Raw genomic sequence first — 72,089 nt, forward strand, 5'->3', positions numbered from 1 at the left:
ACATCTTTAATCCACTGTTAGGTATTTGAAATGTTCCTATTGTTTGCTATTATTTATAGTGCAGCATTAGTCATATTTAAAAAATTTTCCCTTTAAAACCACATATACTTTGGATATTTTCTTAGGATATCTTGCCAAAAAGGAATCATCACCACATCAAAGGGTAAGAAAAATTTTGTAATATTATTTTTACCAGATCCCTTGTCAGAAAGGACCGATTTGGAGCTTTCAGCAATATACAAAGTATATTTCAGCAATATGCTGACAATAGCCCTGTCATTTTTTGCATTTGAATGGTACATAATGGTACCTTAAAACTGTATTTTTGATGGCTACATAGGCAATGCATTTTTTCCTACTTCAGGATCTACTTTGTGTATCACCTCATGCATTCTCCCCTACTTGAAAGGAAGCTCCCTAATGAGGCTGAAGCAAAGCCAATGCATCTTTGATTTCCCTAGTATATTAGATTTTATTTCTGTGTAACAAATTATACTAAAACTGAATGGCTTAAAACAATAAGCATTTATCATTTCAGTTTCTGCAGGTCAAGAAACTAGGTGAGGCTTAGCTGAGTGTCTCTGCCGCAAGGATTCAAGATCTCTTACGATCTGGCAATCAAGGTGTTGGCTGGGGCTCTGGTCTCATCTGAAGGTTATACTGAGGGAGGATCTGCTTCCAAGCTCACTTATGTGGTTGTTGGAAGAATTCAACAACCTTGTGAGCTATTGGACTGAGGGCCTCAGCTTCTTGCTAGTTTTTGGCCAGAGGCCATCCTCAGTTCCTCAGTTCTTAATGCTAAACATGCAAGAAAAGGTAAACAAGACAGAAGCCAGAGTCTTTTTGTAACCTAATCTAAGTGACATCTCATCATTTTTGCAAAATTATGTTTGTTAGAAGAGAGTCACTAAATCCAGTCTACACTTAAGGGGAAGGGATAACACAAATGCATGGAGACTGTCTATCACAACTACTGAGGATCCTGGAGTAAGCATTTGTTTTATTTGTAAACTGTCAAGTAAAATTTGGATATTAAACAGAGGTGACCATTTAGATTGTTAACCTACTCTTTTACTTGTGTCATACATTATTTGTCCTTTTGGTGTTTTTTTTTCTATATAGCTAAATTTATATTTATTTTAATAAATATATTTATTATATATTTTAAATAACCACTCTCTTATAACAATTTTAAGCTGAAATTTCTACTTGATGGTCATGTGGAATACTTGCAATGTGTGGTTTGCCAAGTCTATTTAGAATGACTGATGTTCATAAGTTATGATCAGCCTGAAATTTTCATTTGTGGTAGTTATTTTGGGGCTTGGGGATCAAAACCTTATTTGTCTCATCAGGCTAGACAGCATAGCATCCTTTTCTGTATTTTGAAATAGTACAATACAGGATTAACTCTTCTTGAAACAGTTGGAAAAAATTCATCAGGGTCTGTTTGTGACACAAAGAGATGTGGAATTCCATAGTAACATTTTCATATAATCTTCATTTGCTAATGATTATTCATATTCTTCAGCTGCAATGTCCAATATGGCAGCCACTAGTCACATCTGGCTATATTCATTTAAATTTAATTAAAATTAAATAAAAAAATTATTTGCTTAGTTTTGTTAGCCACATTTCAAGTGTTCAATAGCCACATGTGCTGAGTGGCTACCATACTGAACAGCACAGATTAGAATATTTCCATTTCCATCATCACAGAGACCTCTATTGGACAGTGCTGTCTTAGAGCAAGTTTGTATGGCAGGTATAGGTGAGGTTGGCTTGGAATCAGAACTGGGGTTTAAGTGCCAACTACACTCTTCACTAATTTGTGATACTGGATAAATCACAACCTTGTTGATGCTCACTTGCCTTATCTATAAAACTGTGCTACTACCTTTCCTATCCATTTCACAAGATTGTTGGGAAGAACAAAAAGGACAATGTGTGAGAAACTAATGTGAGAACTATAAAATATATTCACAAGAGACAATTATAAGTTTAGAGGGATTTCTGATTAAAGTACAAATTGGTCTCTTCATACAAAATAAAGAAATAACAATACCCATTTCATAAGGCTACTGTGACAGTTAAGTGAGTGAACACATGTAAAAACAATTAGATCCTATGCCTGGCACGTCTTAACAGATCAGTAAATATTATTTGCTATTCTTGTTGTAGGCATTCAGCCAATCAATATTAAGGACATATACAGGCCTGAAAGTAAGCTTAAGGAGTTATCCATTTCAATCCCTCAGTTTTTCAGAAAATGACAATATAGTTTTGCATTGCTTAATGATGATACGTTCTGGGAAATGGATCGTTAGACAATTCTGTTATTGTGCAAACATCATAAAATATACTTACACAAACCTAGGTGGTATAGCCTAGTATACGCCTAGACTATATAATATAGCCTATCACTCCTAGGCTACAAACCTGTACAGCATGTGACTGTACTGAATACTGTAGGCAATTGTAACACAATGGCATTTGTGTATCTAAATATAGAAAAGGTAATGTGTCATGCTACAATGTTAGATGGCTATAATGCCACTAGGCAATAGGGAATTTTTCAGCTCCATTATAATCTTATGAAGCTACCATCATGTATGTGGTCTGTCATTAACCAAAATGTCATTATGTGGTGCACGACTGTTTATGTTCAAGAGTCTGAGATTCTACAACATCAGCTATCTATTCTAATGCTTGTGGCCAGCTATTTCCTCCTTTATACATTTTAAATAACTATTTAATTATTTTCTTTGTCTACACGCACCGTTGAGTTGATCTCATCCAATGCCAAAACTAAATTTGAATCCGTAGCTCAATCTCTCCTCTGAGTTTGACACTTATGCATCATACTCATATTCATACTCATACTCAGCAACTCCATTTGTGTATTACAGGTATCTCAAGCTTACCATACCATGTGCAAAACTCCCAACCCTTGTTTTCTTCTTCAAGCCAGGTTCTCCCTCAACATTCTCAGTTTCAGGCAGCTTCATTAATCCAGTTGCTCAAGCCAAAAACTTTGAAGTTATCTGATTCCTCTTTCCCCTACACACTTCATTAAGAAACCCTGTTGGCCTGACATTAGAAACTTAGCAAGAATCCTACCATTTCTCATCACTTCCTCGGGTACCATTCTGACCCAAGGCAAGCCAGCATCATCTCTCACTTATTACTTTAATAGTTGTATTAGTCAAGGTTCTCCAGAGGGACAGAAACAACAGGAGATACACACACATACACACATGTACTCCCCTGTGTATATGTGCATACACACACACATATGCTCCCTCATGTGTGTATATATGCTCCCCACATACATGGGGGAGCACGTTAGGGAAAATTGGCTCACACAGTTACAAGGTGAAGTCCCACAATAGGCCATCTGCAAGGTGGGGAAAGAGAGAAGCCAGTAGCATGGTTCAGTCTAAGTCTGAAAGCCTCAAAACCAGGGAAGCTGACAGTGCAGCCCTCAGCCTGAGGCCAAAGGGCCAAGAGCCCCTGGGAAGCTGCTGGTGCAAGTTCTAGAGTCTAAAGGCCAAAGAACCTGGAGTCTGATGTCCCAGGGCAGGAGGAAAGGAAGCCAAGCATCGGGCATAGCATGCGAAGAAAGAACAAGCAGACTCAGTAAACAAGCTGCTTTTATCCTCCTTCTTCCGCCTGCTTTGTTCCAGCAGTACTGGCAGCTGACTGGATGGTGCCCACCCACACTGAAGGTGTCTTCCTCTCCCAGTCCACTGACTCAAGTGTGAATCTCCCCTGGCAACACCCTCACAGACACACCCAGAAACAATACTTTACCAGATGTCTAGGCATCCCTCAATGCAGTCAAGTTGATACCTAATATTACATATCACAATGGCTTCTTCACTGGTCTCCCTTTTACTCTTATCTCCAAATTGTCTATTCTTTAGCTGTGACCTTTTTTAAAAAGTAAGTCTGATCACATCACCCCTCTGCTCAAAACTTTCTAGTGGCTTTCCCATCTTACTGGTAGTAAACACAAACATCCTTACAATGGCTTAAAGGGCCCTACAGTCTTCTCTTCCACCCCATCTTTATCTAATTCCTCACCTCAGTCTCCTATTCTTCTTACCACTCTTGCCTCCAGTCCTGCCACATTGGCCTTGCTGCTGCCTCTCTAATATTCTGAGAACCCTCCCACTTCAGGGACTTTGTACTTGCTGTTTTCTCTGCCTAAAATGTCTCTCTCTTTTAACATGCTACACACATGGCTCTCTCTCACATTTTATTCAGTTCTTTGTTCAGATGTCATCTCATGTTAAAGGCTATCTCTGATCTCCCTAACTAAATAAATCCTTGGTTAATTTTACATGTTGACTTGACTAGGCTGCAAGATGCCCAGATATTTGGTGAAATATTATTTTAGGTGTGTCTGTCAGGGTGTTTTTAGATGAGACTAACATTTGAATGGGCAGACTGAGTAAAGCAATTGCCCTCTCTAATGTGGGTAGGCCTCATCCAATCAGTTCAAGGCCCGAATAAACAAAAAGACTGAGTCTCCCATTAGTAAGAGGGAACTTCTCCTGCCTGACTGCCTTGAGCCAGGACATCAGTCTTTTCCTGCATTCAGGCTTAAACTGAAACACTGGTTCTTTCTGAGTCTCAAGCCTGCCAGCTTTTGAACTGGAACTTATATTATCAGTTCTCCTGGTTCTCTGGCCGTTGGACTCAGACTGTAACTACATCATTGGCTCTCCTGGGTCTTTAACTTGCTGACTGCAGATCTTTGGACTTCTCAGCCTCCAGAATCATGTCGGCCAATTCCTAATAAATTTTTACACGTACACACACACACACACACACACACACACACACCCTATTGGTTCTGTTTCTCTGGAGAACCCTGATTAATAGAGTTTCCTATTGCTTCTCTAACAAATTACCACAAACTTAGTGTCTTACAACAATAAAAATTTATTATATTATAGTTCTTGATGTCAGAAGTCTGATGTGGGTTTCACTGGGCTAAAATCCAGACGTCAGCAGGGCTCTGTTTCTTTCTTGAGACTCTAGGAAAGAATCAGTTTCCTTGCCTTTTGCAGCTTCTAGGCTGCTCACATTTCTTGGCTCATGGCCCCCTGCCTCCATCTTCAAAGCACAGAACAGCAAATTGAGTCTTTCTCATGGCAAGTCATTCTGACACTGACTCTCTTACCTCCCTCTTCCACATTTAAAGGGCCCTTATGATTACATTAGGCCATTTGAATAAACCTGGATGATCTCCTTATCTTGGGGACAGCTGATTAGTAGCCTTTATAAATTCCATCTGCAACCTTACTTCCTCATTGCCATGCAACAAAACATATTCATAGGTCCAGGGATTAGGATGTAATCCTCTACGGGGCCGTTACTCTGCCTGCCCCCAGCCCTTTCCCACATTACTGCTTAAATTTTCTTCATATACCTGTCTTTCCTAATATATTATGTTTACTTAATTGGTTGTCTGTCTCCTCTTCCTAGAATATAAACTCCATGAGTACAAGGGCTTTATTTTGTTCACTCTCATATCCTGGGCTTCAAAAACAGTCTCTGAAACATAGTAAGTATTGAAAAAATATCTTTTGACTAAACTAATGAGGCCAGAAATTTTGTTAGTGAGGGCTACAGGAGAGCCCTAACTACTTCTTGCTTTATAATGAACAGTTAGGAATTTGAGCGGGGAAATATTAAACTGGCCTATGCAAAGCACTGTTGTGAGAGACCTAAAAAAGTTACAAAGTTACACACTTTCTCCCTCCTATTTTTATTAACAAATGGCCCCAGAAAAGTAGAGGCTATAACTGCTTACAGTAACCCAATTCAGGGACAAAACTTCTAAATATTAAAAGACTGTTTAGGCTTGACCTAAATCCTTCAAGTTGGAGGGATTTTTGCTTTGTTTTCCTGGTGACTGCTTTGTACTGCCTACTGTGGTAAGGCTTCCTATGCTCCAGTAAAACCAGGAGTAAGATAGGTTCATGAGTGTTTGCTTTACTATTTCATAGTAGCCGAATAGTGGTGGTCTCACAGTGAGGTACCACACCTGGGTGCACCTCATACTCTCCACCCTGAATAGGCCCTTACATTCAGGAAGGCCATGTAACTTCAAGGTTAAGAATAAGTACATGAGCTCCAGAGTTAGACTGAATTCAAATCCCAGCTTTGCCATTACTACAATAACTATTAGCAAGTTTCTTATCTTCTCTGAGCCCAGTTTCCCCATCTTCAAAATGGAGACAGTGATAGTACTTATGCCATGCAGTTCTTGTGAAGATTAACTGAGATAATCCTTACAAAGCACTGATACTTGGTAAGTACTCAACTAAAGGATAGCACCATTTTCATTTGGCAATCCGCCTAACTTTTCTTGGTATACTATTGAGTTAGCAAATAAAGCTGGATGAAACTGCAACAAGCTAGGTTGTCCCGATACAAATCAGTACCCATAGTCTCTTTATACTAGCAAGGGTTTCCATTTGAACATATTACTTATGAAACACAAGCTTCCCAGGCATTGCTTTTGTCTACAACAGTGCTTCTCAAACTTATAGATCACTTTGAGAATTAGTGGTTTAAAACATATATATCGCACTTGGTATAATGCCTTCACTTCATTATTGCCATAGTGGTGAACACAGGTTTTTCCATACTTGTTTCCATGTCTACATTTCGTCTTCCCTTCCCTAAAGCAGTGGTTTCCAAAGTGTAGTCCCTGGACCAGCAGTATCAGTGTCATCTGGGAACGTGTTAGAAGTACAGATTCATGAGCCTCACCCCAGACCTGCTGAATCTGACACTTTTGGGGAGGGGCAGCAATCTGTTTTAATAAGCCCCCCTCCAAGTGATTCTGAGGCATGCTCAAGTTTGAGACCCACTGGCCCCTATCCTACTGATATAGGTAACATGGCCTATAAAAAGCATTATTTCATTGTATCATTTCATTTCATCTCTAATTTTGATTTCTTTTCTCCATCTGTTTCTGTGTGCATGCCTTCACCATCCACCTGATTCCACTTCTGTTTCTAAGTGACTGTATCTTTGGATAAATATATATCTCAAAACTCTTTTGTCTTCAGTGACAAAGACAGCTATCTGGCCATCACCATAAGAAGGATTAAGTCTAATCAGAACCTCATTTGTCTAACCTTTCAAAACATCCATGTCCAAGTTATAACTATAAACTGAGCAAGGATTGAATGAACTAAGGGCAAATAGGATAAAGACATAACTTTATGATTTTTCTGGGCTCATCTAATTTAATGTCTCTATATGTATCAATATCTATCCACCTTATAAAGAACACATTCAAGTAGTGTGAATATCTGATTTAGAAGTGAATCCCACTTCTAAATCCCACCCCAGACATTGAAAATAATAACATGCCAAATAATGACTCATTACTAGTCACAGAATACACCTCTGTTCAATGACTCTTCACTTTCCTGAACTCTTTTCATTTTCCTAGATGCTAATAGGATAAAGACTCTGGAACACTTAAATCTCTCCTTCTGCAGAAGATTAACACAGCTGTTGATAGAAATATTCCCATAAAATTGTTTTACAAGTTGAGAGTTTTAGTCTACATAACGTAGGTCATGTAGCAAAAAAACATTTTTTTTTGCTGCTCAGTGAAAACTCTACTTATCCCTCAACTAGGACTATTAAACTAAGATGAGAAAAGGTGAGAGACCAGTGGTTTAGAAGAAGTTCCTTAATGACATGCAGAAGGAGAAATGAGATGAGTCTACTGTCTACTGTGCTATAGATTCCCTAAATGGTTCTGTCTTCTCTTTTCGTGCAAATGGAAACTGAAAAGGTTAGGGCTTTGTGTTAGAAAACTCCATTTCTCACAGTTCACAGTGCTTCATTTTTTCCTTAGCAGACAAAAAGACAACTGCCAGCTTCAAAAAGGTTTTAATACTGTTTGATAGAATAATGAACGTACATCTCATTAGGTGTTATGGAATTACACCTAATTAACCACTCCTGGACCTCATAAATCCTATTTTCCCTCCACTTTTTATGCATTCCTTCTCCAGTTGCATCCTGAATAGACTTTCAATATACTTCAGGCATGGATTATTACCAGAGTTTCCCCAGCTGCCATCAGTCAGTACATATGGTCTAGCTTAACTTTCTTTCAAAATTGCTTTCACATAATTCCCTTGCTCAAAGGCCCACAATGCTTTCCTACATCCTATCACATTTAGATGTCTTATATCTGAATTCTTCTGCCTCGCTTTAAGGCCATAATCTGGCTACATTCTTCCCATCTAATTTTATTTTGTGCCTTCCCAACCAGAAGGTCCCCTTCACCTAGGATAACTGTGAAATTCCTTTACTCTTTCTTAGGACAAAGTTGAAGAAACAAGGAAAAGAAAAATAGACACTGAAATCCCTAACACCAAAAGTTTATTTACGATTGAAGTTAAGGAATATTTTTAATGCATGCTGGGAAAACAGTAATACTCAAAACTTACAGGTTACTTACTATCTGATAAGGAATACAAGATGATGCTGAGAAAGGCTTTGGCAAACACAACTATTGGAACCAGGTTGCCAGTACATTTAAACACTATTAGAACCTTGTTATCAGAAAACTTACATATCACCTACTTTTATGTAACACCGACTTCATGAACAATTCATCTTCTAACTCCTCAATGGCTATTAAGTTAAAGCATTCAAGGTTAAACATTAAGACTAGGGAGTAGAGAAGAAATACAGAAGCAATAAGCATCACAACATTTCAGAGCCTACATATATGAATACATTAATTAGGAAACTTTTAATTTTTGTGTGAAACAATATTCATCAATGTTTAGCGCATGAGAAGACACTGCTTTGGTCCATCCACTCTTTCCAGCTTTTCAAAGTGTTTCCTGGCATTGCGGATGTTGATCAGAGTAGCTGCAGAAGCTGAGGGTAGGGGCGGAAACACCCAACAGAATTAAGTATGGGCAGCCAAAGGAATGTCTGACTAGTAAAACAAATAAACAAAAGAGAGCCAAATCCCTCAATGTATGTCAGAGAACATACAGGAATAGGAGGTCCCAAGTTATCAAGGTTTAATTTTTCTGAATAAGCAGATTTATTCATATTCTAAACACAAACTTTCCAAAATAAATTTCCAAAATCTTTTGGTTTGGAGCTAACAGCATAAACCCCATAAATGTATGTTATATTTTAATATTAACCTAAAGTAGCAAAAGCCAATGGATGAGAGATTAATTTAAATTTCTGGGACCATCCTGAAAATACTGCAAGAACCTTTATTTCAATGGTTGTGATAGTCATGGTTATTATGGTATGGAAGCATCAAACACCCCTTCATGCCCATAACAGAAATATGAGAATGTGGTACATAGGAATATGCAACGACATAAAAATGGTTTGTCATTTAATAGTTTAGAGCTTAGATTGACTAGTCTTTTAAAAATCTATATCAGATGCAGTATTTGGGTTTTTTCTTTAAAATTATTGGATTTAGTGACTTGCTTTTTGAAGTTCCCATGAAGAAAAACGTAATACCCTAGAGGCTAAATTATTTTTAAGCTTTAAAATATAAGTCTATTAAATAAAAACTATTTACCACTAGTACTAAAGTAGTTTTTTTATTGTGGTAAAGTATACATAACACAAAGTTTATCATTTAAATTATTTTTAAGCATACAGTTCATTGGGATTAAGTGCCCTCACACTGTTGTGTAACCATCCCCACTATAAAATAGCTTTTAAGTATCTAATAAAGTACTACATCTGGGACAATTGTTTAAAGAGTATGTATGTGGCTTTGAACCTAGGTCAGCTAAGTTTAAACTTACGAATGGATGGATCAGACATCACAACCATCACATAAGTGTTGGATGTAAAGATGTCAATGAAAGCAGCAAAGTTAGAGTTCCTGACTTCCATACTCTGGAAAGAGGCAGCCAGCTTGCTATAGGAAAAAGAAGAAAAGAGGTTAAAGAATGAAATGATAACACGATAACAAGCTCTTATTTATGTTAAACATCTTTTTTATAGCATTATACCTCAATTCACCACTTCATTAAGATTATTAATCACTAACTCTACTTTTTCCAAGGAAACTCTTGTACTGAATTTAACATGTTTTGAAAAGTAACTGGGACAAAAGTGGGCTAGGACTTGATTTTTAAAATTTTTTAAATTTCTTTTTTTTTTTTTTTATGAGTCAGTCTCGCTCTGTCACCCAGGCTGGAGTGCAGTGGTGCCATCATGGCTCATTGCAGCCTTGAAATCCTGGCTCAAGTGATCCTCCTGCCTAAGCCTCCCAAGTAGCTGGGACTACAGAGGTGCATGCCACGTCTGGCTAAAGCACTTGAAACTGACTGTGAAATGAAAATTGGCTTAGACCTAGATCCATGTTTAAAATCATGTTTCAGAAGACTTCTTAAATATTTAATAAGCATCTTAAGGTGAAATTTACTTATCATTGAGATTAATATCTACATCTTTTCAGTGTTACATTTAAATTCAAGAAATGATCTTTTTTCTTTGAAAACAAGGCAACTATATTTGCTTGTCATTGGCTATTTCTTCTTCAAAATGTTAGCATAAACATTCCAGAAAGTCTCAAAGTGTGCTAAGGCATAAAGAGAGTAAACTTATTCCTGATGTTCTGGAATCAAACTTTTATCAGGGTAAGGATTTTGATTATTAAAGCTTTGCTAAATTATGACGTTCAGCCATTCCTTTTTCCTAGATTCACAATGCTATGATTTAAATTTTATTTAACGATAGCTGACACAACGTGATTAAACATTTCTAGGCTCTCCAATCTGTACCATTTCTGAATCAGTACCTCACTATTTTAATTAAGTTAAATAGTAAATACTTAAAGTAGTAGTTTTAGAGTAAATTTTGGTATTCAGTAAGGCAAATTCTCCTTCCTCCTTCTTTTTCAAAACTCCCTTGGATATTCTATTTATTTCTTCCCAAATAGTATCAATCATCTCCAAAGGATATTCTGTTTGGATATTTTTCATATGCTTCTGTACCAGCTGAGTTTGCATTAAAGGACAACGACCTGCATTTCAGTCAACTGGAGGCCCCTTAGAATTTAGCTTTGTCTTTGATTGAAGGAACTATTCTGAATATAGAAGTACAGTTAACTATAGTTATTTGAACTTCTAAAAAATGACAATAATTTTTTCAAGAGATAAACAGATCATGCCTACTAGATCTCTTACCTGCAGCTCAGCTTGAACTGCTTAATAATGTTGCTTATTTTCTCAAATCTATGGGCATCACGCTGCTCTTTACACTGATAGTGAGAAATTACCTATGAAAAAGAATATTGTCCTTTGAATCCATGCAAAATAGTCATATCATCCTCTGCTACTCCTCAAAGCAGACATTTGTCAGTCCCTTGGTCACCGGTTTTTAGGGTAGACTTGGCACCTGGCTTATTGTCTCTTTTCCTCTCTCCTGTATCTTATTAACATTCTGTGTGATTTCAACGTCCATTCAGATGGCCCATCTAGTACCATTTGGTTATAATTTATTAAATCATTTACGTATGGCCTATTTTGGTTCACTGCTATTTTTTCTAACTTTAATCACTAAATTTATTTCAATATTTCGCATGATGGTCTTCGATTTTTAAAAAGTACCAATCAAAAAGAAAAACAAATAGAAATTCCTAGCTGTTCTTAAGGTGTACTTCATGTGTTTAATTTTAATAAAGGCCAAGCTAACCAAATAGCTTTTGGAATTACATTTTAAAAGCTTAACTGGTTAATTCCAATCCCTGAGGAATATTTACAAATGAACTTATTCAGGATGGACACCCACACCAGCTGAAAATACTTTTTCTAACTTTTTCAGATTTTAATAAAACCACACAAGTATTACCTATAGGCTGAATATACAGATGCAGAGTGTCTAGTAGGAAGCAAAACTGAGTCACTCACCAGAAGAAAACTCACAGGGAAATTCCATGAGACAATGTGAAAATGTCAAAACATAATTTCTATACCAGTGGAAGAACAAATCCCCCTTGCTTGACTTCACCCCGCTCAGTGAAAATGTTCAGTCACATCTAAACTTGGTCTCAAGAGAAACAAAAACTACCTGTTACTATTAGTAAGGAACAGGGAGTTTATATTAGGTTAACCTCTACAACCATGTGTGGCAGACATAGTAGGGGAATACTGCTGAAGCAGGTTTCGGTCCTGCCATGTACATCAAGACAAAATAGCTTTCTTGCTCACTGTTACTCACACTAGCAGGAAAAACAGGCTCAGGGTAGCACAGTTCCAAGCAAGTGACCTCTGCCAGTGGGCTGAGACAGAAAGATACTCTAATTAGGACTCCTTGCCCCATCTATACCAGCTAAAAGGATGGCTCCCAAATACCTCTGGGGTTACAAATAATATTTCCACAAAGGAAGAGGGAAAAATTGTACTTTGGATTCTCTGCCCTGTTGCTATAGTAGCAAAAGGAATCAGTATTTAATAGTTTGTCAACTAAATGCCAAGGCTTGCTGGGTGCTCAATTTTCCTGTGTCCCATTTTCATCCACACAATAAACCTATGATATAGATATCTGTAGAAGGAAAACAAGCCCCTAGAGATTAAGAATTGTTTCTAAAATCACCAAGCATTGGCAGGGCTCAGAAACAAATTATTTACTGGGAACTGCTCTTACAGTTACATTTACCAAGGCTAATTAGCAATTACTTATGCAGTGTGTTGTGACACCTTAAATTAGTTTCTATTATTGCTATTTTAAAAATGTATTTCCAGATACAATACTGGTTTTTGCATCCCCCTTTCAGGGTTATACAAACAATAGGCTCTAATAATAGTTGCTAAGTTCAATTTACAAGAAAAATAAGAATACCAACATGCCTCTTTCCCTCTCCACTTCTTCATGTGAACTCCTGTGTCACTGAGATGACCATAACGTCTCTTCTACATTAAAAGTTTTCAATGAGTCTTTTAGAGAAAAGGATAGGATGTGAGTTTTCTCAAAAGGAAAATATCCCACATTTCATAATAAAAGTCCACAGGAAATAGGAATCCTTTAACATAAATCAACAGTTACTAGCATAAATAATCTGAACTCTCTTTTTTTTTGAGACGGAGTTTCGCTCTTGTTGCCCAGGCTGGAGTGCAATGGCATGATCTCGGCTCACTGCAACCTCCGCCTCCCGAGTTCAAGCGATTCTCCTGCCTCAGCCTCCCAAGTAGCTGGGATTACAGGCATGCGTCACCACACCTGGCTAATTTTGTATTTTCTAGTAGAGACGGGGTTTCTCCATGTTGGTCAGGCTGGTCTCTAACTCCCGACCTCAGGTGATCCGCTCGCCTCGGCCTCCCAAAGTGCTGGGATTACAGGCATGAGCCACCATGACCAGCCAACAATCTGAACTCTCTAATAAGACATACCTGCAAAAATCTAAGTTTCACTAACTTCTAAAGAGCTACACACCAAAGTGCTTCTTTCAGGTCACTTGCTGACAATACTATTTTATAAATAACACTGTACATGCTAAAGTTGACAAGAGGGAAAAAGGTTCTTCCTGAAAGTAGTAACATGCTGTTCTCTGGTGCTGAAAACAAAGAAGGTACGGTGTGAAGTACATCTGCAAAGCAGAAAGTTCTTACCAGAAAAGTAGCTCTCTCAAACAGAAGTACTTCATCAGCTTCGATAATTTCAGCAAAATTCCTTAGGTTCATTTCCAGCTGCTGAACATTGGGAATCAGCTGATAAACTATGCTGGACCAAGCCTAACAGAACAGAAACACAGTGTACTATCATGAACAGCTAGTCAGTCCCAGACCTTTGAAATTAGTAAGTACACTATAACATGTGGACAGCAAAATATGATGATAATCCAGTCCCAAACAAATACTGACATTAAATATGATATAACACAAATGAAATGAGAAAATGAAGCTAGCATCTGATTTTTATCCTTGAGTTGAATTTTTTTTTAAGTGCAAACACTTTTGTAAAATGCTGGAGAAACTTCTTTCCATTGATAATTGAAAGCAAACAAATATTTAATGCCATCATGTTGCCTTAGGAAAAAAGTTGAAAAATATGATCTGCTTTGTTAAAAAGCTCCTAATCTAGTCACAAATATTTAAGTCCAACAGTGTAGATTTCTCTAAAGATCAGAACCTAATTATGCTATATTTAACATATACCTAATAATCAATTTTATGAAAGTAGCAGAGCCACATAGACAAATGGCCCCACCCCTCAATAGAATAATATACCATTAAAAGAGAAACTAGTGGCATTATCATTCCCAAAGGTTTGTTGTTATCCACATAAATTATTGATCCAATTGAATTCAAAATGGTCTACTGTGTTTTTGCCTAAAACTGACTTCATCCAGGAGTATGACTAATGTAAGCAGTTGAAATTAACCACACTCTCCCTCTATTCTTGTAGGCTCTTTTATTTGTATTTTCATTATAATACTTCCTTCACTCTCACTCCAACTTGTCTGGTAAGGTGTACTTTGTTCTTCTCTCCCCTACAAGAGGGCAGGAACCTGGTCTTAGTCATTTGTGTATCCAACAGCATCAAGCAGGTATGTAATGAGTGCTTGTTGAATAAAACTTAATATAAAAATTTAAGTTAGCTCTATGCAACATTGATGTAAGAGATAGAAGTGCCATGTCTCTGTTCCAATCAGTTTTATTACTTAGGCATGAGGGTTCAGGTTCCAAGTTCCCAGGTCGGTGTTAATGTCACTGCTGAATTTACCTTGGAGAAGGCACCAAAGCTAACCACAGCAGAGACATTGTCACTCACAGCAGTGTTGTGATTAGCCAATTGTCTTTGGTCGTGTTATGTATTGCCATCCTTCACACCGCAGTTGGTTCTTATCAGTGCGTCATGTCCATCCTTATTCACGGTTACCTGTTCTATGGGAATAAGGCTTTGAGAGAAATTCGGCCCATATTAATCTAGAACAGTATTTCCTAGACAGGTATCTCAAAATGATCTGTTATTAGAGTGAGGCTGGGTCAACATAATATTGGGGAAAATGAATTAGTTAAAAAAAAAAGCAATGGCTATTTAAAAGTCCAATGGTTTTTCTCCTTGCCACGTCAGGTTTCTGTGCTTCTGGTTGTAGATACTTGTCAGATGCTGTTGATACTGAGGCTCTAGCTACCAGTGACAGAGAAGGGTGCTTTCCTAACCAGAGTCAGATTTGTCAATGGATACCAGAAGCAGTCTGAAGGAAAGGGCTAACTATAGGAGAATCCAAAAGGACCTAGTCCTTCAAATAACTAGATCAGTAGGAGAAAGGGAGGAATCAGAATAAGGAGCCTATGTGCCAATAAGGTAATTTCAGCTTCATCCATAACAAAGCTATTGTTGTAACCTCCATAATTAGTATAAGCAGTGTGGTATCCATTCCAGCAATGGGAACAGTATTTCTGGTTGAAAGAATGCTTGTCTCCAATTTGGCATGAAAGTTGAAGCTATTATACCATATGCTAGGCATAACATGTCTGATTCTAAGACTCCTTCTCCAATCTCTTCCCTAAATATTTTCATTTTATTGCCATCCAAACTTAGGCAGACTAGCTTATATCATGTAGAAGTACCTGAATACTAGATACAACTCCAATCAGCATTGAGACCACAACAGGTCAAAATGGGTGATGGCCAGTAAGTGAAACCTCTGCTATCACAAAGACCAGTATCAAATTAATCATGACCAAACTGGCTAATTCAGTGTGACTTGGTAGCTATGTCGACCCAATCTAAGATCAAAACCCAAGTCTCTTAATGTTAAGTTTGATATTCTTCAAACAATTTGTTGCAGATTATTTTTCTTTTTAGTACAACAAATCTAGATGGCTATGAAATAGTTTAAAATCTTTTAGTTTTGTTAATATCCTTCTAGGTTTTTCTTCATGCTCTTAAAATGAGGGAACTCAGGGAGACATACACACCTTATAGAGGGTTTCATCCCAGATAGATGTTCGGAAACAAGAACATTCCAATGGGCGAGACAAACGCCTCAAATCTTCTTCTCGCTCTTTAAAAATCTAAATTAAAAAGCCCAACATACTTATCAACATATAATAGTTCTCATCTTTCAAGCTAAGATGTAGTTATTTTATCATATTTTAACCAGGAGCTTCTGTTCCTTTCTAAGAGGAATTTTAAGTATGTCTATTTCACAAACTAGGATGGCAGAAACTGTTTCAGGTAAGTTCTAAAAGCGCAACAGTTAGAATTCTTCAGGTCTATCCTGCTTATGCTGAATATTCACTACGAGCACTATGTTTATAAATAAAACTTATCACACAGAGGAGTCTTAATAAAATACATCAAACACTCCAAAGCACCAAATCTGGGTCATTTTAAGATAGTTATACACATACCAAGAATATATAAATGAAAATATTTTAACCCTTGTATAGATCTTTCTCAGACACATATACACATATGGAAAAATATCTATATAAATATATATACACAGATATTTTCCCAGGAGTCAGTGGATTGTTGTTAAATATGTACATACACACTGTTATGGTTAATTTTATGTGCCAAGTTAGCTAGGCCATGATACCCAGACATTTGGTTAAACACCAATCTGTATGTTGTTGCAAAGGCATTTTTTAGTTAAAATTAACATTTGAAACAGTAGACTCTGAGTAGTTTATTCCGTATAATGTGGGTGGGCCTCATCCAATCAGTTGAAGGCCTAAAGAGAAAAAGCCTGTCATTTCCCCAAGGAAAAAGAATTTTGCCGCCAGATTGCTTTCTGACCTGAACCACAAAATTAACTCCACATTAACTCTTCCATGGGTCTCCAGTCTGTCAGCCTGCCCTGCAAATTTTGGACTTGCTAGTCTCTACAATTAGTTGAGAAAGTTCCTTAAAATCAATCTCAATCTTTCTCAATCTCTCTCTCTCTAAACACACACAGATACACACACACACACACATACGTATGTATGTATGTATATGTATATTCACATATTCTATTAATTCTGTTATTCTGGAGAACCCTAACACAGACTTTAGTACTGAGAGTGATTCTAGAGAATAATCTTAAGGATGAGTTTTCTAAATTGGTTCTGGGGTTGGTTCTCTAATCTGATTAGATTTAAAGTCCCTAATGACTCACTTTCCAGTAGAAAAGAGAGTACTGATAATCTATAGTGTGATGTGGCAGCAGAGATACACAAAATACCACCACTGGATATTCCTAATAAAATACTTTTAAGAGGCAAGGTTCCAGGTGACCACATACATAATTTCGAACATTTTTGTCAAAATAACAAATATGAGATTGGCCGGCTGATCCTAATTGTGCTGAACAAAGCAGAGAAAGGATGAGCTCAGAGATCTGAATTATCAGTATAAGTACTTTATAAATGACCAGAAAGTTTCTATGACTGCCCTGAAAAAAGACTCTTACCCCCTATAGCTGCAGAGCTGAGACTGACGAAAACCAAATTCGGAATCTCATCCTTTAAGTGGATGAATTACAATGAGAACTGAATTCACAACCACACAGGGCATCTGCTAATAAAGTGAGGGCATTGACCAAGAAGAAGTAGGATTCTAAAATTTGGAATGGAGGTTATTTGGGAAGATCCTGATGGAGCTGGCAAAATTGAACCCTTAAATTCTCAGTCTTCTTTGCCAGTAGAAGCAGCCACTCCATCTATATCTGAGATTAACTCTATTTGGCCTGAGAAAACTGCAATGGTCTCCTCTGAGGTATCTGCCATGCAAGACACTCCTGATTCACCCCCCACTAACCCTCTTTGCTTCCAGACCTATAACTAGTTCAAGTCTCAGCAGGCTCCTAAAGGTGAGGTGTGAAGTATGACCCATGAGGAATTATGCTATACTCCAAAGAACTACATAATTTCTCCAATTTACAGACAAACAACAAGGAAATATGTATGGGAATAGATATTAAAGGTATAGGATAATAGTGGAAAAAATATAAAGTTGGATCAGGCTAAATTTACCAATAGGAGCTCATTAAGCAGAGGTTCCACACTTAATGTTGCAGCCCATGGGGTAAGAAAGAGCTTTAACAGTTTGTTTGGACGGTTGGATGAAACATGGACCAAAAGGTGGCCTAAATGACATGAAGTTGAAATGCCAGAACTGCCTTGGTATACTCTAGAAGAAGAGATCCATAGAAAAAGAGGCTTTAGGGACACTGTAATGTTCAAGTATTAACAGATTCATTTAAGGCCTACTCACCAAAACTGCGAGGTTCCAGAAGACACACCTTTCTTTCATCATGACTATGAAAAATAAATTTGTAAGGGCAGCCCCAGCTTCTTTCCCCAGTTATGTGATCATTCTTCTCTGTAGGCTAGAACTTTCAGTGGGAACTGCTGCCACTGAATTGGGAAAACTAAATGCGACGGGAGTAGTTGGATCCTAGAATGGCAGGAACCAAGTGGGGGCACTTAATCACCAAAGACAAGGTGGTCATAGTACCATAATTGAAGCAGAGTCAAAGCATTAATCAGAATAGTCTGACTCGTAGAGACCTATGGTGTTGGCTAGTTATCATGATGTTCCTAGAAGTGAAATGGATGGGAAGTCTACTAATTTTTTACTTGATCTGTATACGTGGAAGAATTCTAGGTCAAGTGATAAAAAATTTAATTTGAATTATTAAATGGGAGAGTCACGGCTTCTCAATCAATACCCAGACTTGTACCAGTTTACAAACCCAGACCCCTTGAATGAAGGGGAGCCTGGGTCCCCTTGAGGAAAGACACTGCCAAGTATTTATACTGTTAATCTTCCTCCCAGCCTCCTCCAAATGGACCTATGTGGCCTTTGAGCAGGGTGACTGTGCATTAGGGAAAAGGAAATAATCTACTACTGAGCATTAGCTCTGAATTGACCCTAAGTCCAGGGAGACCTAAAATGTAACTGTGGTCCACCAGTCAAAGTAGGGCCTTATAAAGGTTAAGTAATCAATGGAGTTTTAGCTCAGGTCTGTCTCATGTAGGCCCAGTGGGTCCTTGCAACCTTCTTGTGGGTTATTTTCCCTGTTCCAGAGTACAAATTTGAAACAGACATGCTCAACAACTGCCAGAATCCCTCATTGGTCTCTTGACCTGTGGAGTGCAGGCTGTTGTGGTGGAAAAGCCAGGTGGAACCCATTAGAATGACCTCTACCTAGGAAAATGGTAACCAAAAGCAATATTGCATATTCCTGGAGGGACTGCAGAGGTTAGTGCCACCATCAGACTTGAAAGATGCAGAGTTGGTGATTACCACCATATCCTCCTTCAAATCTCCTATTCAGCCTGTGTAGAAGAAAGATGGCTCCTGGACAGTGGACTGTCATAAACTTAACTAGATGGTGACTACAATTGTAGCTGCTGTGCCAAATGTGGTTTCATTGCTTGAGCAAATTAACATATCCCCTGGTACCTGTATGCAGCTAGTTTTCTAACAAATGCTCTTTTCTCCATACCTGTCTTTATTAAGGCCCACCATAAGTACACTGTAAGTTGTTTGCTTTCAGCGGGCAAGGCCAGAAATACACTTCACTGTCCTGCTGCAGGGGTATATCAGCTCTCTAGTCTTATGTCATAATTTGCTTCACAAGAATCTTGACCACCTTCACAAGAATCTTGACCACCCTTTTACAAGATATTAGGCAAGTCCATTACATTGATGACATTATGCTGATTGGACCTAATGAGCGAGAAGCAACAACTACATTAGACTTACTGGTAAGATAGCTGCATGTCAGAGGATGGGAAATCTGACAAAAATTCAGGGGCCTGCTACCTCAGTGAAATTTTGAGGGGTGCAGTGGTATGGAGAGATACCCCTTCTAAGGTGAAGGATAAGTTGCTGCATCTGGCCCCTCCTACAACCCAGAAAGAGGCACAACATCTAGTAAGCCTCTGAATTTTGGAGGCAATACAGTCTTCATTTAGCTGTGTTACTCTGGCCCATTTACCAAGTGACCCAAAAACCTGACAGTTTTGAGTAGGTCCCGGAACAGAAGGTTCAGGCTGCTACTCAAGCTGCTTTCCACTTGGGTCATATGATCCAGCATATCCGATGGTGCTTGAAGTGTCAATGGCAGACAGGGATGCCATTTGGAGTCACTGGCAAGCCCCCATATGTGAACTGCAGCACATGCCTTCAGCATATCGAAGCAAAGCCCAGCTGTTGTTCACAGATAACTATACCCCTTTTGGGAAACAGTTCTTGGTTTGCTATTAGGTTTTAGTATAGACTGAACACTTAATCATGGGCCATTAAGTAACCATGAGACCTGAGCTACCCATCATGAACTGGGTATTATTTGACCTACCAAGCCATAAAGTTGTGCATACACAGTAGGACTCCATCACCAAATTAAAGTGGTATATATGAGATCAGGCTCAAGTAGGCCTTGGATGAACAAGTAAGGAACATGGCCACAGTCTCCATTCCTGCTATACTACTCTCTCTTTTTTTTTTTTTTTTGACTCACTCTGTCACCCAAGCTGGAGTGCAGTGGCACAGTCTCAGCTCACTGCAACTTCCACCTCGCGGGTTCAAGCAATTCTTGTGCCTCAGCCTCCTGAGTAGCTCAGACTACAGGCACATGGCGCCCACCACCACACCTGGCTAATTAATGTATTTTTAGTAGAGATGGGGTTTTGCCATATTGGCCAGGCTGGTCTTGAATTTCTGACCTCAAGTGATTTGCCCACCTCGGCCTCCCAAAGAGCTGGGATTACAGGCATGAGCCACCATGTCCGGCCTATACTACCCTCTCTTCTCCAGCCTGCAACTATGGCCTTATGGGGAGTTCCCCACAATCAGCTGACAGAGAAAGAAAACTCAGGACTGGTTTACAGATAGTTCTGCATGATATGCAGGTGCCATTTGGAAGTGGACAACTGCAATACTACAGCCCCTTTATGAGACAGTCCTGAAAGAAAGTGGTAAAGGGAAATCCCCCCAATGGGCAGAACTTTGACCACCTGGTTGTTCACTTTGCTAGGAAGAAGAAATGGCTAGATGTACAATTAGTTATCAATTCATGAGCTATGGCCACTGGTTTGCTGGATGGTCAGGGACTTGGAAGGAACATGACTGGAAAATTGGTGACAAAAAGGTCTGTGGAAGAGGTATATAAACAGATCTTTCTGAATGGGTGAAAAATGTGAGGATATTTGTGTCTCATAAGAATGCCACCAAAGAATGACTTCAGCAGAAGAGGATTTTAATAACCAAGTAGATAAGACGACCTGTTCAGCCTCTTTCTCCAACCATGCAGGTAACTGCCCAGTGAGCTCATGAATAAAGTGGCCATGGTGGCAGGGTTGTTATGTATGGGCTCAGCATCATGGACTTCCACTCACCAAGGCTGATCTGACTACAGCCATGACTGAGTGTTCAATCTGTTAGCAACAGAGACCAACACTGAGTCCCTGATATGGCACTATCCCCCAAGGTGATCAGCTAAGTACCTGGTGGCAGGTTGATTACACTCATCTGCTTCCATCATGGAAGGGACATGATTACTGAATTACACATTCTGGATATGGATTTGCCTTCCCTGCATCCATTTCTTCTGCCAAAACTACCGTATGTGGATTTACAGAATGCCTCATCCACCATCACAGTATTGTACACAGCATTGCTTCTGATCAAGGAACTCACTTCACAGCAAATAAAGTGAGGCAATGGGCTCATCCTCATGAAATTCACTGGTCTTACCATGTTCTCCATCATCCTAAAGCAGCTGGATTGACAGAATGGCAGAATGGCCTTTTGTTTTGTTTTAATTAGAGATGCATCTCGCTATGTTCCTAGGCTGAATTTCAACAAGGCTAGGCAACCCTCTTGCCTTACCCTCCCCCAAGGAGATAGAACTACAAGCATGAGCCATCGTACCTGGTTAGAATGGCCTTTTGAAGACTCATTTACAGTGCCAACTATGTTGCAACACTTTGCAGAGCTAGGCAAGGTTCTCTAGGAGGCTGTATGTGCTCTGAATCAGCTTCCAGTAAATGGTGCTCTTAATTTTATAGTGAGGATTCATGGGGTGGAAACTGGAGTGCCACCACTCACTCCAGTGACCCACTAGCAAAATTTTTGTTTCTTGCCCCTGTGACCTTAAGCTCTGCTGGCCTAGAGGTCTCAGTTCCAAAGGCAGAAATGTGTCTACCAGGAGACATAGTGATTCCACTGAACTGGAAGTTAAGACTGCCAACCAGCCACCTTGAGTCCCTCAAGCCTCTGAATCAACAGGCAAAGAAGGAAGTTACTATGCTGACTGGACTGACTGATCCTGACTACCATGGGGAAACTGGATTGCTTCTCCAAAATAGAGATGAGGAAGAAGAGTATTTCTGGAATATAGGAGAGCTCTTAGGATATCTCTTAGTAATACCATGCTCTGTGATTAAACTCAATGGAAAATGACAATGCCCAATTCAGGAAGGTCCACTATCGGTCTTTGGGTCACCCCACCAGAGAATACAACAAGCTGAGATGATTGCTGTGGGCAAAGGTAACCTGGAACTGAATAAGGCAGTTATAAAGACCAGCTAAAAATCACGTGACCAGATATACAAATGAGAATTGCAATTGTCATGAGTTTGATTTTGTTATGAATATGTATATATGTATATAAAGTAAATGTCTGTTTTTCCCTTTTAATCCCTTATCATGAACATATCGTATGATATATCATAATATTTAAGTATTGTTAATTTTACATTATAATGTAAAAGAAGAGTAAACATTAGTCAATAACTTTACATCCTCTTCTGGGAAAATGATTATTGCATTTTTGGTTGTATGCAGGATTACTGCATCGTGTTAAATGGAAGTATGGCCTTGTTATTGTTTTTATTTGAAGATTAGGTATGGTTTCATTAGATGTGTATGAGTGTCAAGTTGACAAGGGGTGTGACTGTAATATTTAGTTTTATGTGTTAACTTGACTAGGCCACAGTATCCTGACATTTAGTCAAAGAGCAGTCCAGATGAGATTTTTCAGATGAGATTAACATTTAAACCAGGAGACTTTGGGTAAAGATTACCCTCTATAATGTAAGTGGGCCTTATTTAATCAGTTGGAGGCCTTAAAATAAATATCCCTCTCTCTGCGTGTGTGTGTCTCTTCCTGTCTTTCTATGCACACGCACATACACACACACACGATTAGTTAGTTCTGTTTCCCTGGAGAACCCTAAGATACACAGATAGAAAATAACTAGGTGCGGTTTTTGTATTGTTGAAATTTGCCATTTGACATTGGAATACATTCTTAAGTAAATGTGGTTATGTTAGACATCATTTTAATGTCCATTTCTCGCTTTATGCTTTTTTGCTAATGACTTATTACTTGCTGTTTATTTTATATTTATTTTAGACTATGGAAATGATGTTAGACAAAAAGCAAATTTGAGCGATTTTCTTATTCAAATTCAAAACAGGTCGTAAAGCAGCGGAGACAACTCACAACATCAACAACGCATTTGGCTCAGGAACTGCTAACGAACGTATGGTGCAGTGGTGGTTCAAGATGTTTTGCAAAGGAGACACAAGCCTTGAAGATGTAGAGCATAGGGGCTAGCCATCAGAAGCTGACAAGGATCAATTAAGAGCAATCATCAAAGCTGATCCTCTTACAACTACACGAGAAGTTGCCAAAGAAATCAACGTCGACCATTCTACGGTTGTTCAGCATTTGAAGCAAATTGGAAAGGTGAAAAAGCTCAAAAGGTTTGCTCATGAGCTGAGCAAAAAAAAAAAAAAAAAATTCATTATTTTGAAGTGTTGTCTTCTCTTATCCTATGCAACAACAAATGATCTCTCAATTGGATTGGGATGTGCACCAAAAAGTGGATTTTATACAACAACTGGTGACAATTGGCTCAGTGGATGGACTAAGAAGAAGCTCCAAAGTACTTCCCAAAGCCAAACTTGCACAAAAAAAGTCATAGTCACTGTTGGTCTGCTGCCGGTCTGATCCACTACAGCTTTCTGAATCCCAGGGGAACCATTACATATGATAAATATGCTCAGCAAATCAACGAGATGCACCAAAAACTGCAACACCTGCAGCCAGCACTGGTCACAGAAAGGGCCCAATTCTCCATGACAACACCCGACCGCACATTGCACAACCAACACTTCAAAAGTAGAAGAAATTGGGCTATGAAGTTTTGCCTCATCCACCATATTCACCTTACCTCTTGCCAACCAACTATGACTTCAAGCATCTCAACAACCTTTTGCAGGGAAAATACTTCCACAGCCAGCAGGATGCAGAAAATTCTTTCCAAGAGTTTGTCAAATCCCGAAGCACAGATTTTTGTGCTACAGGAATAAACAAATTTGTTTCTTGTTGGCAAAAATGTGTTGATTGTAATGGTTCCTATTTTCATTCAGAAAGATGTGTTTGAGCCTAATCATAATGATTTAAAATTCATGGTTCAAAATCACAATTATTATTGTTGTTTTTTGAGATGGAGTCTTGCTCTTTCGCCCAGGCCAGACTGCAGTGGCACTATCTGGGCTCACTGCAAGCTCCGCCTCCCAGGTTCACGCCATTCTCCTGCCTCACCCTCCTGAGTAGCTGGGACTACAGGCGCCCGCCACCATGCCCAGCTAATTTTTTGTATTTTTAGTAGAGACAGGGTTTCACCATATTAGCCAGGATGGTCTCGATCTCCTGACCTTGTGATCCGCCCGCCTCAGCCTCCCAAAGTGTTGGGATTACAGGCATGAGCCACCGCACCCAGCAAAATCATAATTATTTTTGCACCAATCTTAGCCGAAATGGATATTTAGGGAAGTACACTAACCATTTTACCTTAAAACTTCTAAGCCTACATTTTTAATAAAATAAAGAATATACTTTTCTTAACTAAGCTTAAAGTATCTCGAAGAATATTAATCTATCTTTGGAAATCTTTATATATGCATTTAGAAAATAATAAGATGATTAATCAAAAGTGATTTTTTTTCCAAGATGGTAGACTGAAGGCATTGTTAGCGGGCCTCACCTGCTTGGAAATAGCAGAGTGATGTGTAGAGATTCACAGTGTAAAATTTTATCCAAGAAGGAACACAGGAACTCAACAGAAAAACTGAAAGAAGCTTCAGACACTTTGAAAGAAGCGGTGGGCAGCAACCTACACCATGAGCCAGGCAGACCACTGTGAGTCTCCAGAGCATGAAAGGGGGAGAGAATGTCTCCTTGATACACATTCCCACTGAGAAGCTGAGCAAGCCAGGCCACAGGGGAACACCTTAACCCTACCCAGCACTGGAGTTGATTTGGTGAGCAGTGGGAAGTATACGAAAAAGAGCGGTATTGAGAAGTACTTTGCATGTACCCTGAAACCCCAGTGGGGACAGAAGGAAACCATTCCTGATAGAGGAACCTCACAGCTAACTCAGGCAGTGGTCACAGGATGGGAGATGCTCCCAACTGAGATCTGCAGTCTAATCTCTCGAGTGGGGACAAACTCCCTCGGCCAGAACTGAGGGGCGAGTGGGAAGTACGCTCTTGCCACAGGAGCAGTAGCTAAGTGCCCCAGCTTCGTGAACAAACAGGGAGAGGTGAGGCCTGAAAGGCATAGTTTCTGTCTCAGGCAGCAGGAAGGCTTATGGCCTGGGGCAGTTTGGCATTCTTAACATAGACTGCCTGGGATCCAGCTAGCTGCTGCCAACAGAAGACTGTGGATGTGATACCCACCTTGTCAAGAGTGTGGGAGTTGGGTGGGTCTCACTGACACCTGCTACTCCTTCTCCCAATGTGGATTCTTTTGTGCAGCAGAGTCAGTTGTGCTTCTCCCTGGAACATTACCCTAGTGGCCAAGGAACTGCCCTCCAAGCCCCATTGGGACCACTGCTTGTGCTTACACATGGGAAGCCAGAGTGCAAATCTGTTTGACCCAGCCCAAACCCGGTTTTGCCCCACCACCTGCCCTGGTAGCATAACACAACAGACAGGGACTTTTGGGAGTTCCATGGCCTTACCCATCGCCTGAGACACAAGTTCTTCCCCTGGGTATCATAAGCCAGGCACAAATCCCATGGCCATCATCACAACTGGCTCTCTCCTACAAACGCCACCTCCTGGCTAGAGGCCAACTGGTGCAGCCCATTACATCTGCTGACACAATAACACGCCACTTGAGAAGGAGAAAACTTCTGCATGACCTCAGCTAACATCATTTACCCACACCATCCCAGCTAATCAGGAGGTCTTGAGCCTATTCATGTGCCCAGTACATTACTACTATAGCTGGGACTTGAGAAAGCCATCACACTAAGGCTATTTTTAGCCAGGGAAATCTTTCAGAGTCTATGTCACTCCCCTGCTACCCTTATCATAGCTTGTGCTTACACCTGCTGGGAGACCAGAAGGCAGGGCAGCTTGGTCCAGATCTACCCAACATTGTCCCCCTCTGAAGCTCAGAGCAGAGCCTAAGCCACTGCACATCCTGCAGACCTGTCCACAGCCTTTGGCATCAGAGAGCTTCTCCACTTGGCTGATAAGAAGCATCAGTGACCAATTCTCCTCAGAAGGAAGAACCAAAATTACAGGTGAATAATCATAGCCCAAATGGAATGTTAAGCGGAGAGTGCTGGAGCTTACAGAGAGTTCAGTGGAAGAATCTGTGACACACCAAAAAGAAAAAAGAAAGTAACAAGAAGCTGGCAGAGATCAAACCCTCAGAGACTTAGTAATCTGCAGACAGAGGAGGTGGGAGTGCTCTTGGCCTCTCTGGCCCTTGCGGCAGACTGCTGGTATCCAAGCTCAAAAAGGACTTCTTTGCACTCATGAGCACAAGTACCAGAGTGGGTTGTGATTTAGGGACTCCTCAAGGGCATTACCTTGCTCGCACAAGGTCCCTTCACACTTTCCCCCTGGACCTGAGCTATAGCAGTGGGTGCCATGCTGGATGTGCACCCATTGTGAGACTTTGTTTTGCTCAGGGACCTTCAATCCTTCTGTCTTCACATCACCGGATGCCTTGCACATATTCCCCCAGCACCAGCTTAGAGTGTGGAAGCCTCACAAGGTGGCTAGACCAGATGGGCAGCAGGATTTGCAGTAGTCTGGCCCTGAAGGACTACCACACCTATGGGAACAGGGAGTGCACCACATCAAGGGAGCACCCTGTGGGACAAAAGAAACCAGACTGCAGGCCTTGAGTCCCAGAAGTTTCCACTTGTGGGAAGTTTCCTTCAGCAGAGGCACAGGTGCAAGGCCATGCTCAGTGGTGAAAAACTGCAGTTCTACCCCAGCAGTCAGGCAGCTCCAGCGCTCATGAAGGGACCCAGAGAAGGAAACTTCTCCCCCTTGCCCATCACTTGCAGATACAGCTGGGGCTTCTCTTCCAGGAACTCGGCATGAGTGTGCCTATAGACAGTCTTTCTAGAGCACTTCAGGGTGACTACATCTCCACAAGAGGAGTGCCCTCTGGGTTCAGGCTTGCACAAGAAGTAAAGTCACAACCCCTCTTTACATGGAATGTCAGCATTCCTGCAGATGAACAGAGGTGCTTGTCTGATCTGAATATCCAGAACACTGGGACAAGGGCATGATGGGGAAGCAGATGGCTTTCCTGCTGGCCTGGGAGAGGAGCTGAGATGGCTCCCTTCTGTCCCCTTGTAAAGACCTCAGTACATTTCACTGAGAGCTCCCCCAGCCAGCTCAGTCAAGGCTGGGCCTTCTGCCCACAAATGGGGTACTGCATATACCCACCTGCTTCAGCTGCAGCTGGTTTTTACCTGTGGGTGCCTGTACTAGCATGAAGCCTGAACTATTCAATGGCAGAGGTCTCATGAAGGTTATCTCATTCCCCAATGGTATGCACTTTGTTATTTTTTTCCCCAGTATATTTTTCACAAAAATAACAAAATGTACACCACGGGGAAATGAGATAAGCTTCATGAGACCTCTGCCATTCTGGCCCATGGGAGACAGTGAGCCTTCTCACACACCCAGCACACTGCTACTACAACCAGCAGCTAAGAAAGCCATTGCACAAAGATTCTCTAAAACCAAAGAGCTCATACACAGTCTTTGCCACTGAAAGCACCCAGAGCCAAAGCTAGGTGACCATACACTACACACATTAAAGTCACATCCTCAAGGGGAGAAAAACATTTAAAAACCCAGTAAAATCAGAAATAAATTCAAAAATAATAAGAAGAAATTGTCTACCCAGATGGGAAGGAACCAGAAAAATGATTCTGGCAACATGCAAAAACAGTTCTACAACACCCCCAAAAAGATCACACTAACTCTCCAGTGATGGATCCAAACCAAAATAAAATCTTTGAAATATCAGATAAAGAATTCAAAATGTTAATTATTAGGTTGCTAAATGATATCCAAGAGAAAGTTAGAAACCAACATAAAGAAATAACTGGACCAAGTAGAAGAAGAATTTCAGAGCTTGAAGACAAGGCTTTCAAATTAACACAATCAGATAAAAATTTTAAAAAAGGAATTAAAAGAAATGAACAAAGTCTCCAGTAAATATGGGCTTAGGTATAAAACATCCAAATCTAAGAATCACAGGTGTTCCTGAGGGAGAAAAAAAAGCAAAAAGCTTGGAAAACCCATTTGAGGAAATATTTGAGGAAAACTTTCCTGGTCTTGCTAGAAATTTAGACATCCAAATACAAGAAGCTCAAAGAACTCCTAGAAGATTCATTATAAAAAAGACATTACCAAGTCATCAGGCTATCTAAAGTCAACATGAAGGAAAGAATTCTAAGAAGAGTGAGACAAAAGCATTGGATAACTTATAAAGGAAAACCCATCAGACTAACAGCAGACTTCTCAGCAGAAACCTTACAAGCCAAAAGGGATTGAGTCCTATCTTTAGTCTCCTCAAACGGAATAACTGTCAGCCAAGAATTCTGTATCTATCAAAACTAAGTTTCATACGTGAAAGAGAAATGAAGTCTCTCCCAGACAAGCAAATGCTGATGGAATTTGTCTCCCAGAACCAGACCTATAAGAAATGCAAAAGGAGTTCTAAATATCTAAATGAAAGGTCATATGCACCAGTATAAAAACACTTGAAGGCAAAAAATTCACAGGACTTATAAAACTGTAACACATTGAAGAAAACCAAGCAACTAGGTAGCAGCACGATGACTGCAACAGTACATCACATGTCAATATTAACATTGAATGTAAATGGTCTAAATATGCCACTTAAAACATAATAGATGGATAGAATGGAAAAAAAACACAAACCAAATATCTGCTGTCTTCAAGAGACCCAGTTAACATGTAAAGATTCTTATAGACTTAAGGTACATCCTGGGTAGGAAAAATATTCCATGTTAATGGAAACCAAAAGCGATTGGGAATAACTATTCTTTTTTTTTTTTTTTTTTTTTTTTTTTTGAGACGGAGTCTTGCTCTGTCGCCCAGGCTGGAGTGCAGTGGCGCAATCTTGGCTCACTGCAAGCTCCGCCTCCCGGGTTCACACCATTCTCCTGCCTCAGCCTCTCCGAGTAGCTGGGACTACAGGCGCCTGCCACCATGCCCGGCTAATTTTTTGTATTTTTAGTAGAGACGGGGTTTCACCGTGGTCTCGATCTCCTGACCTCGTGATCCGCCTGCCTCAGGAATAACTATTCTTAGATAAAACAGACTTTAAATCAACAACAGTAAAAAAGACAAAAAATGTCATTATATAATGATAAAGAAATCAATTCAACAAGAAGATATAACAACCTAAAATATATGCATGCCTAACTCCAGAGCTCTCAGATTCATAAAAACAGAAACTACTAGAGCTAAGAAAAAGAGATAGAAAGCAATACAATTATAGTGGAGGACTACAACACCCCATGGACAGCACTGGCTAGACCATTGTGGCAGAAAGTCAACAAACAAACACTGGACTTAAACTGGACTCTAGAACAAGTGGATTTAACAGACACTTACAGAACATTCTACCCAAAAACTGCAGAATATACATTCTTATTGTCAGCACGTGGAACTTTTTCAAGATAGACCATATGCCAGGCCACAAAACAAGTCTTAATAAATTTTAAAAAATCAAAATCATATCAAGTATTGAATCAGCCCAAAGCAGAATAAAACCAGAAATCAATTCCAAGAGGAATTCTCAAAACCATACACATATATGGAAATTAAATAGTCTATTCTTCAATGATCTTTGGGTCAAAAATAAAATCAAGATGGAAATTATAAAATTTTTTGAAATGAAAATACTGACACAAGTTATCAAAATCTCTGGGATATAGCAAAAGCAGTGGTAAGATCAAAGTTTATTGCACTAAATGCCTACATCAAAAGGTCAAAAAGATCACAAATTTACAACCTAACATCACACCTCAAGGAACTGGAGAAACAAGAACAAGCCAAACCCAAAGCTAGCAGAAGAAAAGAAATAAGAAATAACAAAGATTAGAGTAGAACTCAAGAAAATTGAAAATAAATTAAAAAAATACAATGGTCAATGAAACAAAAAGTTGGTTCTTTGAAAAGATAAACTAAATTAATAAACCACTAGCTAGATAAAGAAAAGAAGATTCAAATAAGCTCTATCAGAAATGAAAATGGAAACATCATACTGATAACACAGAAATACAAAGGATGACTGAGACTACTATGAACACTTCTATGCACTCAAAGTACAAAATCTAAAGGAAATGGATACATTCTTGGAAATATACAACCACACAAGCTTGAATCAGGAAAAAAAATAGAAATCCTGAACAGAGCACTAACAATTACTGAGACGTAATCAGTAATAATAATAATAAAAAAAAAACCCGGCCAGGCACGGTGGCTCAAGCCTGTAATCCCAGCACTTTGGGAGGCCGAGGCAGGCGGATCACGAGGTCAGGAGATTGAGACCATCCTGGCTAACGTGGTGAAACCCCGTCTCTACTAAAAATACAAAAAATTAGCTGGGCATGGTGGCGGGCACCTGTGGTCCCAGCTACTCGGGAGGCTGAGGCAGGAGAATGGCGTGAACCTGGGAGGCAGAGCTTGCAGTGAGCCGAGACCGTGCCACTTGCACTCCAGCCTGGGCGACAGAGCGAGATTCCATCTCAAAAAAAAAACAAAAAACAAAAAACAAAATTTCCCAACCAGAAAAAAAAAAAAACCCAGGACGAGACAGATTCATAGCCAAGTTCTATGAGACATTCAAAGAACTGATGCCAATCCAACTGAAACTGTCCCAAAAGATTGAAAATGAGGGAATCCTCCTTAACTCATTCTACAAAGCCAGTGTCATCCTAACACCAAAGCCATGAAAGGACATAACAAAAAAAGAAAGCTACAAATCAATACACTCAATGAACATAAATGCAAAAATCTTCAACTAAATATTAGCAAACCTAATCTACCAGCATATCAAAGAGATCATTCACCAAGATCAAGTGGGCTTCATCCCAAGGATGCAAGCATGGTTCAATATACACAAGTCAATAAATGTGATTCGCTATATAAACAGAATTAGAAACAAAAACCATATGATCATCTTAATAGATGCAGAAAAAGCATTCAATAAAACCCAGCATCCCTTTATGATAAAAAGCCTCCAACAAACTAGGCACAGAAGAAACATACCTCAAAATAGTAAGAGCCCTTTATGAGAAACCCACAGCCAACATCAAAATGAATGGAGATAAGTTTAAAGCATTCCCCCTAAGAACTGGAAAAAGACAATTATATCCACTTTCACCACTTCTATTCAACATAGTACTAGAAGTCCTAGCCAGAGCAATCAGGCAAGAGAAAGAAATAAAGGGGATCCAAATTGAAAAAAGGAAGTCAAACTATCTCTTGTTTATAACTCAGGAATGGAAAACCAAATACTGCACATTCTCACTTGTAAGTAGGAGCTAAGCTATGGGTACACAAAAGCATACAGAGTGGTATAATGGACACTGGAGACACAGAAACGGGGAGGTTGTGGGGGCTGAGGGAAGAAAAATTACCTATTGGGTATAATGTACACTATTCAAGTGTTGAATGCACTAGAAGCCCAGATGTGACCATAGTAAAATTCATCCATGTAACCAAAAACCACATACAACCATAAAGTTACTGAAATAATAAAATAAATAAAAAATACTTAAAAAACCACAAAATTACAAGTGAATAAAACACTTCTAAATGTTTAAAGGAGCTCATTTATTGGAATGCTGTAAGTTTTTTTACTGCAATTTTGGCTAGCAAATAAAGTGATTTTTAAAGCAAAGGAGAATAAAACAGCAAGAGCAATAACAAGGACCTCACAAACTCAAGACCCAAGCTACATACATGATTTTCTGCTGAAGTAAAACCATATTATTAGGTATTAAATAGTAATTAATACTTAATGACAGAAGTTGAGGGAGAAAGAGCTAAAAAGACTACTAAATAATCAAAAGCAGTTTTCTGAGTCAAATATGGAACCCTTCAAATGGTTTTTGAAAGCCTATAAGCTAACCTATAAATACCAAAACACTAGAACAGTGGAGGCAATCCTGTAACTAGTCATATAAAAAAGTATTCCTTTCCACAGCAATTACCAAAAAATCCTTTCATTAAAGGATTTCCTTAGATTCTTATACTCCAACTCAAAGAGAAACTGTATTCCTCTATATGACCAGCATATCCTAAAACTGCTTTCCTTAGTTTTATACCCTTAGAAATAGAGGAGGATCTTCTCATTCAGCATAGACCTTAAAATCCAATCCTCTTATTTTATACTGAGCAAACTAGACAGACTGTATTGAAGCTAGACTATATGACTTGCCAATCCTGGAGTCTCACAGCTAAGCAGGAGTTTACCCATTTTACTATGTCTTTCTATAATGGGCCTTTGAGCCTTCTCGGGGCTATTTTGGTTTGTGGATAGCTATCTATATTTGTTTTTTTGTAGGGGAATGAAGACTGGTTATCTCCTACTCCACTATCTTGGTGACATCACCGCTACTGTGCCTTCTCTGGTTTAAATTTGTGTGTACTAACTCCCATGTCAGAAAAGAGAAATCTAGTAAATCAGTGAAATTACAAGGGACCTGGCATAGTGCCTAACACACTGTGGTTGGCACTTGAACTGGTACATACCAGTTTCCTAAGTCAATCTAATGAAAGCAGCAACCTCTCTTCATCTCACTCCTAGTGGGTCTTAACCTTGACACTATCTCCCTGCTTTGAAGGACAATAAAACTGGGGCAGCAAATATATTTTAAAAATAAATAAATGCTGCTTAGTGAGATCACTTGGACAGATTCCTTGCCTAATTCTGAAAATTATTTACTAATAAATCTTTCCCTTATTGAAAATGTGTTTAAAAGAGTGTTTAGTTAAAGTAAATGACAAAACTTTACTTTGAAAACTTCTGCTGACTTTTTATTCCTGAAAAAAAATGGTATAAATTTACCTATACCTCTACAAAGTAAGTTTGCAAAGCATGTCAAGCATTTGGTGCAGCACTTTTTCTGTTTCTTACCAGGTCCCGTTGATCCTCCTGTACCAGATCCATTTTGTGTACCAAGCAAAATATTTTGGCATCTGGAGAATTCTGCAGAATGGCCTCCAGGCATGATTGGTAATAGTGCATGTCCTTTTCCAGTTCGCGGCTCTCCACATCAAAGACATAAATCAGAACCTCCACATTTCGGAAGATGTTGTCCCGTTGGCTAGTGAAATAATTTTCCATGAAGGTGTCTTGCCTGATAGACAAAATATATATATATATAGTAAGCAAATCCTCAATTCAATCACTCCTCCTTATAACCTATTTTTGTTGGCTTGATCAATGTGAAAGATAATCTTAAGGCTTCAATTTAAAGGGCAAATCATAACAAATAAGTCTGGCCTTACCTTCTCACCTCTTGAGCCACAACTTGAGCCAACAAAAGAAGTTTGCAAAGCATGTCAACCATTTGGTGCAGCCCCTTTTCTGTTTCTTACCAGGTCCCATTGATTCTCCTGTACCAGATCCATTTCTCTGCCCCTCTCCTTATGTTCTAAACACACTGACTTTTTCTCAATTCCTCAAGTGGCACATGGTTTATCCACTATGTGGCCTTTACACATGCTGTTCACTCTGTCTCAGATGCTACCCCACACCGCCTCATCTAGTTAACTCCTGCTTGTCTCTTTAGATTTAAGTTCAATCCATATTTCCTCACAGAAACTACCCATGGCCTCCTGACAGGTCAATCCACTAAGCATAGACTCTTATATTAATACATTCCTCTTACTTCTAACATTTACCACAAGTTATTACACTTGTTTGTGAGTTTGTCATTAATACCATTCACTTCCCTAGACAGTAAGTTCCACGTCTGTTACTATTCTTCATTGTTTCCCAGCTTCTAATAGAGTGTTATGTACTCAATGAAAATTTGCTGAATGAATAACTCAATAGTCAAATATTCTAAACTATATTAAAATGACTCCAATGGTAACTTTTGAACAGAATGTTGCTCTTTGCTCGTTAGGCTAAGTGCTGCTTTCCAGGAAGTTCTCAATTACCACTTGGCCAGCAGAAAACAGTAGCACCCGGTAGTAGGAGAAAAAAGTCAGGAACCTAGGTTCTAGTCCTGCACTTTGCTATTAATTAGCTGTGTGAACTCAGCAGAATCATAATCTCCCTGGACTTCAGTTGCCTTATCTGTAAAAATGAAGATCATCACATCTTAGTGCCTAAAAGCAAGGGACTTGGGACTAATGTCTTAACACAGATTAGAAAATTAGAACCAATGATAATGAGGAAGGATTTGTATGGAGATATGTGCTAGGATGTTAAGTGATCCATCTGCTAGCAGGAATGGAGTCATTTTCTTAAAGAGTATTTAGCTATTGCATTATTCTTTCAACAAATATTCACTGAGCACCCACCCTATGGCTGGCTCTATGCTAAGAGCGGAGATACACTGAGCTAACAATATCTATGTATTTTGTGAGGCACTCTGCTATGCAACTTTGTATAAATTATCTTACTAAATCATCAAAACAACCCTATGAGCTGGTACCATTGCCTTCACTACTGTACAGATGAAGAAACTGTGGCTCAGAGAGTTTAAATGATTTACCCAAGATAACACAGCTAACAGAGCTGAGGTACAAACCCCAATCTGACTCCAAAACCTATGCTCCTATCCACTGTGCAGTGCACACTGCTCCTTCAGCACAGAGATGCACCATAGCCAGCATACATCCACAGTGTGTGTACATTTGTGATGGAATATGTGGTGAATACTTTGCTCATAAGAGGAAGAGCTAACTCCTACTCTTCCGAAAAGTAGGTAACTTAGCTAGAGAATGTGTGCTCAGTGTCTGATCTACAGTATTGAGACTACCTGGAGAAAATTACTGACATATTATAACTAAGAACAAAGTAGTATGGTGTGACAGCTAAGAGCTCAGCACTGGTGTCAGGCTGCCTGAGACAGAAACCTAACTTATTCCTCCACAAAAGGGGATAATCTATCCCAAACTACAGATACCTAGATGGAGCTTGGATTAGTGCTATTTAAACATGTCACATACAGAGGGCATTTTCACAACTCCATAAAAGTCAGAGATGTTTATTGACTCAAGTGTCAATTTTAAAGTAATTTCTATACAATCTATTACAAATGATAGTTACTCTAGGTGTACTCGCCATGCTGATATACTAGATGCCATGATTACTGACATCAGCTTCACAAACAAGTAAGCAGATGGTACTTACCCACCACAATCCCACAGGTTCAACACCAGGTTTCCCAGAAATCGAACATGAGAATGTTCTACATCAACTGGAAGACAAATATGACAAATCTAGTAATTATAGCAGGTGAAGTGAAATTCAAAATAAGCAAAGCACTAACCCATGAAATTTAGAAGGACCAAAGTGGAGTGAAATGCTCAAAGCCACAACAAGAAGGTGATTTTCAGCTGAGTAGTGCGGTTTAGTGGCAAGGTAGGCACCTAAACTACCCTGAGCTACAGAACTGGCTCTCATGTAAGTCATTTTACTTTTTAGTAGTTTAATACTTAGAGCAGAAACAATCTCCAATTATAATACTGTTAAAATTTCAACATGTAATAGATATATACCACATAATCAGTCTTCCCTGTCCCACTTGCCCCCACCAACCTCACATACACACAAAATTTAAAAAAAACAGTAACAAAAACCAAACATAAAACATAACCAAATGAACTCCTGCTATTGATTTCCTTTCCAGTTAATGACCCTAACTTTTTCCCACTTTTGACTCCTCTATCCACATTCAGTACATTGCTAATCCTTTGTAATCTCTCTCAAATCCATTCCTTATTTTATAACCCACCACAAACATTAAGGAAGTCCCTTATCATCTCATGTCTACACTACTACAATAGCTCCATAACTGACCTCCCCACCAAAAAGCCTTACTCAATTTTACTTCATCCTACAGGCTACTGCCAGGCTCATCTTCTTAACACTACTTTGAACATGTCACTCCCCATTCAAAACACTTTCAATGGCTCCTCCATGCCTATGGGAAGGCATTCAAGGTCCTTCACAATTTGGCTTCCAATCTACCTATACATTCCCCAATGATCCACATTAATAAAGCCTTTCACTCCAGCCCAATTTGGTTTATTCACAGTCCTCCCAAACCCCACTACCTCCCCAACCCCCAAAATACTTTACACCAGGGGTCGCAAACTTGCTAACAGGGGCCAGGCCAGTAACCGTATATGAGCAAAGTTGGCCAGATATGGAGTGTAAACATCTACCCAATGAGATAGTAGAGTGAGCAGCAGTTACTCAGCTCTGGTTCATTTGCCATGCAGGAATGGGGGCTCTGGGTTACCAGATCTTTAAGTTTTTCAGCAGTAGTGGCAAATCCACACTTTTATGAAAACTTTTACATGTTGATAACTAATTCCCATTTTTAGAAAACATCACATGGGCCAAACAAAACACATCTACAGGCCTTAGATGTGTTTTGGGCCAAACAAAACACATGGGCCAAACAAAACACACCTACAGGATATAGGCTGCCTGTTTGCGACCTCTGAGTTACACTTCCCTCCCCTCTGTTCTTCACCTATTCTGTTCATCTGCCTGAAAGCCCTCCCCATCTTTCTTTCAAAATATATTCATCTTTTAAGAGCCAGCCTAAATCCCACCTCCTCTAAAAGCCCTGCCTGGCTACCCCTACTTACCGTCATCTCTCCCTCTGAATTCATTCAAACACTTATTAAGCATCTACTCTCTGCCAGGCACTAAAAACCCCAAGGAGTAATAATGAAAGATTTTATCCTGAAAATTTATCAAAGTCTAAGAATTATCATATCACACAGTGATATTTCTCCTATGACTATCTCAAAGCTGTTGCTTAAATTGACTGCCATCTAACTTTTGTGCAATTTTATCTTCTTATAAACTACATCACAAGCAGCAGAGCATTATTTTAAAAAGCACAGGCTTTGGAATCGAACACATCTTCATTCAAATATCAGCTGTACCTGTCTGTGTGACCTTGGGCAAGTCACTTAAGCTCTGAGTATTAGTTTCCTCCTCTATTAAAAAAGAAAGGGGGTGGCGGGGCATAGCACTGACCTCACAGGATTACTATGAGGATTCAATGAATTATCATACATAAAGTGCCTGGCACGTAGTAGGTGCTCAAACTACTTCCCTTCTCCCCTTTACTTCCCCCTCCTTGGAAAAGGAATCATATCTTACATGTCTTTGTATTTCCAACAGAGTCTACGAGAGAGTAGGTGCTCAAACTGCTATTAATTTGAAGACTATGTATACGGTCTAGTACTAAAAAAAAATGGAAAGAAGTGCTACTGAGAAAGGGAAAGACAATAACAAAAGAAGTGACAGGAGTCAGTGACTGTTTAGACGTGGGGCACATGGGATAGAAATCAGGTTTCTACTCCCATATCATAGAAATTATTCTCATCAAGCGACCAATGGCCCCATAACCAAATCCAGTGGACTTTTTAGTCCTTGTCTTACTTTCTGCAGCATGACACTGTTGACTACTCTCTTCTCAAAAAATTCTCTTCTCTTGGTCTCTGATTATCATACCTACAACTTCTCTGGCAGATCCTCCCTTCCAATTCCTATTCTTCTTTCTGTCCCTTAAATGTTGGAGTTCTTCAGGACTCCATCCTTGGCCACCTTCCCCAAGGCAAGCTAGTCTACTCTTAGTATTTTATTTGCCATTTGGACAATGACGACTCAGAAACAGGTATCTCTAGGACAGATTTCTCTCCTACCTTTCTGACATATATTACAAATCTCCATTTGAATAAACCACAAGTATCCCAAACTCAATGTATCCAAGTATATGTAACTCATCATCTCCCCTTTCTTCCTACAAAATCTATTCCTCTTTCAGTCTTCTCTATCTTAGTGAATTCAACCAGTTGCCTAAGCCAAAACCTCAGTTTCATCCTTCAGTCCACTTTTTTCCTCATCATTCTCCCTAAATCTACCAGAAAGCCCAGCTGACTCTATCTCTTAAATAGGTCTCAAATCCATTTGCTTCTCACCATATCCACTATCATCACCCTAGCCCAAATCAAGCCCCCATCATCTCTCACCTGGTCTATTAAAATAGTTTCCTAACTTATCAACCTGTTTCTAGCCTTGCCTCCCTCCAATCTATCCTCCATATTACAGATAGAGTGATCTCTCTCCAAAATGCAGATTTTTATCCTTATTTAAAAGAATAAAACCATGTCTCTCTGCATACGCATGATTGTATACACCCAGAAAAGAAAGGGCCAGAAGGATAACCTCAAAACTACTAATTGTGGTTGTCCCTAGGAAGCAGGCCTGAGAGTGAGGGAGAAAAGAGGCTTTTTACACGTCTGTAACGTTTGAATTTTTCACAAGTACTACTTTTGTAATTAAAACTGAAAATTAAAAATAATAAAATATAAATCTGCTCATGTTGCTTTTCTTTTCTTTTTTTTTTAACATTTTCCCTAATCCCTGGGACCTGTAAAATATCGCTCTTCTGTTTAAAACTCTCTCTACGCTCAGTTCCTACTATCTAACTTGGCTTACAAGACATTTTATGATCTAACCACCCACTTCCTGCTTCCGTCTTTAGTCTCATGTCTTCCATATATGGCTCTCTAGCTCTCCTAGTCTTCCTACCCTATTATCACAAGAACAATTAAAAAGAACCAAGAACAGAGCTTTGGGGAATGACACACACTTACGGGGCAGAAAGAAGAAAATACTATGATAAAGATTTTTTTTAAAGAGGGATGGGATGGTTAAAGATAATGGAAGAAAACCAGGGTAATAGAGCATTAAATAAAAGCCAAGGGAACAGAGAATTTTGAGAAGGTAGGAAATCTTGGAGCCGTCAACAGTGTTTAAGACTAAAATACTTCATAATCATTTTTATTGACAAGTTTACTGTTCCAACAAATACATTTTAGCAGCCCCCTAATAAATTAATAATATCACCATCATGTATTCTTACTTCAAATTTCAAAACACAGTAGGCTCTAAGTTAAACAAAATAAAACTGGACTATTTTCAGCAATGAGAAACTAGAAAAACACTAAAACATTAAAATCAATGTAATATTTTAAAAGTACTCTTACTACTTTTAAAGAAAATCAGCAACTACATAAAGAGGACTATCAAGTAAAAAGCAATGCACTATATATGTATTTTGAACTTGTCTGTAAGTTTAGCAATAGAACGCAGGTATTTCTTTAGCAATGACAAACTAGCTAATGATGATATCCTAAAGCCTTAAGACCAACGTAATATTTTAAAGTATACTTTCACTACCTGGAAGGAGATACAATGATTACTAACAAAGTATTAGTAATAAAGGTCCTGCTTGAGATATTCTTAAGGGCAAGAGCTCTGTCCCGTTCTCTGTGCCTGCTACATAAAAAGTTCCAGAAAAGTACTTGCTGAATAAATGGTTTGCCTTAATGTATAGGGTTCATATAATTTGCAAAATTCTGTTCACAATAAGGCTGCTAGGTTATGTCAAAACTATTTCAAGCAGTTTGAATAGCTCTGAAATGGTTGCAAGACTGTTCTCTGGATTCAGGGTAATAAGTCAACTCTGATTAGCTATATAAAAACAGCAACAGCAATTGGACTAGAAAAAAGGGGCTTCAACAAAGTGTGCAGAATTTAAAACAGAAATAAAAATAAGTCTGCCAGGAATTGTTAGCACAGGGTAAGCTAGATAGAATGTGGCATAAGGAATAAAGGAAGAGCATAGATTGACATTCCAGCTCTGATACTTCCTAGCTGAGTGATATTAACTTCTCAGTTGTACCTCCTTCTTTATTCTCTATAAAAATGAAGTTAACATGAGAACTAAAGTAAATAAAACAGTACACAAATGCCTGACAAATAACAGTTGTTCAATAACCATTAGCTTCCTCTAATCTACTGAAACCATAAGAGTAATTAGGCCCAGATATTTAACTTGAAAGAAAAAAAAAGTTTTAATCTATCAAATCAAGCAGAGAGAAGTTTGGACAGGTAGACTTTCCAGAGGCCAGAGCTACAGATGTCAATTATAGAGGCCACAGGACACTATCCTGACCAAAACTTTTGATCAATGACTTAGATGAAAACTAGATGAGATATTCATCAAATGTACAAACTCCATGGAGTTAGGAAAGATAGCTAATGTATCAGATATTAGAGTTAGGAAAGATAGTTAATATATCAGATAAGAGAATAAGTAGCTAAAATGAAAATAGGATCCAATCCCTTTCTTTATGGATGAGGAAAAAGGGATTGGACTTTTTCTGGATTTCACAGTTAACAAACAAAGGGTACAGGAACATATCATAGGCTAAAACAAACAAAACTAAATGATTTAATAGAAGTAAGCATTTATTCTTTGGTTCAAAATATTAACTGCACAAGAGCCAGAAGGGTATGTGTTTTAATAACAACATATCTGAAAGGGAATTTGAACATATTTGAAAGAGTTTTTTAGTAAGACTCCTCATAACGAAAGTTACTCCAAAAAAGGAGGATACATGTTAGACTGTGCTAACAGCAATGTAATGTCCAGAATAAGAGATGTGATAGGCCCACTCTGCCCTGATCAGACTCCACCTGCATCTAACTCTCAGTACCATAAGAAAAATGTAAACAAGTTTGAACAAGTCCCCAAAAATGTTTCAAAATATGTCAAATGAGAAATAGATGGAAGAGCCGGACATTTTTAACTTAAGGAAGACATGATTTGTGAGGCAAGATGGCCAGGCATGGTGGCTCATACCTTTAGTCCCAGTACTTTGGGAGGCCAAGGCAGGCGGATCGCCTGAGGTCAGGAGTTCGAGACCAGCTTGGCCAACATGGTGAAACTCCATCTCTACTAAAAATAAAAAAAATTAGCTGGATGTGGTGGTACACACCTGTAGTCCCAGCTACTTGGGAGGCTGAGGCAGGAGAATCCCTTGAACCAGGAGGTGGAGGCTGCAGTGAGCTGAGATCATGCCACTGCACTCCAGCCTGGATGACAGAGCAAGACTCCATCTCCAAAAAGAAAAAAAAAAAAAGATTTGTGAGGCAAGAGATGGCTAGGACAAACTGAGACACTGACTATCCTCAAATATTTGTAGAGGCTTAAGAGAACAGAAAGAGAAGAAGCTAACAGAAAAAAAAAAAAAGACATAGGCCAGGCACGGTGGCTCACACCTGTAATCCCAGCACTTTGAGAAGCCGAGGCGGGCAGATCACTTGAGGTCAGGAGTTAGAGATCAGCCTGGCCAACATGGTGAAACCTCGTCTCTGGTAAAAATACAAAAATTAGCTGGGCGTCGTTGCGGGTGCCTGTAATTCCAGCTACTCGTGAGGCTGAAGCACAAGAATCACTTGAACCCAGGAGATAAGACTGCACCACTGCACTCCAAAATGGGCAATAGAGCGCAAGACTCCATCTCAAAATATATATATATATACATTCAAGAAACAGCTTTCTAGTCAACAAAGCTGACCCAATTATGAGAGTCTACACTTACACTCCAAGCACCATAAGAACAGAAATGGGGTTTCCTTCTCCTTTATTTCCTAGGGTCTGAAACATACTGTGTTTTTAAAATGTTGTTCTTGAAACTTCAGGAACTGTATAGAGTAGTGGGTGGCCTTTCCCTAAAAATCAAGGACCAAGCAGAATCCAGAAATGCTTGAATGCTGCAGAATGAAATGGCAGTACAACCCAGAGACAGAAGGGCTCTCCCAGGATCCTACATTCACTGTCCATGGCAGCCCAATTAGTACATACTAACACTCAAACTATAAAAGGCAACAACATATTCCCTAAGTCAGAACCAAAACTCTAATGAGATCATCTATGTGTATCCAGGAAAAGAAGTAGCAGAGTACAGATCAAGTTAACTTCTTTCCTTCCCACCACCGTAATTTACCTTTCAACGAAGACAAGGTGTAACTACTGCTTTAAAAAATCTTAGGATATTTTACTGTTATGCTTGTTAATACCTATGGATTTCCCTTTGTATAAGAGTTAAAAACACTCTCCCCACAAGACGAACAAACAATGCTTGTTTAAGAAATAGCAGGATAAACAAAAAGTTGGACAAGGGCAATCCACTTCATAAACCTAGAAAGAAAAGAACCTCCCCCAAGACAGCAAGCAGTAGTAACTGGAATTAGGCCACACCTCTTTGAAAACAAATGCAAAAAGGGTAAACATGCTCCATAATAAATCCCCCAACCTCTCTGCATCCCCAAGGTACTGCAACCAAGTGTGTTATGCAGATTATTAATTGTTAAGATCACCTGACTTTACAATAAGATAAAACATCTTACTTGTTGCGCCAAGGCGACGTGTGTCTCTGGCAATATAATTTGCAAAGATAATAGACCTCATGCTGGTCTTACCAGACCCACTTTTACCCATCAACAGCACCTAAGGACAAAGTAGGGAAAAGGAAAGGAAAAAAGTTAGCAATCTAGAGCAAATCAAGTCTAAAGGGATCTATTTCTCTCCTGGATTTGATATTTTCCTGAACTGACAGTACCAACAACCTGGTGCGGACACTCACAACTAACTAAACTCTTCCCAACCAAGGGTGAATGCAGAGATACTTAGAATTCCAGGAGCCAGGCACTTACTTGTCACAGGACACACATCGTTTAGGTGACAGAATTACACTGAATTTATGCTATTAAGATGCACCGTTAATATGTTCAGAAACAGGTTAGAAAAATACCACGTTTAGAAGAAACTAAACCCTGTTCTATCATAACCCAATGTTTTGTTAACTGAATTACCTAGCAGAGGATTGCAATATAACTGAAAGTTCTTCCTCCTTCTGCTCAAGGTCAATCTTTCCACCTCTGCCTTTGATCTCACCCCTTCCACTTACCTCTATGCTCTTATTCCACTTATTACTGCCCCTCCTTTTTCTTTCCAAAAGCTTCCCATGGCCTGCAGGATGAAGTCCTTAGACTACATATAAGACCCTCCTTGATCTAGTCTATTTACTTCTCATCCCTCATCTCCTGTCCCTCCTGGCCTGAAACTTTTAGCTTACAGCCACACTTAATTGAACTGCTGGTAGTCCCTCTGATTGTTCCCAGCCCTCTGGGAGGTCCTGCATCTGTGCCATTGCTTCACGCAGTACTCTCTGCCAGTAAACTATCCATTCTCTTTTCTTCCTTCAGCTAAATTGCAGTTATCCTTCAAGACTTGGTTCAGTAATCATTTTTGCAAGAAGATATTCTGAGTCTAATGCTCTAGGCTGACTTAAGTGTCTTACCTCGGTCCTCGCATGGCACTGTTATTTCATTGCAAAGACTATAATGCATTGCAGTTACTTATTTTGGGAGGTCTGTCCTTCTCTCTCAGAAGACTCTGAGCTCTGGAAGGGGAGAGAGAGTCCCCTCATACCTCCAATGCCTAACATACAACAGATGCTCAAAGTATGTACATCAAAAGAACAAGCAAGTTATCAAAACAAATATAGAAAGCAAGAGAGTATCTGACAGTGAGAACTGTCCAAGGGAAAGGGTAGCCTCATGAAGGTAAGCAGCCTTCCTGTCAATGTCAGCATCTCACAAGAGAGCACTTGTCAACGATGTTGTATACTCTCGTACTAAAAGGGAATTTAGTAAAGTGACTTTTGAGAGTACTTTCAAATCTAGAATTTATGAAATATAGTTCCAATTACCTTGCTTTCCTTTTCTTTCTTACTTTTTTTTTGAGATCAAGTCTCGCTCTATCATCCAGGCTGGAGGGCTGTGGCATGATCTCAGCTCACTGCAACCTCCGCCTCCTGGGTTCAAGTGATTCTCATGCCTCAGCCACCCCACCTGAGCCCCCCACCTCAGCCATCCCATGCTTGGGATTACAGGCATGCACCATCATGTCCGGCTATTTTTTTTTTTTTTTTGTATATTTAGTACAGACAGGGTTTTGCCATGTTGGCCAGGCTGATCTTGAACTCCTGGCATCAAGTGATGCACCTGCCTCAGCCTCCCACAGTGTTGGGATTACAGGCATGAGCCACCATGCCCAGTCTTACCTTGCTTTTCAAATGAAGGGAACCTATGTTCTAGCTTCAGTCCCAAGATATTTCTAATTACTAATTTCTAATTACTAATATAAGGAGTATTGATGAAAATATACTACACTCAGACTTGATTTAATCTAAAAATTTAGCTATATAACTTTATCTCACTAAGGAAATGTCACTGCTGAGCCAGTCTAAAGTTGCTACAAAAAGTCTGCTTTTGTACTTTAAAATTTTAATTGAAAAACAGTAACTCTTTATATTTAGGAGGTACAATGCGATGTTTTGATATATGTATACAATGCAGAATGATTAAATCAAGCTAATTTTTGTTCTTAATCATGTAGAAATTTCTGTATTTTTAGGCATTCTCAATGAAAGCAACTTCAGACAGGCTCATCAAGAACATTCCCTTAGCAAACTGTAGTTACAGAACTGAATTATTAGATGAAGCTAAGGCTAAATATGGTACATTTCCTTTGGTTATTAATTTATACAATGTACCTCTTTCAATTGCCTATGAAAGACTTACCAAGGCTAATCATGTTAGGTACTGATCTAAGTGTTCTACAGGCATTTACTAATTTAAACGTCACAACAATCTTATGATACAGTTAATATTGTTACTACCATTTTACAAATGAGGAAACTGAAGCCCCAAAAGGTTAAGAAATTAGCTTGAGCTGCACTCAGCAATTCTGCCTAAACCCCAACGTAGGGCACAGTACTATGAGAGCACAAAGGAAGGTGTGTCCAATTCCATCTGAAGAACTCAATAAGACCTTATAGTGGTAACATTTGAGTTAGGTTAAATATAAATGTGCAGACAGAGGCCTATATGGTGTGTGGTATATGGCTTACACAAAGTGCAAATTAATTTGTAAATCTGGAGAACAATAAATTCCGTATGGCTGTGATAGGGTGCATAAGTGTGGCAGAGGGTTTGGTCAGGAACAGATTTTAAAGGGCCATGAAATCATTTGGATTTTATTCCATGGGCTTAAAGAAGTTACTAAACGTTCTTAAGTATGTAGATGACTCAGTCAGATTTTCATATTAGAAAAATTAAATCTGATAGCATACAAGGAGAAGAGACTCAGACAGACCACACAGAAGGCTCCTGCAATAGTCCAGAAAAGATGGTGTATATATGTCACGAAGTTCCCGAATATCAACTTCTTACCTTTACCTTCATGGTTTTGACGTATCTAACACGTCTTACCTTTTTCTTCATGGCTGTATTTGGTAGCACCCACCTGCAGATATAAACCAAAAAAGTTTCCATAATCCAATTCCCTTAGAAATTGAAATTAATGAAGTATAAATAAACATGGAGGTACAAAAGAGCATGTTTAGTACAACGGCTGAGTACAGCTGTGTGTGTGGGACCTCAGATGAATAGAGGCCCCATTTTCCTAAATTATAAAACTGTGTGTATGCTATCTCCTAATTAGAAGTTCAAGAGAGAACTCCTAGGAAGATTTATTTAGGAATACAAATGAGCCATTAAAATTCAAGATTCAATTTTTCATCATCTTAAATTAACCAAAGCAACACAGCTGCTTTAATCAAACAATATCTTCTATTTCTAAAAAAATAGAGTATACTGATATCCTCTACTTGAGGACTGAGTATTGAATATCCTCTATTTATAAAAAACATTCAGCCTCCTAATTTTAAAATCTGGAAGTATCTTTTTAGTCCTTCAGCTGTCCTTCCAAGCCCTATTTCACTCATCACAGGCACAAAGTAGATGTAGGTCTCAAATTCAGTACAAATTGGCACAGAAAGCACCCTCAAGCTCTGACCTGGAAATGCAAATCTTCTTTCTAGTCTTTCCATCTCCAACCTGGTGACAGCAAATCTCCTTTACTGATAATTCAAAGCAACTCAGAACTGCTTTAATTAGAACACTCTCCCAGCACCACCACCAGGAATATCAGCCCCTTCCCAAGGGTTGTTTCTGCTCAGTTAGCACCAATTCGCTTTCCAGTTTATCCTGTCGTCCAAAGCATAATACCAATCAACATTACTGGTAAATCAAAGCAATTTATCATGGAGTGGGGTGGGGAGAAGTGTTCTAATTCACAATACTCTCTTCAATTTGAACACCCCCACTTCCAGCTTTGACATAATACTCTTCACCCACCCAAGCGATCCTTCCGGTTCCCCTAGTGGTGGATCCATTCTCGGCCCCAGATTTTCTTTCTCCATCGTTTTCTCAGAGTCAGATTCTTCCATTGCGCAACAAGTCCTTTCCAGTCCCTTCTAAATCTTCAGTACTCTTCAGGGTTTGTTGTTGTTGTTGTTTGTTTGTTTTCTTTTTCACCCCTCAACCGCCTATTCTCATCGCCTATGGCCCTCAGGCCTGCTCTATTCTTGCCTCCGCCTTTGTCCACTGGGGGGCCGCTTTCCCCACGGTTACCTTTATCTCCCGAACCTGGCCTCAAGGCAGGGCCGAGCTGGCTAGCTCTAAGGCCAAGTGATTCCGTGGTACAAAGTAAGAGTTGGAGAATGACAGGAAAAGAGAGGTGGATTAGGGGTTCGTCCTGAGTTTTTGCCTCAGGCCCCAAGGTCTGGAAACCCAAAGGTAACTTCACCCGCAAAGAGGTGAGGACCGCGAAGGCGGAGGTGGCAGAAAGAGCTGACCCGTGCGGTAGGCACTAAGCGGTGAACGCCTCAGCTGGCTCGTGGCTTCCGAGCCCGGCCGCTCGGAGAGTCAGCCGGCAGGGCAGTAGTTACGACCTAACCACCCGCCCTTCAGGAACCCAGGTATCTCACCGCAGCCACCCGACTGCAGGCCAGGATCACGTGGGCATCTGCCGTAAACCCGGAGTCTGTCACGTGACTGCCGCTACCAAAGGGATGGGTGTGCTGAGAAGAATACCATAGAGACTGCTCCAGGAAAGCCAGAGTGCCGTCTGTCATCGTCACGTGGCCTTGGTTCAGGCTCTGCGCCTCGGGCGGGGTAGGGCGCTGGGAGCCTTCAGCCTTTTTAATGTGGGTGGGCCTGGCCCCACCCATCCGCTATGGAGAATTAAAGGAGCCGGTTGCAATTTCAGTGCCTCTGAGCTTCTCTTTTTTACTGCTGGTTACCGGTAATGGTTTTTGACTGGGAAGACAGTGCATTGTCTTTGCCTTCCTGCTTTTTATTGTTAATTCTTGCAATCGAGTTTGTAATTAAATGATTAATACATCCAAAGCACTTAGAACTGTGTCTTCCACATAGCAAGTACTGTATAAATTATCGTTATTGCTGAAACGAAGGATTCATCAGGAATTTTAACACACACATTCATCTTCCCACTTGTTTAAAACAGGAAGCAAAGGAAGTACCATAGTAAGAAGTCAATAAATAAAGTCTAGGGCTGGGAGTGGTGGGTCATGCCTTTAATCCCAGCACTTTGGGAGGCTGGGGAGGGAGGATCAATTGAGGCCAGGAGTTCAAGACCAACCTGGCCAACATAGCGAGACCCCCATCTATAAATAAGTAAAGTCTAGAATTGAGAACAGAAAGACTACTGGTAGGGATATGCACACCAGGAAAAATGCCCAGAGGGGTTCAGAGATGTTGCTTCTGGAGAGTGGGGTAGGGGATAGGATGTGATATGTCAGGGGACTATTATTTTTTATCTGAAGCCCTTCTGTGCTATATATATTTCTATAATGTATAAATGATATATAATAATAAGATATTAATATGACATTTAATTATATTTAATATAATCAATTAATACTTAAATATGTTATAAATATGTTGTTATTTTTAATACATGTGTCGTTTAATTATATTATTTATAATTAATATATTATATACTACATGTATTATTTACACGTAAGTGTGTACATATATTACTTTGATAAGAAAAAAAGGGAAGGAAGGAAGAGAAACTGCAGGAAGCAGGGTACTATTATTGAAACTACCTTTGCAAAAACTGTAACTGAGGAAATTATGACAGTGAAACAGATCAGACCTAACCAACTCCATCTTACATCTAACCTTTAAGGTGTCCTTGTTCATTCCTGGGCGTAGGCCAAACTAACCTTGGGAAGGAATTTAGTTTGTAGTTTAACTCTGATACAAAATTTATAATAGCCCTTTCCCCCTTCCCGCCCCCACCCCCCCCCCCCCAAAAGAAAACCTTCTTACCTGGGAACCAGTCGGCCTTTGCAGGACTAACAAATCAGCTACAAGATTAGAAATTACAATTTAGGGGCCATGCAGCCTCCAGCTGCAAGAGTCTGAACCTCCCCAAATTGCTCCCAGGAATAACATCACTGTTTTAAAACCTAAAATCACTGTTTGATATGTTTTGCAGACCCTGCATTCAGATGCACCAGCTTATGATACAGGAGCAGGGCAGGGAAGTGCTGGGCAGAGAAAGGCAGGTCCCTGGCTAGGGCTCCACCCTGGGGCCTGTGCCCATGGACCTAGGTGAGGATAGGCACTCCTGCCTTCCCACCCAAATGTTATATTCACCCCTAGACGTTGCCATGGGGTCAGAGCCCCACAGCCTGCCCGTCTGCATACTCCCCCTAGAGGTTGTGAAGCAGTGAGCCATTCCCACTGTGGCATGCCCTGCAAGGGGGATAGGGGAACTTTCCTCGTTTCACTTGCAGCACCCAGACCAGTAATCTGGCCCAGCCAGTTCTGTGATCCCACCCAGGAACAGAAGATAGCAAGAAAAACTCACTTAGAGCTCCCTATGATTCCATATCCAACTTGACCAGTCAACACTCCCCACTTCCCAAGCCGCTACCCACCAAATTATTGTTAAAAATTTCAATCCCCCGAGACTGATTTGAGTAATAAAACTGCAGTCTCACCCACAGCTGGCTTTGCATGAATTACTCTTTCTCCATTGCAATTCCCCTATCTTGATAAGTCAGCTCTGTCTAGGCGGCACGCAAGGTGAACCCCTTGGGCAATTACACTGTCTGCTCCCACACTTTCCACTTGAGATCCTGTGTGATTCCATTTCTCCACAACTGCCTTGCCTCAAGAAAAAAGTTATTCTACTCTGATTAGTGATCCTTCGCTCTATCACTAGCTAATCTTTTGTCTCCTTCCAACCAACTATCCCCAAACAAGCTTCCATTCTGGTTTTCCTTGTCTGATGAAAGATCCTGAGTCCCAAACCAGGAAGTCACTTTAGATTCACTGCCCTCAATACGTGTCAACGAGACCAGGTCATGATCAGTCTATTTTCTACTACCTGCCTGCTCTTATTCTTACTGCCACTCTTTTTGTTCCAGCTATCATAATCTCTGGCCTAGATATCCACAATAGCCCACTAAGTGATTTTCCTACAGTGGCAGCTCCAAAGGGGTTGGGAGTGTGTGAGTTGATCTTCATTAGTCATCTCATCCCCCAAAACATTTGATGTAATTAATATGTGCTTGCTTTCTAAAGGCAGCTTTCAAATATGTCTTCCAACACCTACTGCCCCCAGGCTTCACCAGCCAAATTGACCCCTTAAACCACTCTTTTATAAAAATTTACTGTCTCGGCCAGGCACGGTGGCTCACACCTGTAATCCCAGCACTTTGGGAGGCCGAGGTGCGTGGATCACCTGAGGTCAGGAGTCCAATACCAGCCTGGCCAACATAGTGAAACCTCATCTGTACTAAAAATACAAAAATTAGCCAGGTGTGGTGGCACACGCCTATAATCCCAGCTACTCGGGAGGCTGAGGCAGGAGAATTGCTTGAACTCAGGAGGTGGAGGTTGCAGTGAGCCAAGATCGCACCACTGCACTCCAACCCGGGCGACAGAGCAAGTTAAAAAAAAATACTGTCTCTCTGTTGCTGCTGGTATCCTTTTCACCCTCCTTCAAACCATCCATCCTCCCAAAAAGCTGCTCAAGTGATCCTTTATTTTAATTAATTGATTAATTAGTTTTTGTTGAGACTGGATCTCACTTTGTTGCCAGACTCAAACTCCTGGCCTCAAGGGATCTACCCGCCTTGGCCTCCCAAGGTGCTGGGATTACAGGTGCAATCAAATTTCTTTCTATCGTCATTGTAGTTGTTGTTGTAGTAGTAGTAGTTGTTGTTGTTGTTGTTGTTGTTGTTTTTGAGACAGGGTTTTGCTCTGTGACCCAAGCTGGAGTACAGTGGCACAATCATGACTCACTGCAGCCTCAACTTAAGTAATCTTTTAAACTACAAATCAGAGGAGACTACTTCCCTACTTTAAAATCCTCCCATAACTTAAGGAAAAAGTGTGTCAATACAAGGACCTTCAAGATCTGGCCTATAGCAACTCACAAGCTATATTTCTCTACCCACATTCACTACCTCACAAGCTTCATAAGGAATGCTGATAGTTGCCTCAAAGTGCCAAGAGGCAAGAAGTAAGAAGAGGAAGGAACAGATAAAGAAGAGGAGGGGAGGGATGAAGAAGAAAAGGGGGAGAAGTGGGGAAATGGGAAAGAGGGAAGGAATAGAGGGGTAAGGAGAAGAGGAAAAAGGAGGAATAGGGGTAGGAGGAAGAGAATGGAGGAAAGGTAGTGGAAAAGGATTGGGGAACTAAATCAAATAAGTATAGATTCCAAATAATGGTGAATAGGGCCAATATGTAGTGCATTCCTATTGTAAATCAAAAATAAAATACCAAGGCCGGGCGCAGTGGCTCACGCTTGTAATCCCAGCACTTTGGGAGGCCGAGGCGGGCGGATCACGAGGTCAGGAGATCGAAACCACGGTGAAACCCTGTCTCTACTAAAAATACAAAAAATTAGCCGGGCGTGGTGGCGAGCGCCTGTAGTCCCAGCTACTCGGAGAGGCTGAGGCAGGAGAATGGCGTGAACCCGGGAGGCGGAGCTTGCAGTGAGCTGAGATCGCGCCACTGCACTCCAGCCTGGGCGACAGAGCGAGACTCCGTCTCAAAAAAAAATAAAAATAAAAATAAAAATAAAATAAAATAAAATACCAAGATTCCTCAACCATTTGAATGTGCTTTCTCCTCAGCCAGGGCACTCTTTAAAAATGTATCCTGACTGCATAGTATTCCATGGTGTATATGTGTGCCACATATTCTTAATCCAGTCTATCATTGTTGGACATTTGGGTTGGTTCCAAGTCTTTGCTATTGTGAACAGTGCTGCAATAAACATACGTGTGCATGTGTCTTTATAGCAGCATGATTTATAGTCCTTTGGGTATATACCCAGTAATGGGATGGCTGGGTCAAATGGTATTTCCAGTTCTAGATCCCTGAGGAATCGCCACACTGACTTCCACAATGGTTGAACTAGTTTACAGTCCCACCAACAGTGTAAAAGTGTTCCTATTTCTCCACATCCTCTCCAGCACCTGTTGTTTCCTGACTTTTTAATGATTGCCATTCTAACTAGTGTGAGATGATATCTCATTGTGGTTTTGATTTGCATTTCTCTGATGGCCAGTGATGATGAGCATTTTTTCATGAGTTTTTTGGCTGCATAAATGTCTTCTTTTGAGAAGTGTCTGTTCATATCCTTCACCCACTTTTTGATGGGGTTGTTTGTTTTTTTCTTGTAAATTTGTTTGAGTTCATTGTAGATTCTGGATATTAGCCCTTTGTCAGATGAGTAGGTTGTGAAAAATTTGTAGGGACATGGATGAAACTGGAAACCATCGTTCTCAGCAAACTATTGCAAGGACAAAAAACCAAACACTGCATGTTCTCACTCATAGGTGGGAATTGAACAATGAGAACACATGGACACAGGAAGGGGAACATCACACTCCTGGTACTGTTGTGGGGTGGGGGAAAGGGGGAGGGATAACATTAGGAGATATACCTAGTGCTAAATGACGAGTTAATGGGTGCAGCACACCAACATGGCACATGTATACATATGTAACAAACCTGCACATCGTGCACATGTACCCTAAAACTTAAAGTATAATAATAATAAAATAAAAAAATATATATCCTGAGTGACTTTCTGGCCATGACAGGAAGTAGGGTTCGAACATGCCTCATTATATTTCTCCAGTTTTAACATCAACACAGACCTTTAAATCTGAAAAGAAGCATTTACATTCTATTCTCTCTGAACCTGCAGGCTTCATCTGCATGATTAAACTTTAGTCTCCACAACCTCTTATCTTAACCCAAATATTCCTTTCTATTGATCCCAGGTCTTTTAAACTCAACCAATTGTCAACCAGAAATTTTTTCAATCTACCTATAAGCTGGAAGCCCCCCTCCCACCCCCACTTCGAGTTGTCCCACCTTTCTGGGCCAAACCCATGTATTTCTTACATGTATTTGACTGAAGTCCCTTGTCTCCCTAAAATGTATAAAACCAAGCTGCACCCCAGCCACCTTGGGCACTTGTTTTCAGGATCTCCTGAGGACCGTGTCACAGGCCATGGTCACTCCTATTTGGCTCAGAATAAATCTCATCAAATATTTTCCAGAGTTTGACTCTTTGTTGACACTATATAGTCTAGCAGTTCAGATTCTGGTTTCTACCGAGGTACCTTTGGCTGCTTATTTTTCACATTTTTATTCTTAAAAAAAAAAAAAAAACCCTTACATACATAGGAAGCAGAGGTCACTTTTTATTTTTGTCGAATTAATTTTTTTTTATATTTTATTATTATACTTTAGGTTTTAGGGTACATGTGCACAATGTGCAGGTTTGTCATATATGTATCCATGTGCCATGTTGGTTTGCTGCACCCATTAACTCGGCATTTAGCGTTAGGTATATCTCCTAATGCTGTCCCTCCCCCCTCCCCCCTCCCCCCACCCCACAACAGTCTCCAGAGTGTGATGTTCCCCTTCCTGTGTCCATGAGTTCTCATTGTTCAATTTCCACCTATGAGTGAGAACATGCAGTGTTTGGCTTTTTGTCCTTTCGATAGTTTACTGAGAATGATGTTTTCCATCAAAAAGCGGTCGAATTAATTTTTAAACATTTAATTATAGGTTCTTTACAGAAAGTGTGAACTAAGCTCTGTTGCTCACACATTCATTCAACAAATGTTTATTGAGCAGCCATTCGGTGCCAGGAACTGTGTTGGACAACAGGGATACAAACATCACTCTATTTCAGGTTCCACTGCCTGTCAGATGCTTCTGTCTTAACACCTCAGCTCCACTATACGCACACAAACATCAGCATTCCCTTTGTCTAGATCCCAACACATATATTTTTTTAACCATCCATCTCAGCAAGAAAAAGTAATACAGGCCCCCAACAAATCCTTTAATAAGTTTCCTTTTATGCCCTAAATTCAATCTAGCTACCTGTATCTGCAAACATACTCCTGAGTCTCCAATACTCAAACTGTCACTCGTAAGTTGCTTGCCCTTCTCCTACTCCACCCTTCCCTTCTTCCTCTTTTTCCATAGCTCACTGCTACTTCCCAGAGTTCCTTAAGTTTACTCCTACATACTGCTAGCAGGTCTTTTCTCCCCATTCCCACATCATGGCTTAAAATATCACAAAATGTTCTATTTAACAAGATTTAATGACTTGATTGATGAAAACTTAATGTAGGGACTTTCAGTTTCCAATCCTACATATAAGGAGCTTAAAAGTCACCACTCCATGTTAACAATAAGTAAAAAACTGGACAAACTGAAAAATCAACAATTATTCTTAAATCCTTTAGAGAAGTGAGGCCACAGGACAAACGGCTGCTGCCAGAATTGGGGAGAGAGGCAAATACAGATAATGACAAGTTTCCAGAGCAAAATTCCATGAGCAGAAGCCTCCCTGGGAACCATTACCTAGGTAGAAAAACCTGAACTGTCAGAGGTGTTTGAACCAGAGCAACTCCATCTTTAGTAGGGGCTGGGTAAAATAAGGCTGAGACCTGCTAAGCTGCATTCCCAATTAAGTCATTCTAAGTTACAGGATGAGATACAAGGTCAGCACAAGATACATGTCATAAAGACCTTGCTGATAAAACAGATGGCATTAAAGAAGCCAGCTAAAACTCACCAAAACAAAGATGGTGACGAGAGTGACCTCTGGTTGCCCTCACTGCTACACTCCAACCAGCACCATGATAGTTTACAAATGCCGTGGCAATGTCAGGAAGTTACTCTGTAAGGTCTAAACAGGGGATGCATGAATAATCCACCCCTTGTTTAGCATATCATCAAGAAATAACCATAAAAATGGGCAACCAGTGCCCCTTGGGGCTGCTCTGTCTATGGAGTAGCCGTTCTTTTATTACTTTACTTTCCTAATATCTTGCTTTCACTTTATGGACTCGTTCTGAATTTTTTCTTGCAACCACCAAAGGGACTATACTGCAGAAACACCTAACCCAAAGACTAATTTTGGGTAAGTGGTGGGGTCTAGTAACATCTTTTTGACAAACCTCGAAGGGACAATACTGAAGAAACACCCCAACCTAAAGGAAATAAACTGCAGCACTGATTGTCCCATTTTGGGTAAGTGATGGGGTACCCAGGTAAAGGATGCGATTGGGTTAGAGGCCCAGTTTAGAGGAGTCAAAGTCTCTCGTAAGACAGAGTGGGTTAGAGGCCCCTCTTAAGAAAAGGCAAGGACACTTGACCAACCTTGGGTTAGAGGCCTAACTTAGGAGGGTTAGGGTCCCTTCTAAGACTTAGGGGGTTAGAGGCTCCTCTCAGTAAATTCCCTTTTGGGTAAGAATGGGTTTGGCACTACAGGATGTTAACTGCTATTATCTTTGTAATAATCTGCCTTGCACCCTTTACTGTGGGTGACAGGATTAGGCATGTACAGGATAGTGGGATATGGGGAGCTTTTTTTCTCCCCAGAAACGGGAAAGTTGAGAGCTGATGGGACTGCTGGAAAATATCCCTTCACAACTGAAAAGCGCCCATCTGAACTTTTGATTCAGTGTGGCTGCAAGGGGTGGGTCTTTTGCTTCACCTCCCTGAGTTCTTCACCTTCCCCACCCTGCCACAGGCAATGCTTTTCTTTCTCTCCTTTCTCTTTCCTATCTTTTCTATTACTCAGGGTGACCATCTTGCCCAGAGACCACAAGTTGAAACTCCTGGTCAGAGGTTGGATTAATGATAATGGGGCCCAACCAGGGGCAAGTTTGGGTGTTGCCAGTTTGATATTGCACAGTGGCTAATGTCTATGTTTTGTCATATGTATTTTGCTCTGGCCAGAACAGAAAATGATAATTTTCCTTTGTGTTGCAGCTTGGCCCCCAGGGCTATGGTGCAGCAAGCCAGGTCACTAGGTTGAATCAGGGAAAGGAAACCCAGAAGCCTGGCATGCTGGCAAAAGGGCAAGAATTTCTTATAAGTCAGACTCCTAGTCTCTCTCTCTCTCTCTCTCTCCCCTGCCCCCGTCCCATGCAAACCAGTTGAAAGAATGGTAAAAATCACTGTTTATTTCCTGTGTAATGTTTGATTAATGGATAAAAAGGATTTATGAGGATTTGTGAGGCTAGTCTTAAGCTGTAGCAAATCTGGCATTCTTCGTATGTCTTTCTGTATTGTTCTGTCATAAAAGAGGAGTACCTTAGGATAGAACATGGGCCTAGGACCCCAGAGCCCACTATTCAAGATGGCCCAGAAAACTGGTTACAAACTTTGCTGCAGTTCCTTGAAAAAAAACTGGATGAGGTATCCCTCTTGCCTTGTATGTCCTTGGAAGCTTGACATTATAACCATGTGGCCGTGCTTTCTCTTTTTATAATAGTAGCCCAGGTTCAGGTTTTAATTCCTGGCTTGCAGAATGAGTCCTTTATCTTCTGTCTGTCTGTCTGTATAAGTATATGTGTTATGTGTGTTTAATATAAAACAGCTTTAATTAATTGGTTTAATAATAATAAGAGCTTAAATTAAATATTTTGTCAGAAAAGTGAAAGTGTAATGCCTTTTATTTAGTTTGTGTGACTTAATCTTTGGGAAATAAAGACAATTTTAAAGATTATTGGTAAAATAAAATATCTTCAAAAATGTAAGCATTTGGTCTAAATTAAGCAGGTTAGATAAGTTTGCTAAATGCTTTAAGTCCATAAACTGCTTCTTTGACTTTTGAAAATTGTTCAATTTGCCTAACTTGGGCATTAGATTCTAGATAAGGCCTGGGGACAAGTTGAATTAGCCATGTTCCCTAGCTATGCAAAGAAGATTATAAAGAAAAGACATTTTATAAAACAAAGGATGTTATATGGTAAATTCTTGTCCTAAAGTAAAATGAATGGTTGTTTAACAAGAGCAATGTTTAGGACAAGTCAGAAAGTCCAAGCATGTCATAGATGGTCCGTATAAGTCATGAAAGAATTTACCAAAGGGAATTTATGCAAGAAATGTGTGATTTAAAGGTGATTAGCCCTCCTAAATACTTCATAAAATGCCACTATGACTCTTAACTGTACAACTTGCCTGTTTTACAGCTAGGTAAAGCCTGGGACACATGAAGTTAGAGACTAGAAAGAGTCATGCCTTATCTACACTTCTGAGTCCTGGGCTCCACACCTAGTACATAATTAAAATCCTAAACTTACCAAGGTTTTCATCGAAAGTAAAAATTGTCAAAAGTTAACATTGTAACATGTAATTAAGACTATTAAAGAAACAGTTCTACATGTAAGGCTTGTAAGGAAAGTGAATTGTGTTTTTGGTAAAAAAAAAAAAATTATAAAAATTCATGGGAATGTGGATTTTTTTTTTGCCTAAAGGGTTAAAGGATTGTTTTAAGTTATGATAAAGCTAAAGGTTTAAGCAAGTTGTGGAACGTTCGTGAAAAACTAATTGTAAAAGAGATTCTGTATGTGGACATTGCCTAAAATTAAAGGAGTATTATTCAGTTTTTCTGTAAATTTAGCATTGGAATAAAAGCACAACAGGTTTTTCTTAGAGCAAAAACATGCTTATGATCTGCTCTTAAACAAAAATTTGAAAAGGGTTTTAAAAGGTTCCTGAAAATCTTACCTTATGGTCAAACTGATTAAGATTGATTATATTTGTCTAAAAAGTTTTATTAAGAATTGGGTTTGCATCATTTTCAGCAAACTAACACAGGAAAAGAAAACCAGACACCAAATATTGTCACTCATAAGTGGGAGTTGAAAAATGACAATGGACACAGGGAAGGGAACATAACATACTGGGGTTTGTCAGGGGGTGGGAGGCAAGGGGAGGGCTAGGATTAGGACAAATACATAATGCTCGCAGGGCTTAAAACCTAGATGATGGGTTGATGGGTGCAGCAAAGCCCCATGGCATATATATACCTATGTAACAAACCTGCACCTTCTGCACATCTATCCCAGAACTTAAAGTATGTTAAAAAACAATATAAAGTAAAATAAAATAAAATAAAATAAAATAAAATAAAATAAAATAAAACTGGGTTTGACATCAATAATGCACAAATGCAATAGTGACATTTGGCTTATTTGGTGTAAAACTTATACAAGAAGCATTGTCAAATATGAAATGGTATTTGGTTTTCTTTGGGCTGTATTTCTATAAATGTGTTTTTGACATATGTTATAAAATTATGGAAAACTAATTCTGATATGACTTTGTATATGTTATTAATAATTATATTTGTTACATAAAATCATTGTACATCACAGAGGTAATCAAATTTCTTTGTGAATTGTGTTATTGTATTGTATTTTATTTTTATTTTTTAAATATACATTAAGTTCTGTGGTACATGTACAGAATGTGCAGTTTTGTGCAACTTCACAGAATTTGTTTATCTGTTCTAAGAATTTTTTGATGGTGCCTTCAGGTTTTACCAAATACAAGATTATATTATCTGCAAACAAGTATAATTTGATTTCTTCCTTTCTAATTTGGATGCCATTTATATTTCTCTTGTCTGACTGCTCTAGCTAGGACTTCCAGTACTATGTTGAATAACAGCGTTGACACTGGGCATCCTTGTCTTGTTCCAGATCTTAAAGGAAAGGCTTTCAGCTTTTTTCCATTCAACATGATACTATCTGTGGGTCCATCAAACATTGCTTTTATTATGTTGAGGTATGTTTCTTCTATACCCAGTTTTTTGAAAATTTTTATCATGAAATGATGTTGAATTTTATCAAAAGATTTTTTTGCATCAATTGAAACTATCATATGCTTTTTGTCCTTTATTCTGCTGATATGATATATCACATTGATTGATTTGCATGTGTTGAATCATTCTTGCATCCCAAGAAGAAATCCCACTTGGTCACAACGAATAATCTTTTTAATGCATTGTTGAATTCCGTTCACTAACATTTTGTTGAGAATTTTTGCATCAATATGCATCAGAGATATTGGCCTACAGTTTTCTTTTTTGATGTGTCTTTACCTGGTTTGGGTATCAAGCTAATAGTGGCCTAACAGAAGTTTGAAAGTATTCCTTTCTTTTTTATTTTTTGGAATAATTCGAATTGATTGCTCTTAGCTCTTCTTTAAATGTTTGGTAGAATTCTGCTGTGAAACCATCATGTCCCAAGCTTTTCTTTACTAGAAGACTTTATATTATGGCTTAGATTTTGTACTTGTTATTGGTAGAATTTGGCTTAAATTTCTTCTGCTCCTGGGCTTTGTTTGGTTGGTAGGCTATTAATTACTGCTTCTACTTCAGAACTTTTAAAATTATTATTATACTTTAAGTTCTAGGGTACATGAGCACAGCATGCAGGTTTGTTACATAGGTATACGTATGCCATGCTGGTTTGCTGCCCCCATTAACACGTCATGTACATTGAGTATGTCTCCTAATGCTATTCCTCCCCTAGCCCCCCACCCCATGACAAGCCCTGTTGTGTGATGTTCCCCTCCCTGTGTCCAAGTGTTCTCTTTTTTCAATTCCCACATATGAGTGAGAACATGCAGTGCTTTGTTTTCTGTCCTTGTGATAGTTTGCTCAGAATGATGGTTTCCAGCTTCGTCCATGTCCCTGCAAAGGACACGAATTCATCTTTTTATGGCTGCGTAGTATTTCATGGTGTGTATGTGCCACATTTTCTTAATCCAGTCTATCATTGATGGACGTTTGGGTTGTTTCCAAATCTTTGCTATTGTGAGTAGTGCTGCAATAAACGTACATGTGTATGTTTCTTTATAGTAGCATGATTCATAATCCTTTGGATATATACACAGTAATGGGATCCCTGGGTCAAATGGTATTTCTATTTCTATCCTTGAGGAATCACCACACTGTCTTCCATAGTGGTTGAACTAATTTACACTTCCACCAACAGTGTAAAAGCGTTCCTATTTCTCCACATCCTCCCCAGCATCTGTTGTTTCCTAACTTTTCAATGATCACCATTCTAATTGGTGTGAGATGGTATCTCACTGTGGTTTGATTTGCATTCCTCTGATGACCAGTGATGATGAGCATTTTTTCATGTGTCTGTTGGCTGCATAAATGTCTTCTTTTGAGAAGTGCCTGTTCATATCCTTTGCCCAATTTTTGATGGGGTTGTTTGTTTTTTTTCTTGTAAATTTAAGTACTTTGTAGATTCTGGATATTAGCCCTATATCAGATGCGTAGATTGCAAAAATTTTCTCCCATTCTGTAGGTTGCCTGTTCGCTCTGATGGTAGTTTCTTTTGCTGTGCAGAAGCTCTTTAGTTTCATTAGATCCTATTTGTCTATTTTGGCTTTTGTTGCCATTGATTTGGTGTTTCAGTCATGAAATACTTGCCCATGTCTGTGTCCTGAATGGTATTGCCTAGGTTTTATTCTATGGTTTTTATGGTTTCAGGACTACATTTAAGTCTTTAATCCATCTTGAATTAATTTTTGTATAAGGTGTAAGGAAGGGATCCAGTTTCGGCTATCTACATATGGCTAGCCAGTTTTCCCAGCAACATTTATTAAATAGGGAATCCTTTCCCCATTTCTTGTTTTTGTCAGGTTTGTCAAAGATCAGATGGTTGTAGATATGTGGTGTTATTTCTGAGGGCTCTGTTCTGTTCCATTGGTCTATATCTCTTTTGGCACCAGTACCATGCTGTTTTGGTTACTGTAACCATGTAGTATAGTTTGAAGTCAGGTAGCGTGATGCTTGCAGGTTTGTTCTTTTTGCTTAGGGTTGTCTTGGCAATGTGGACTTTTTTTTGGTTCTATATGAACTTTAAAGTAGTTTTTTCCAATTCTATGAAGAAAGTCTTTAGTAGCTTGATGCGGATGGTATTGACTCTATAACTTACCTTGGGCAGTATGGCCATTTTCACGATATTGATTTTTCCTACACATGAGAATGGAATGTTTTTCCATTTGTTTGTGTCCTCTTTTATTTTGTTGAGCAGTGGTTTGTAGTTCTCCTTGAAGAGGTCCTTCACATCCCTTGTAAGTTGGATTCCTAGGTATTTTATTCTCTATGAAGCAATTGTGAATGGGAGTTCACTCATGATTTGGCTCTCTGTTTGTCTGTTATTGGTGTATAGGAATGCTTGTGATTTTTGCCCATTGATTTTGTATCCTGAGATTTTGCTGAAGTTGCTTATCAGCTTAATGAGATTTTAGGCTGAGATGATGGGGTTTTCTAAATAAACAATCATGTCATCTGCAAACAGAGAGAATTTGACTTCCTCTTTTCCTAATTGCATACACTTTATTTCTTTCATTTGCCTGATTGCCCTGGCCATAACTTCAAACACTATGTTGAATAGGAGTGGTGAGAGAGGGCATCCTTGTCTTGTGCCAGTTTTCAAAGGGAAGGCTTCCAGTTTTTCCCCATTCAGTATGATATTGGCTGTGGGTTTATCATAAATAACTCTTATTATTTTGAGCTATGTTCCATCAATACCTACTTTATTAAGAGTTTTTAGCATGAAGAGCTGTTGAATTTTGTCAAAGGCCTTTTCTGCATCTATTGAGATAATCATGTGGTTTTTGTTGTTGGTTCTGTTTATGTGATGGATTACATTTATTGATTTTCATATGTTGAATCAGCCTTGCATCCCAAGGATGAAGCCGATTTGATTGTGGTGGATAAGCTTTTTGATGTGCTGCTGGATTTGGTTTGCCAGTATTTTATTGAAGATTTTCGCATCCATGTTCATCAGGGATATTGGTCTAAAGCTCTCTTTTTTTGTGGTGTCTCTGCCAGGCTTTGGTATCAGGATGATGCTGGCCTAATAAAAAAAGTTAGGGAGGATTCCCTCTTTTCCTATTGATTGGACCAGTTTCAGAAGAAATGGTACCAGCTCCTCTTTGTACCCCTGGTAGAATTTGGCTGTGAATGCATCTGGTCCTGGACTCTTTTTGTCTGGTAGGCTATTAATTATTGCCTCAATTTCAGAGCCTGTTATTGGTCTATGCAGAGATTCCACTTCTTTCAGGTTTAGTTTTTTGAGGGTGGATGTGTCCAGGAATTCATCAATTTCTTCTAAATTTTCTAGTTTATTTGCATAGAGGTGTTTATAGTATTCTCTGATGGTAGTTTGTATTTCTGTGGGATTGGTGGTGATATCCCCTTTATCATTTTTTATTGCATCTATTTGATTCTTCTCTCTTTTCTTCTTTATTAGTCTTGCTAGCAGTCTATCTATTTTGTTGATCTTTTCAAAAAACCAGCTCATGGATTCATTGATTTTTTTGAAGGGCTATTTGTGTCAATATCTCCTTCAGTTCTGCTCTGATCTTAGTTATTTTTTGCCTTCTGCTAGTTTTTGAATTTGTTTGCTCTTGCTTCTCACTTCTTTTAATTGTGATGTTTGGGTGTTGATTTTAGATCTTTCCTGCTTTTTCCTGTGGGCATTAAGTGCTATAAATTTCCCTCTGCACATTGCTTTAAATGTGTCCCTGTGATTCTGGTATGTTGTGTCTTTGTTCTCACTGTTTGCAAAGAACATCTTTATTTCTCCCTTTATTTCATTATGTACCCAGTAGTCATTCAGGAGCAGGTTGGTCAGTTTCCATATAGTTCTTTGGTTTTGAGTGAGTTTCTTAATCCTGAATTCTAATTTGATTGCACTGTGGTCTGAGAGATAGTTTGTTGTGATTTCTGTTCTTTTACATTTGCTGAAGAGTGCTTTACTTCCAACTATGTGGTCAATTTTGGAATAAATGTGATGTGGTTCTGAGAACAACGTATATATTCTGTTGATTTGGGGTGGAGAAGTCTGTAGATGTCTATTAGGTCTGCTTGATGCAGAGCTGAGTTCAAGTCCTGGATATCCTTGTTAAACTTCTGTCTTGTTGATCTGTCTAATATTGACAGTGGGGTGTTAAAGTCTCCCATTATTACCATGTGGGAGTGTGATTCTCTTTGTAGGTCTCTGGGGACTTGCTTTGTGAGTCTGGGTGCTCCTGTATTGGGTGCATATACATTTAGGATAGTTAGCTCTTCTTGTTGAATTGTTCCCTTTACCATTATGTAATGGCCTTCTTTGTCTCTTTTGATCTTTGTTGGTTTAAAGTTTCTTTTATCAGAGACTAGGATTGCAACCCCTGCTTGTTTTTGCTTTCCATTTGCTTGGTGGATCTTCCTCCATCCCTTTATTTTGAGCCTATGTGTGTCTTTGCATGTGAGATGGGTCTCCTGAATACAGCACACCGATGGGTCTTCACTCTTTATCCAACTTGCCACTCTGTCTTTTCATTGGAGCATTTAGCCCATTTACATTTAAGGTAAATATTGTTAGGTGTGAATTTGATCCTGTCATTATGATATTAGCTGGTTATTTTGCCTGTTAATTGATGCAGTTTCTTAATAGCATCAATGGTCATTACAATTTTACATGTTTTTGCAGTGGCTCCTACCAGTTGTTCCTTTCCATGTTTAGTGCTTCCTTCAGGAGCTCTTGTAAGGCAGGCCTGGTGGTGACAAAATCTCTTAGCCTTTGCTTGTCTGTAAAGGATTTTATTTCTCCTTCATTTATGTAGCATAGTTTGGCTGGATATGAAATTCTGGGTTGAAAATTCTTTTCTTAAGGATGTTGAATATTGGCCCCCACTCTCTTCTGGCTTGTAGAGTTTCTGCCGAGAGATCCACTGTCAGTCTGATGGGCTTCCCTTTGTGAGTAACCCGACCTTCCTCTCTGGCTGCCCTTAATATTTTTTCCTTCATTTCAACCTTGGTGAATCTGACAATTATGTGTCTTGAGTTGCTCTTCTTGAGGAATGTCTTTGTGGTGTTCTCTGTCTTTCCTGAATTTGAATGCTGGCCTGCCTTGCTAGGTTGGGGAAGTTCTCCTGGATAATATACTGCAGAGTGCTTTCCAACTTGGTTTCATTCTCCCCATGACTTTCAGGTACACCAATCAAACGTAGATTTGGTCTTTTCACATAGTCCCATATTTGTTGGAGGCTTTGTTCATTTCTTTTTACTCTTTTTTCTCTAAACTTCTCCTCTTGCTTTATTTCATTAATTTGAACTTCAATCACTGATACTCTTTCTTCCACTTGATCAAATCGGCTATTTAAGCTTGTGCATGGGTCACATAGTTCTTGTGCCACGGTTTTCAGCTCCATCAGGTCATTTAAGGTCTTCTCTACACTGTTTATTCTAGTTAGCCACTCATTTAATCTTTTTTTTTCAAGGTTTTTAGCTTCCTTGGCATGGGTTCGAACATCTTCCTTTAACTAGGAGAAGTTTGTTATTACTGACCTTCTGAAGCCTACTTCTGTCAAGTTGTCAAAGTCTTTATCTGTCCAGCTTATTCCATTCCTGGTGAACAGCTGTGATCCTTTGGAAGAAAAGAGGCACTCTCGTTTTTAGATTTTTAAACTTTTCTGCTCTGGTTTATCCCCATCTTTGTGGTTTCATCTACCTTTGTTCTTTGGTGTTGGTGATCTACAGATGGGGATTTGGTATAGATGTCCTTTTTGTTGATGTTGATGCTATTCCTGTCTATTTCTTAGTTTTCCTTCTCACAGTCATGTCCCTCAGCTGCAGGTCTGTTGGAGTTTGCTGGAGGTCCACTCCAGACCCTGTTTGCCTTGGTGTCACCAGCGGAGGCTGCATTACAGCAAATATTGCAGAACAGCAAATATTGCTGCCTGATCCTTCCTCTGGAAGCTTTGTCCCAGAGGGGCACCTGCCTGTATGAGGTGGCAGTGGACCCCTACTGGGAGGTGTCTCCCAGTTAGGCTACATAGGTGTCAAGGACCCACTTCAGGGGGCAGTCTGTCCATTCTCAGAGCTCAAACACCATGCTGGGGGAACCACTGCTCTCTTCAGAGCTTTCAGACAGGGACGTTTAAGTCTGCAGAAGTTTCTGCTGCCTTTTGTTCAGCTATGCCCTGCCCCCAGAGGTGGAGTCTATAGTGGCAGCATGTCCTGCAGCGCTGCAGTGTGCTCTGCCCAGTTCGAGCTTCCCAACAGCTTTGTTTACCTACTCGAGCCTCAGCAATGGCAGACGCCTCTCCCCTTGCCAGGCCGCTGCCTCGCAGGTCAATCTCAGACTGCTGCCCTAGCAGTGAGCAAGGCTCCAGGGGCATGGGACCCACTGAGCCAGAGGCGGGATATAATCTCCTAGTGTGCCTTTTGCTAAGACCATTGGAAAAGTGTAGTATTTGAATGGGAGTGTCCTATTTTTCCAGGTACAGCCTGTCACAGCTTCCCATGGCTAGGAAAGGGAAATCCCCTGACCACTTGCACTTCCCAGGTGAGGTGATGCCCCACCCTGCTTCGGCTCACCCTCCATGGTCTGTACCCACTGTCCAACCAGTCCCAATGAGATGAATCAAGTACCTCAGTTGGAAATGCAGAAATCACCCATCTTCTGCATTGATCACACTGGGGGCTGCAGACTGGAGCTGTTCCTATTTGGCCATCTTGGAATGGAGCCAATTTCAGAACTACTTATTGGTCTATTCAGGAATTCGATTTCTTCCTGATTTAGTCTTGGGAGGGTATATGTGTCCAGAAATTTATCCATTTCTTCTACATTTACTAGTTTATTTGCATAGTTCTTAGAGACCAACAAGGAGGCTTAGACTCCCACACAATAATAGTGGGAGACTTTAACACCCCATGGTCAATATAAAGCAGATCAATGAAACAGAAGATTAAAAAGGATATTCAGGGCTTGAACTCAGCTCTGGACCAAGCAAACCTAATAGACATCTACTGAACTCTCCATCCTAAATCAACAGAATATACATTCTTTTCAGCACCATATCACACTTATTCTAAAATTGACCACAAAATTGGAAGTAACCACTCCTCAGCAAATGCAAAACAACAGAAATCATAACAGTCTCTCAGACCACAGTGCAATCAAATTAGAACTCAGGATTAAGAAACTCACTCAAAACCACACAACTACATGGAAATTGAACAACCTGCTCCTGAATGACTACTGGAGCATAGTAATGAAGGCAGAAATAAAGATGTTCTTTGCAACCAATGAAAAGAAAGACACAACGTACAAGAATCTATGGGACACATTTAAAGCAGTGTGTAGAGGGAAATTTATAGCACTAAATGCCCACAACAGAAAGCAGGAGATATCTAAAATCGACACCATAACACCACAGTTAAAAGGATTAGAGGAACAAGAGCAAACGAATTCAAAAGCTAACAGAAGACAAGACATAACTAAGATCAGAGCAGAACTGAAGGTGACAGAGACACAAAAAAACCCTTCAAAAAATCAATGAATCCAGGAGCTGGCTTTTTGAAATGATAAACAAAATAGATAGACCACTAGCCAGACTAATAAAGAAAAGAGAGAAGAATCAAATAGAAGCAATAAAAAATGATAAAGGGGATATCATCACCGATCCCCAGAAATACAAACTATCATCAGAGACACCTCTATGAAAATAAGACAGAAAATCTAGATGAAAAGTGTAAATTCCTGGACACGTACACCTTCTCAATCAAAATCAGGAAGAAGTCAAATGTCTCAATAGACCAATAACAGGTTCTAAAATTGAAGTAATAATTAATAGCCTACAAACCAAAAAAAGTCCAGGACCAGATGGATTCACTGCTAAATTCTACCAGAGGTACAAGGAGGAGCTGGTACCATTCCTTCTGAAACTGTTCCAATCAATAGAAAAAGAGGGAATCCTCCCTAATTCATTTCATGAGGCCAGCCTCATCCTGATACCAAAGCCTGGCAGAGGCATAAGAAAAAAAGAGAATTTTAGTCCAATATCCATGATAAACATTAATGAGAAAATCCTCAATAAAATACTGGCAAACAGAATCCAGCAGCACCTCAAAAATCTCATCCACCACGATCAAGTCGGCTTCATCCCTGGGTTGCAAGGCTGGTTCAACATATGCAAATCAATAAACATAATCCATCACATAAACAAAACCAGTGACAAAAACCACATGATTATCTCAATAGATGCAGAAAAGGCCTTCGACAAAATTCAACAGCCTTTCATGCTAAAAACTCTCAAAACTCTCAACAAGCTAGGTATCGATAGAATGCATCTTAAAATAATAAGAGTTATTTATGACAAACCCACAGCCAATATCATACTGAATGGGCAAAAACTGGAAGCATTCCTTTTGAAAACCAGCGCAAGACAAGGATATGCTCTCTCAACACTCCTATTCAACATAGTATTGGAAGTTCTGGCCAGGGCAATCAGGCAAGAGAAAGAAACAAAGGATATTCAAATAAAAAAAGAGGGAGTCAAATTGTCCCTGTTTGCAGATGACATGATTGTATATCTAGAAAACCCCATCGTCTCAGCCCCAAATCTCCGTAAGCTGATAAGCAACTTCAGCAAAATCTCAGGATACAAAATCAATGGGCAAAAATCACAAGCATTCCTATACACCAATAACAGACAAACAGAGAGCCAAATCATGAGTGAACTCCCATTCACAATTGCTATCAAGAGAATAAAATACCTAGGAATCCAACTTACAAGGGACGTGAAGGACCTCTTCAAGGAGAACTACAAACCACTGCTTAAGGAAATAAGAGAGGACACAAACAAATGGAAAAACATTCCATGCTCATGGATAGGAAGAATCAATACGGTGAAAATGGCCTTACAGCCCAAAGTAATTCATAGATTCAATGCCATCCACATCAAGCTACCAAGGACTTTCTTCACAGAACTGGAGAAAACTACTTTGAGGTTCATATGGAACCAAAAAGGAGCCAGCATAGCCAAGAAAATCCAGGACAAGAAGAACAAAGCTGGAAGCATCATGCTACCTGACTTCAAACTTTACTACAAGGCTACAGTAAACAAAACAGCATGGTACTGGTACCAAAACAGATATGTAGACCAATGGAACAGAACAGAGGCCTCAGAAATAACATCACACATCTACCACCACCTGATCTTTGACAAACCTGACACACACAAACAATGGGGAAAAGATTCCCTATTTAATAAATCGTGTTGGGAAAACTGGCTAGCCATATGCAGAAAACTGAAACTGGACGCCTTCCTTACACCTTATACTAAAATCAACTCAAGATGGTTCAAAGACTTATACATAAGACCTAGAACCATAAAAATCCTAGAAGAAAACCTGGGCAATACCATTCAGGACATTGGCATAGGCAAAGACTTCATGTCTAAAACACCAAAAGCAATGGCAACAAAAGCCAAAATAGACAAATGGGATCTAATTAAACTAAAGAGCTTCTGCACAGCAAAATAAACTATCATCAGAGTGAACAGGCAACCAATAGAATATGAGAAAATGTTTGCAATCTATCCTTCTGACAAAGGGCTAATAGCCAGAATCTACAAGGAACTTAAACAAATTTACAAGAAAAAAGCAAACAACCCCATAAAAAATGGGCAAAGTATATGAACAGACACTTCTCAAAAGAAGACATTTATTCAGGCAACAGACATATGAAAAAATGCACTGGTCATTAGAGAAATGCACACAATGAGATACCATCTCACACCAGTTAGAATGGCGATCATTAAAAAGCCAGGAAACAACAGATGCTGGAGAGGTTGTGGAAAAATAGGAACGCTTTTGCAGTGTTGGTGGGAGTGTAAATTATTTCAACCACTGTGGAAGACCGTGTGGCGATTCATCAGCGATCTAGAAATAGAAATACCATTTGACCCAGCAATTCCATTACTGGGCATATACCCAAAGGATTATAAATCATTCTATGATAAAAACACTTGTACACGTATGTTTATTGTGGCTCTATTTACAACAGCAAAGAGTTGGAACCAACCCAATTGCCCATTAATGATAGACTGGATAAAGAAACTGTGGCATATATACACTATGGAATACTATGCAGCCATAAGAAAGGATGAGTTCATGTCCTTTGCAGGGGCATGGATGAAGCTGGAAACCATCATTCTCAGCAAATTATCACAAGATCAGAAAACCAAACACTGCATGTTCTCACTCATAAGTGGGAGTTGAACAATAAGAACACACAGACACAGGGAGGGGAACACCACACACTGGGGCCTGTGGGGGGTGGGAGGCTAGGTGAGGGATGACTTTAGGAGATATATTTAATGTAGGTGATGAGATGATGGGTGCAGCAGTCCACCATGGCACATGTATACCAATGTAACAAAACTGCACGTTCTGCACATGTAACCCAGAACTTAAAGTATATATAAAAAAGAAAATCAATAAATGTGATATATCACATTAACAGAAGCAAGGACAAAAATGATGACATCATTTCAAGATGCTGAAAAAGCATTAAAGTTCAACATATCTTCATGATAAAAACCATAAAAAACTAGGTGTAGTAGAAACATACCTCAATACCATAAAGGCCATATATGACAAACTTACAGCTAATACCATACTGAATGGGAAAAAATTGAAACTTTTTCTCTGAGATTTGGAACAAGACAAGGATACCCATTTTCATCACTTGATTCAGCGTAGTAATGTATGTTCTAGCCAGAGCATTTAGGTAAGAAAAGGAAATATAAGGCATTTAAATTAAAAAAGAAGAAGTCCAATAATTCCTGTTTGTAGATAATATTATCATATACATAGAACACCATAAAGACTCCACCAAAAAACTATTAGAATTAATCAGTGTATTTAGAAATTTGCAAGATACAAAATCAATGTACAAAAATTAGTAGTGTGTCCACACTGGAATAGCAAACTGTCTGAAAAAGAAATCCAAACTTTGTCATGAAATCCTTGCCAGGCCCTTTATTGAGAATGACATTTCCTAGGTTTTCTTCTAGGATTTTCATAGTTTTAGGTTTCATATTTAAGTATTTAGTCCACCTTGAGTTGATTTTTGCATATGGTGTCAAGAAGGGGTCCAGTTTCAATCTTCTGCATATGGCTAGCCAGTTATCCCAACATCATTTATTGAATAAGGAGTCCTGTCCTCATTGCTTGTCATTGTCAGCTTTGTTGAAGATTAGATGGTTGTACGTGTGTGACTTTATTTCTGGGCTCCATAACTTGTTCTATTGGCCCATGTGTCTGTTTTTGTACAAGTACCATGCTGTTTTGGTTACTGTATCCTTGTAGTATAGTTTGAATTCAGGTAGTGTGATGCCTCCAGCTTTGTTCTTTCTGCTTAGGATTGCTTTGGCTATTCCAACTCGGTTTTGGTTCCATATGAATTTTAGAATATTTTGTTCTAATTCTGTAAAAAATGTAATTGGTAGTTTGATAGGATTGCATTGAATTTGTAAATTGCTTTGGGTATTATGGCCATTTTAACAATACTGATACTCCTACCAATGAATATGGAATGTTTTTCCATTTGTTTATGTTATCTCTGATTTCCTTCAGCTGTTTTGTAATTTTTGTTTTAGAGATATTTCACCTCCCTGATTAGCTGTATTCCTATGATTTTTTTGTGGCTATTGTGAATGTAATTGTATTTTGATTTGGCTTTCAGCTTGGACGTTATTGGTGTATAGAAATGCTACTAATTTTTGTACACTGATTTTGTAACCTGAAACTTTATTGAATGATGAAGAGTCCAAAAGCAATTTCAACAAAAACGCAAGTTGACAAGTGGAACCTAATTGCACTAAAGAGCTTCTGCACAATAAAAGAAATAATCAAGAGGCAGACAACCTAAAGAATGGGAGAAAATATTTGCAAACGATGCACTTGACAAAGGTGTACTATCCAGAATCTATAAGGAACTTAAATAAATTTACAAGTGAAAAAGAAACAACCCTTTAAAACTGGGCAAAGGACATGAATAGACACTTTTCAAAAGAAGACATTCATACAGCCAACAAACAAATGAAAAAATACACACCACTAATCATTCAGAGAAGTGCAAACGAAAATCACATTAAGATACCATCTCACACCAGTCAGAATGGCTATAATAAAAGTCAAAAAATAACAGATGCTGACAAGGTTGCAGAGAAAAGGGAATGCTTGCTTATACACTGCTGGTGGGAATGTAAATTAGTTCAGCCATTGTGGAAAGCAGCTTGGCAATTTCTCAAAGAAATCAGTTTTATTCTGGCCCAAGAAAAAGATATCCTCTCTCACCACTCCTATTGAACATAATATTGGAAGTTCTGGCCAGGGCAATCAGGCAAGAGAAAGAAATAAAGGGTATTCAAATAAAAAGAGAGGAAGTCATATTGTCTCTGTTTGCAGATGACATGATTGTATATTTAGAAAACCCCATTGTCTCAGCCCAAAATCTCCTTAAGCTGTTAAGCAACTTCAGCAAAATCTCAGGATACAAAATCAATGTGGAAAAATCACAAACATTCCTATGCACTAATAATAGACAACCAGAGAGCCAAATAATGAGTGAATTCTCATTCCCAATGGCTACAAAGAGAATAAAATACCCAGGAATACAACTTACTTGGGATGTGAAGGACCTCTTCAAGGAGAACTACAAACCACTGCTCAAGGAAACAAGAAAGGATACAAACAAATGGAAAAACATTCCGTAGTCATGGATAGGAAGAATCAATATGGTGAAAATGGCCATACTGCCCAAAGTAATTTATAGATTCAATGTTATCCCCATCAAGTTACCATTGACTTTCTTCACAGAACTAGAAAAAACTACTTTAAATTTCATATGGAACCAAAAAACAGCCCGTATAGCCAAGACAATCCTAAGCAAAAAGAACAAAGCTGGAGGCATCACACTATCTGACTTCAAACTATACCACAAGCCTACAGTAACCAAAACAGCATGGTACTGGTACCATGGAACAGAACAGAGGCCTGTTCCATATAGACCAATGGAACAGAACAGAGGCCTCAGAAATAACCCCACACATCTACAACGATCTGATCTTTGACACACCTGACAAAAACAAGCCATGGGGATAGGATTCCCTATTTAATAAATGGCGTTGGGAAAACTGGCTAGCCACATGCAGAAAATTGAAACTGGACCCCTTCCTTACACCTTATACAAAAATTAACTCAAGATGGATTAAAGACTTAAATTTAAGACCTAAAACCATAAAAACCCTAGAATAAAACCTAGGCAATACCATTCAGGACATAGGCATGGGCAAAGACTTCATGACTAAAACACTAAAAGCAATGGCAACAAAAGCCAAAATTGACAAATGGGATCTAATTCAACTAAAGAGCTTCTGCACAGCAAATGAAACCATCATCAGGATGAACAGGCAACCTAGAGAATGGGAGAAAATTTTTGTAATCTATCCATCTGACAAAGGACTAATATCCAGAATCTACAAAGAACTTAAACAAATTTACAAGAAAAAGACCAACAACCCCATCAA

General features: G+C 39.4%; 1 protein-coding gene across 4 annotated transcripts; it reads right to left on the reverse strand.

Moving 5' to 3' along the window:
- Nucleotides 1–8,410: 8,410 nt before the first annotated feature.
- RRAGB (Ras related GTP binding B) lies at nucleotides 8,411–47,447 on the reverse strand. 4 transcript variants are annotated; one of them, XM_003276329.3, is made up of 11 exons: nucleotides 46,677–47,447; nucleotides 45,750–45,783; nucleotides 42,822–42,921; nucleotides 37,719–37,802; nucleotides 35,727–35,793; nucleotides 33,495–33,717; nucleotides 15,966–16,061; nucleotides 13,650–13,772; nucleotides 11,229–11,320; nucleotides 9,840–9,955; nucleotides 8,411–8,934 (listed from the first exon to the last, which is right to left on the reverse strand). In XM_003276329.3, exons 1-11 carry the CDS (start codon nucleotides 46,766–46,768, stop codon nucleotides 8,837–8,839), a joined length of 1,125 nt encoding a protein of 374 aa, XP_003276377.1. In that variant the 5' UTR covers nucleotides 46,769–47,447; the 3' UTR covers nucleotides 8,411–8,836. The 4 variants fall into 4 exon arrangements, with proteins under 4 accessions (XP_003276377.1, XP_030663005.1, XP_003276376.1 ...); XM_030807145.1 differs by having other exon boundaries at nucleotides 47,309–47,348; XM_003276328.3 differs by lacking the exon at nucleotides 37,719–37,802 and having other exon boundaries at nucleotides 46,677–47,359.
- Between the last annotated feature and the right edge of the window lie 24,642 nt (nucleotides 47,448–72,089).

The sequence above is a fragment of the Nomascus leucogenys genome, chromosome X (genome assembly GCF_006542625.1).
Source record: "Nomascus leucogenys isolate Asia chromosome X, Asia_NLE_v1, whole genome shotgun sequence".
NCBI classification, from domain to species: domain Eukaryota; kingdom Metazoa; phylum Chordata; class Mammalia; order Primates; family Hylobatidae; genus Nomascus; species Nomascus leucogenys.

Excerpts from the sequence above, each read along its gene's own strand:
- RRAGB (XM_003276329.3), bottom strand. The coding sequence starts at position 46,768 with ATGGAAGAATCTGACTCTGAGAAAACGATGGAGAAAGAAAATCTGGGG. Across the intron at positions 37,803-42,821 it reads ACGTCGCCTTGGCGCAACAA|TACTAGACCGTATACATAGT; the intron begins GTAAGATGTTTT and ends ATTTTTTTTTAG. Across the intron at positions 13,773-15,965 it reads GGGATGAAACCCTCTATAAG|GCTTGGTCCAGCATAGTTTA; the intron begins GTGTGTATGTCT and ends CTGTTCTGTTAG.